Source organism: Cricetulus griseus (genome assembly GCF_003668045.3).
Source record: "Cricetulus griseus strain 17A/GY chromosome 1 unlocalized genomic scaffold, alternate assembly CriGri-PICRH-1.0 chr1_1, whole genome shotgun sequence".
Classification (NCBI taxonomy): Eukaryota; Metazoa; Chordata; class Mammalia; order Rodentia; family Cricetidae; genus Cricetulus; species Cricetulus griseus.
The window spans coordinates 62,354,058-62,426,146 of record NW_023276807.1 but is presented as its reverse complement, the minus strand read 5'-3'; the positions used below and the strand labels follow the sequence as shown (position 1 = coordinate 62,426,146).

The following is a 72,089-nucleotide window of genomic DNA, read 5'->3' as shown; positions in this document are numbered from 1 at the left end:
AGGCAAAACACTATATACATAATAAATAAATAAATCTTTTAAAACAAAATTTTAAAAAAAGGTAAAGATGCAAAATGGTTATTTGGAACAAAGACATGGTTTCCATTTCCTAGAATAGACAGTACAGAACAATTTGTAGTTAAGGTTATACATGGGGCATAGCCCAATCCTTGAGAAACAAAAATTTATTTATGGTTCTCCACTCTTGGCTCCTGGTCCCCTCTCTTCTCTCTCTCTCTCTCTCTCTCTCTCTCTCTCTCTCTCTCTCTCTCTCTCTCTCTCCCCCCCCTCTCATGGTCTGGTCTACTCTGCCTGCCATGTTCAGTCTGGACTCTTCCAGATGCCTCTGGCTGTTCTCTCCCTCATATCTACAATAAAAACCTTCACCTCAACCATATCTTGGAGTGGTCACATCTTCATCTTCATTCATTTCTCATACGTCTTCAAATCAAGCACTATGTCCTTCCATCTTTTTATTTCCAATTATTTTGTGGGCTGGAGAGTGACTTAGCAGTTAGGAGCATTTGCTGTTCTTCCAGAGGACATGAATTCTGCCCCTAGCACTGATGGGTCACAACTGTACAGCTCCCGAGGATCCAATACACTTTTTAGCAAGGGGTCCCAAATTCAAAGCTAGCCTGAGAAATACAGCGGCACTCCACCAAAACTAAAATACTAATCGAAGGTATTAGTGTAGCGTGGGACTGTCCTATACAAAGGGAAACAGAAAGGTTTAGGATGTGATCAGAGTGAGATCACGCTTCATAAACTGTGGCTGGCAACTCAATGTGGGAAAATGAAATGGACTCTGAATCTCATGACTGAAATTAACTTGAAATCAAAAGTGTAGTGAGCCCAAGGCATTTTTTATAAAACCAGATGTTTGCATCATGCTGATTTCACTGCAGGTTAATTTCTGAACCCATGTGCACTTTTCACGGCAGATGCTGTCCCCACAATGACAAAGAATACTGCCTGAAACAGTCGGGCTCAGATCCAAGACTGTTGCCCGTGATGAAACCCGGTGCTTTCCCTGTGCAAGTAAAGTTCTCTGTCCTTATAGAAACATACTGGTTTAATTATGGAAAACAAAAGCTTTTAATCTTTTCCTGTCACCATTCCTCAGCGTGTATCAAATTATCATGTCATTAGAATGCTTAATTTTAAAAATTGCTGTTTGAAGTGCTGACTTGAGTTTTGAAAATCATTGTTCAATGAATTTTGGCTTGGAAGGAGGGCAACATTTTCAAGACTTTGGGAAATGGGCCTAAACGTACTTCTGCCATTTTGTACTATGTTTTTATGTGAAGAGGTAACATTAGTGTTGATTCTAAAATCAAAAGATGGATCAACTTGAGAAAACACTGAAGATGACCCTTTAATGCTGCAGTACCAAATATTCTGCCAGGATTTAATTATGTAAAAAATAAGCATAATCAATGACAAAACTGAACACACATCAAAGAATCATTTTAAAAGATACTAAGCTGGAGCCAGAGAAATAGCACAGCAGGTTAAGAAAAGTGCCTGTCACCAAGCTTGACAACCTGAGTTTAACCCCCAGGATCTACACGATGGTAGAAAAGAACCAACCAGTGCAAGCTGTCCCGCTGAATTCTACATGTATGCTGGGGCATTGGTGTCCCCACCACCACACATACACTGAAAGCTTAATACAATCTGAAGAGTAACCAGAAATCCCAAGGGATTGCCTTAAAATGGAATCCTTCACTATTTATTGTCACTAAAAATTTGATTTGTGGGCTGGAGAGGTGGCTCAGAGTTTGGGAGCACTGCCTCCTCTTCCAAAAAAAAAGGTCCTGAGTTCAATTCCCAACAACCACATGGTGGCTCACAACCATCTGTAGTGAGATCTGGTGCCCTCTTCTGGCCTGAAGGCAAACCTGCAAGCAGAACACTGTTGTGAGCTGCCATGTGGGTGTTAGGACTTGAACCTGGGTCTTCTGGAGGAAAAGCCAGTGCTCTTAACCTCTGAGCCAATTCTCCAGCCTCAGAGAGGGAACATGGTGGAAGCTGTAGGTAGTAGTGGTACATTATACTATAAATATTAAAGAAATTCTAAATGCCCCAGGCTTAGATGTCTGGTAGGAAGATTTCTTTTATAAATGTTAGCAACTCAAGAGAACTAATCTGTACATTGGAGAGTCAGCATCAATTATGAGAGCATCAAAACCACAGCTGAAAATTAGACTCAGGCAAAAACAACTGAGTAGCAGGTGTGGCTGAGAGTAGCCACAGCTGGGGACTTCATGAACGTAGCTCTTCCTCATTCAGTTGCAGCGAGTTATGATCAGTCCTCGAGTGGAGACACCCCACAGTGTTGTGAAAGGAGAGGCTGCTGCCTGAGGAATCAGAACTGACAAGCCTGGGCATGCTTCTGGCAGGAAGAAAAACAACATAAAGGTGGTGGTATTGTACAAGCCAGAAAGAAAGAGCTTGCCAGCGTAAATTGATAAACTACCCTGCCTTCATCTTGGGCTTAAGCACTATCTTATAGTAAAGACAGACTAGGCTCATCCATGTTTATGATTAAATCTGTTTCTCAAGGATTGGACTATGCCTCACCTGTCACCTTAACTACAAATGGTTCTACACTGCCTGTTCTGTAGACAGCAACAGAAAAGGGGAAATGTGGTGTCATTTTGTTTGTGATCTAACAAATGACACTTGTCTGAAGATCAGAGTGCAAAGCTAGCCATAATAGTTAGTCATAGAGGCCAGGCAGTGATGGTACACACCTTTAGTCCCAGCACTCAGGAGACAGGCAGATGGATCTCTGTTAGTTCAAGGCCACCCTGAGCTATATGAAATTGATCCAATCTAAAAGAAAAACAGAGCTCACACAAAGGTGATCTCAGCACTTGGGATACCACACCTTTAATCCCAGCACTAGAGAGAAACATAAGCACTAGGAGGAGACAGGAGTTCAGTGCAGTCTGAGGTTTGGTGGAGACAGATGCAGTCTGGAGATTCAGTCTGAGGACGGGATCGCCCTTTCAGTCTGAGCATTGGTAGAGGTGAGAACTCTCTAGGGACTGGCTATTTTGCTTCTCTGATCTTCAGCTTTAACCCCAATATCTGTCTCTGGGTTTTCATTATTAAGAACAATTAGAATTTGTGCTGCCATGCCTTTATTTCAGTGACTACCTTGTTATGACCATATTGTTATGACCACCTTGCAACTATGACTTTGTTTCAAAAGGTTATTATAACCAACTTGTTATACTTATGTTCTGTTCCTATGACCCCTGCTTATTTGCCTGCCAAATCTCTCATTTGGAAACCCCCTATTTTCTACATTTTTATATTATATTAGCATATAATATATTATTTTATAACATATTTTCTATATTTTATTAGCTACATATTATATTATCTATATCTATATTAGATATTAAAATCTAAGATAAGATTTTTATAGCTCAGACATCCTAAGCTTCACATCCAATGATGACTTCTTGAACCCAGCCTTAGAGGGAGACACCCCATGTGGAGGAATTAAAAAAAAGCTTGCTCTCATTATTGGACCTCATTCAGACCAGTGATCTTTCTGCTCACATCCGTGGGGTTAACATGACAGCATGTGTTCAAATACAAGATGAAACAGCATGATATTTTTCTAGTGAATAACGAAGGGTTTGTGTGAAGCATCAGTGTTGGAAAGCGAGCATGGGCCAGACTGGGGAAGCTGAGTGGCATCCAAAGGAGCTTGTGTTAGTCAGGCATTGCTTCTGTGCAAAGACCTTAAAGGCCACTCTGGTACCACAAAAGGCCATGCTGTATAAAGAATCAGGAACTTTCCTGGAACATCATTGCTGACAGACAGCAGGAATGCCTCAGAGCAGCTGGCTTTTTCCTTCCTAACGGGTACACAGGCTGTTTCTACCTCTCCAAGCTCATCTCTTCTGACCCTCCATGGCATTTGTGGTTTAGGTTTGCATGGCACTGTTTATGACTTGGAATCATGTCACTACTGAGATTCAGTGTTTAGTCGTGTGTGGCAATCAACAGTGTCTCAGCTGGCCCAGGACTTAACCACCTTGGATTCAGTTACCCTGAAGGAGGGGAGTGATTCTCTAAAACAGTCTGACTGTGGTGCTGTCTTGCTTGGCAGTGCTTGTAGAATGCCTTCCAAAGACAGTGCACAGACAGAAAAAACACTCCATAAATATCTCACAAGTGGGGATTAGCATCTTAGGTGTCCAGCAACTGACCTGTCAGACTGAGTCAACTTCTTCCAGGAACTTCATTCTCAGAAGATAAAGCTGTTTGCCAGGGGCTTAAGTAACTCTGGGAAAGCACGTCTTCCTCGAGTGCAGATTTCCTCTCCAGTTTAGTCAATGAGGTTTTATGGGCTTACTTGCTGTGTATTGGTCCAGGCTATAGAAAGACAGCAAGAGCAAAGTAAAGCTCCTCACTGGGATCCTTCATTCTAGCCATCATGTCACACAGAAATAATGTAATAAGACAGTGGCAGAATAGAGAGTTTATAATGGTAGTAGGTAGGGCTTCAGAAAACTAAAACCTAGAATAAGTTTAAATGAGCGAAAAAAAATTGGTTTTGGTTTTTCGAGAAATGGTTTCTCTGTGTAGCATTGGAGCCTGTCCTAGAATTCACTCTGAAGACCAGGCTGGCCTCAAACTCACAGAGATCCGACAGTCTTTGCCTCCCAAGTGCTGGGATTAAAGGTATAAGCCAGAAAAGATGGCTCAGCAGGTAAAAGTTCAGGAAACCCATGTGAAAATGGGCAAGACCTGACTCCATGAAGTTGTCCTCTGACCTACACACACATATTGTGGCATACATGCCCCCCTTATCATGCATGCACTGCTTACACCTTGATCTTCCTGGGGAACAGACTTCTGGGACAAAAACTAAAGAGTGGAGGGTGGCTCAGTCCTGAGTGGGTGGATGCTGTGTACCTGAGAGGCCAACAGATCCATGCCACACAGCTATAGAAGTGGTTCAGAACACAGCATTGCAGACCAGAGACAAGACTTTTGAGATTTTACTGAGGCAGGAACATTTCCAGCAGAGAAGTAACACAGGATCTGTGCCTCCTGCATTTGTTGGCTAGGGATGGGAAACCAAGCACCATATACTGGGACTTGAACAACAGAGGTCTACTGTTGCCATGCTGGGAGTAGAGGGTGGAAAGCAAGACTTTGGCAGGATAGAGTTCTGAGGACTGGCAGGGGAGGGTGTGTTCCTGGTTTCTCTCTTTGGCTTACAGATGGCTTTGTTCTTTGTGTCTCTTTTTGAGGACACCTGCTTTGAGAGTCTGTATCCCCAAGTTTTGCTGCTAAAGTGACTGGGACCTACCCTGATCACCTCCTTTTAATTTGGCTACCTCTATAAAGATCTTCTGTACAATAAGGCCATTTTCCAAGGTGCAGGAGGGAGAAATTTACATGAAAACACAATTTGGGAAAGCACAATTTAGCCCCCACCAGCTACTATGTAGAGGACTTAGTGAATAGAGTGCAATAGGCATATAGGTGGGCCCAAGTAGGTTAGTTCAGAGGTGGTTATAATCACACAGATAAAGACCAACTGGTTTCTGGGAAGTGTGGCCACTGATATAGGTGGATACGGTGTATTGTGATGGTGAAACCAGTAGAGCTTGCTGATGGGTAGAGGGTGGGGTAGAGTTGGACATGTTGATCATTGACCTCCTTCCCTTCTCAGTAAGGAATGCTGGTCTTTCATCTGTTTTTTTTAAGATTTATCTATTATGTACATACTGTTCTGCCTGCATGTCAGAAGAGGGCACCAGGTGTCATTACAGATGGTTGTGAGCCGTCATGTGGTTGCTGGGAATTGAACTCAGGACCTCTGGAAGAGCAGCAGTCAGTGCTCTTAACCTCTGAGCCATCTCCCCAGCCCTTGGTCTTTCATCTTTGCATGATGATCATATCATTCCTAACTTCAGTGTCCTATCCTGAGCACCCTTTAGTATTAAAGATGCTACTGTATAACTCACTCTGCTGTACGAATCATTGTTTTAAACCACTGGGTCTTATAAGTAGTTTCAGCTGTTTGTCTCTTAACATTGACGTTATGTTCCACTGCACAGACCTTATCCACCTTGCTTCTTGGGCATGTTACCAGACTCCAGATTAGCATCAGGCACATAAGTACTAATTGTCTCTAGGGCCTGCTTGACTATTGATAGGTAAGGCATCAGGAGAATACACAGAAGCTGGAGGTTTTAACATGATTGGCAGGATGAGTACTAATATAAAAGCCTACCTCAAGCAGGGATTAATAACTGTTATGGCCTGAATCTGAATGTCCCAACAGGGTCATGTTTGCAATGCCTGTTCTCCAGCTGGTGGTACTATTCTGGAAGGCTCCTGAATTTTTTAGTAGAAGTGTATCAATACTGCCAGGCCTTAGAAGACTATATGGCCTTGCTCTGATTCTGGCCTTGCTCTCTGCCTCCTCACATGTGACAGCCTCAGTCTTCCCTATTATCATACACAGAAATCCTCTGAAACCAGGAACCAAAATAAAACTTTGCTCATTTGTTTCTGTCATGTGTTTTGATGCAAATTAACAAATATCATAATAAACTGTTGGGGGATGCCCTTTTGTATATGTTTCTCTCATTGGTTGATGAATAAAACACTGTTGGGTCAATGGCCAATGAGGGAGTAAGATGGGCAGGACTAGGAGAGGAGGAGAAGTCTGGAAAAGGTAGGCAAGAGAGCCCGCCAGAACAGTCTCCTCTCCATGTAGCAGGCAAAGGAGTTGCAGGTCCAGCATTCTCCTGTAAGCCAAGACCATGTGGAAATACATATATTAGGAGTTATGGGTTAATAATTAAGACAGAGCTAGCCAATAGAAGCCTTAGTCATCCACCAACATTTCATAATTAATATAGTGTCTGTGTGTTCTTTTGGGGCTGACTCCGCTTTGGGACCAGGCTGTCGGAAAAGAGTGCTGTAACGATAAACTTTTTTTTTGTTATTTTTTGTTTTGTTTTTGTAACTGGAAGGGTAGGTTCCACAGTTGACCTGATTAAGTAGCCTTGTTCCTTGTGTTGTTAGGGCTCCTGGCAGGAATGTTACAGACTTGAGAATTTCATCAAAGGCTTCTTGTTTTTCCCATTGTCTTGCATCTTACATGCCAGCTTCATTAAAAAACTGACTGCCTGAGCCAGACACACTAGTATGTGTTTATAGCCCCAGAACTTGAGAGGACTGCTTGAATTCAGGAGGGGGAGAACAGTCTGGGAGCCATACTGAGACTCTCTCAAAACAAGACAACCTCCAAAATGGCTTCCTCCATCATTGAAAGGTTCAGGCATTATGCTGGCCTGCCCCTGTTACCTGATGGAACAGGCAGTGCCCTGGTCAGCCCAGGGTTCCATGGGAACTAAGTCTGCACACAGGTGCAGAGGACCCCTTTAAAAGACAGATCCCTGCCCATTTACACTCTCTCTACACTCGCTCTCTACTCTCTACTCTCTCTACATTCTCTACTCTTCTCTTCTCTGCTTCTGCTTCTCTGTCTCTTTATGGCGACTGGCCATGGCGGTCAGCCATTTACCCTGTTTCTGTTCTCTCTTAGTCTCCCTACTCTGCCAGGCCTATAATAAACTGGTTAATATGTCTCATCCTGTGTCTCATCTTGTGCCTTCCTCCTCCTCTTCTTCGTCTTCATTTTTAATTTAAACAAAAGAATAGCAATCATGTCAATTATAATTCCTTTAGAAATACTAATAAACCTTTTATACTTTAAATAGCATTTATGCACACACACCATTTTCTTTAAAACAACAAACAGTGAGTAAGAAGGATGGTTCTGCTTATGTTTTTATTTCTGCCGTTCTCCCTACTGCCAGGTGTAAAAGAAGACACTGGGTGTTGTTCTTTGGTTTGTGAACTGACACTGGGAGGGGAACATACTTATGTTAAACATTCTACAAGGCTGATTGACTGATTAGAACTTATTTGAATTGTGGAGAACTGGAATGCTGCAGGTTTAGAGCCCAATTATTTTGTGTTATCCTTACCTCTCTACATAGCCATTTACTACCCACCCGTGTGACCTAACATCCTCGTGATTATTAGGTAAATACTTTTGTAATGTACCATCATGACCTGTAGCTTCCATAACCCAAAGGCTATGAATGTCATCAGATAGCATCTGAGGCTTACAGCAGAGATGTACCCATCCTGACTACATGATGAATCCTCCCAAGTGTCTGAAAAGAAACTTGAGTGATCACTTTCTTTGTTGAGTTTCTATAAAAGCATCATGAAACTGTTACCATGTTGAAGATTGGTATTTGGAAGTAACCCAAATCTGTGTTCCCTGCCATGGTCACTCTTATTTGGCTCTAGAATAAACTATCTCTTATTCCCTTTGAAGTGAGGGTTGTGTATTTGGCAACAGCTGGTTGAAGCCAATCTGGCCTCATTCAGATATGTACTTGGAAAAAAAGAGCATTTTAGTAGACTTCCCAAATAAGGTGGTCATTCTCTTATCACATTGCACGAAAAAGTCAGGAACTCGGCTTCTTTAAGATGAGGTAATTTTGGTACTGTTACATTAAAAAAATGTAAGATAGACATTCAGGAAAAAAAAAGTGTACTCTAGTATGATCTATAAACACTATGCTTGGGATACTTAGAAATTATTCACTGAGTTAGGCAGTTTCATCATACATCTTTGAAAAGTCACAAAGGTTGCTATGACAATATTACTCAAAAAAGTTCAAGTGTTGGTGATTGGGGATGCTAGGTAATGAGAAAGGGAATCAAAGGGGCCATTGGTCGTCAGCTTCTTCCCAGGCTCCATTTGGGACATAATGTACACATCTGTGTGAGCTTCCTCTGGTAAAAATTGCATGATCTCCATCCTTTCTGATGCAGACTGCAGGTGCCTTCCATGTCTGGAGACCCATTTGGGACATACACATATCAGAGTGGTAATGACACAAACAGCATGGTTAATGGGCACCAACCCCCTTCACAAATGGTCAGTGGTTGATAACACATTTTGATGTAGACAGCAGGAGCCTCCTTTGGCCAGGCAAAGCCAAAGACCTCCTGTGATGAGTAGAAAATTCTGTTTTACAATCTTGGGAAGACAGCTTGAAGCTAGAAGGGGAAAAGAAATCATGACATGCCTCAGAACATGTCCTGGCATGTATTTGAACCTCACAAGCCCTTCCCTCAATTGTTTACAGCCCCTCACTGCTAAGTCTGCCCACTTGAAACCATATTTTCTCTTCCCTCTACTTTCCTTTTTTAGACACCAGCCAAACTCCTAAACTTTTCTGCTCATGTTTTCTCACTTCCTGAAGACCCTCTCTAGCAACACCACCCCCAGTTCCATTGCTTGAGGAATCCCATTGCTGAAGCATGCCTGTTTTCTTGACCCCCAACTCAGAAAACATCTTGTTTGCCTATCTTTCCTCCCCCTCCAACCCTAATTGTCCCTGAGTTTCTTCCTTGAGTCCACTTTGGAATACTGTGTTCCTTAGTGATAACAGGAAGGTGTCAGGCTCATGGGAACAAATATACAAAGTTACCCTCTCAGTAACAAGGAAACAGAGAGACAGTTTCACAGACACAGTTTGAGAGAGTAGGAATTAGATAGACTCCCTGGTAGGCAGATAGGGAGAGGGGCCATGCTAGGTATTAAGGGTGGAGAATTTCCAAGATGGCTGGTTTCTTCCTGGCCTGACTTTTGTCTCCCATCAGTAGGACCCCTGCTGATGGACTAGCTCAACAAGTTCAAGGCTTGATGACATTACACAACAGTTGCTGGCCAATCAACCATCCTATATTTCTTCAAATGACGAACCCTAGATTAGGGGGAGGAAGACTCTTCAGAGGCTTAAAAAACCCCAATCCCAAGAAGAGACTAGACTTTTTTGGCTGAGTCTCTGCTTGGCTTTGTACAGTCATTTTTAGCCTGTATGTCTGCTGTGTGCATGTGTTTCCTTATTCCCCCTTCCCCAATAAACCTTCAACTGATAATTCTGTCTGTGTGGTGTTTGAGATTTCTCTGAGGTCACCCCCCCAAATCAGATCTGAAGGGACCTGCTCCCTTCTGGCAGCCATAACGGCAGAACACGTGCTTCTATGACCTTGTCCTAGACACTAGAAAGTCAGATGCCTGCCTTGTGACAAGGAACCAATCAGAAGTTAGCTGGTGGCGCTATGCTTTACGACCCTGGGTGTGCTTTACGGACAAGCGCACAGCAATGACGCACAAAGCGTAGCAACCACCCTGGGAGGGTCTATGGGCCATAAAAACCAGTTGACCAATCAACACAGGGCAAGCCCTCCAAGCCTGGAGGCACACCAATCCTGAGCCTGTGCCTACCCCTAGACACTCCCCTTACGCTGTCCCATAAGATCTCTTGGGAGGCCCTAGGAGCGGTCTTTTGCTAGCCATCCGCCATGGCGGGTGGGTGAAAGACCCAAGCTAACATGGGGTTAGCTCGTTAAATTACAATAAAGCCTCGTGCAGTTTGCAGCAAGCTCTCAAATCCGCCTGGTGATTGGGCTGACCGAGAACGTGGCCTGGGACCCCGGGTACTTGAGTTTTCGGGGGGTCTAACAATCAAGATCTCTAGACTATCAAATTGGGGCTACAGAGATAGACAGGATTATACTCTGACAAGGTAAAAAGCCACAGAGACTACACAAAGGGTTTATGTCTTTTTCCTATATATGAAATTTCTAGTGAGATTTCCAGTAATGCAAATTTTATTGTTGGGAAGAGGGCCTCAGGTACATAACTATTGGAAATCTTGTTTCTCTGTTGGCAAAGGCTGAAATCTAACACTTTGATGTCCCCACAAGTAGGGCATCTTACTATCTGGTGTATATCATAGGCCAACAGGCAGAGAATCCCAAATTTCTGGAGACCTTCAGGTTGGTTCAGACGCTCTTTGTTTTTGTTTTTCTTTGTTTTACATTAGTTTTTTTCTTTGTTTTTTATTTTATTTTATTAGTTCAAATTAGGAACAAGCTTGCTTCAGATGTCAATCCCTTCTCCCTCTAACTCCCCTCCCCCCAACATCCCACCTGTCCCTAGCCATCCTCCCTCCACTCCCCAGGCAGGGTAAGGCCCTCAAAAGGGGCTCCCCAAAGTCTACCACATCATCCTGGGCCAGGCCTAGGCCCTTCCCCATGTGTCCAGGACAAGAGAGCATCCTTTCACAAGGGTTAGGCTCTCAAAATCCCTTCTTTTTTTTTTAAGACCTTACATATTTAATACAGTGCATTACCCCTGTACAAATGGAAAAAATTAAGTTCAACATTTCTAGACCAATATGGCTGTTAATTTTTGTACAATGCCAACTCAACACGGTAAACTGGGATACTTTTTCCAAAGTTGACAGCACAGCTAAAGTTTCCAAAAATTCAATATATATATATATATATATATATATTTATATATATATACACACCAATAATGGCAGTATGTTATGCATCAATAGCAGCAAAAGCTTTTCCAGTTTCTGCAGTCATTTGAACAAAATTGTAGAGACATCCAGCACTCTCCATTTTTTTTAAAAAAAGTAAAAAACAAAATCCCAGAAAAACAGCACAGTTCTATTACTCTTGTAGTACCTGGCACCATTTTTTTTTTTTTAATTAGCTTCTCAATCATCATCTGGAAGGAAACCATTCTGAGCAACATCATTAAAAACAGCTCTGATAAAGCACGGTCATTACTATGTATCATAAAGCAGGTCCACATATGAGTGAGTACATATCATGTTTGTCTTTTTGTGATTGGGTTACCTCGCTCAGAATGGTTTCTTCAAGTTCCATCCATTTTCCTGCAAATTTCAAGATTCCATTGTTTTTTTCTGCTGAGTAGTACTCCATTGTGTAAATGTACCACATTTTCTGTATCCATTCTTCAGTTGCGGGGCTTCTAGGCTGCTTCCAGTTTCTGGCTATTACAAATAATGCTGCTATGAACATGGTTGATAGATGTCCTTGATGTCCTTGATATATGAATGTGCTTCTTTTGGGTATCTGCCTAGGAGTGGAATTGCTGGATCTTGTGGTAGACTCATTCCCATTTAAAATGTCTTTTTTTTTTTTTTTTTTTTGGTCTTTCGAGATAGGGTTTCTCTGTGTAGCTTTGGAGCCTATCCTGGCATTCGTTCTGGAGACCGGGCTGGCCTCGAACTCACAGAGATCTGCCTGCCTCTGCCTCCCAAGTGCTGGGATTAAAGGTGTGTGCCACCAACGCCCAGCCTAGTTCAGACCCTCTTTTGATGTGGTTTACTCAACTGCTAGTCTGCCAGTCTGGGACTGCTATCCATCTGCCTGAGAGTTTCTTCGCCTGGCCTCCTGTTTTTTCACTTCTATATCTGGACAAAATGGAGTTTGTCAAATGTGTGACCCACAGTGGCCCAACAACAGCAGCTTCTTCTCTGCAGCTGAGTTTATGGTACACATGTTCTCAGTATAGACTCTTGTATCCCTACCAGTTTCCTTGCCCCTTTTAACCCTTTGTAGTCAGTGTAACACACATATCTACATATGTAAACATACAGAGATAAACTTACTGAGTGATGTATGTGTGATGTAAGGGTTAATATCTGTAATTAAGAATGCAATAAAAGGACCTTATTTGCCTTAGCCAAGGCTGCCAAGTAAAGCATGACTCTTTGGTGCCAGTGAAACCACAGTACTTGTGGAACTTATTGTAATTCAATAAATCCCAACATCATGAACATACATAAACATGTCCATCTGTTCCTGACATATTGTGCATACTACATGAGTCATCTGTATGCCCTGAGTCCATCTCAAGAGGTGATGGGAAAGTAACTTGGGGCAAAAGATGAAGGCAAGTGCAAGACGAGGGAGTAGACATGTAGTGGGAAGATGATTCAGTGGTCTGGATCAGAAAGGGAGAAACAGAGGCACTCACAGGGTCACTCACAGAAATCAACATATTTACACATACACACAATTTAAAATTGACTTTATAAAGATCTGAATATGCACACAGGCTTGTTTTCTTCTATACCTTCTAGGATGAGGTTGTCTCCACTAGTTAGGCAGAAGGACCTATATAAGTCCTTCTATATAAGGTTTTACTGCTCCTTAACTGTCCTTGTTTTTGGCGGGAACAGAACTTCTACACGTATAGGAAAGTACTTTTCTACACATTGAAAAAAAAAAGAAGAAACGTAGGCTACTAGAAAGAAGCACAGCAGAAACAAGTTAAAAGGCAAGGAGTTGCAAAGTAAAGCAAGAGTGGAGCTTTGAAAGGTCTAATGGGGGGGGGGGGGGAGAAACAGTCCTGTGAAAGGTGAACCGAGGTTACGGGAGACAGACCCGGCCTCATTCTGCAATGACCAGGCCGGAAGGAGCGCCGCAGCTGCCGGTAACCTGCGGCGCTGAGCCCCTCCTGCGCTCCACGACCTCGGCTCACGCGTGTCTTGCAGGGAGCATCCTCCTGTCCGGGAGCATCCTCCTGTCCCCATCTCTCCACGCAGGACCAAGGCTGAATGCCTTCACAGGCCCAAGTCCACCTTCTCACATCTTCCCGGGCTCAACCACAACCAACATCCGCAGCCGAGCATGCGTAGGGACGAGAAGGGCCCGGACCAATCAGAGCGCGTGTTACGGCCACACGCCGTCCAATCTGCAGGCGCCTTATTACCTGGGCGTCCTGCCTCACGCCGCCTCGCTGCTGACAGGCGCGGTTCGCGCGGAGCAAAGCGAGCACGCCAAGGCGAGCACCCCGAGGCGGGCACGCCGGGCAAGCCGAGGCGTGCCCTTACCGCGGTGGCGGCGAGCCGGGTAGCCACAGTCCCCGCCGGGTCCCGGGGCCCCGCGGCCCATGCTGGGGGCGGAGCCAGGGTGGAGGGCGGCGGCGCGGCCGGCCCCGCGCGGTGATTGGCGGGCGGCCGGCGGTGGCTGAGGTCCTGGCGGCGGCACGGGCAAGGCAGGCGGAGTCGCGCCTGGCGAGCCGAGAGGATGCTGCTGTCCCTGGTGCTCCACACGTACTCTATGCGCTACCTGCTTCCGAGCGTCTTGTTGCTGGGCTCGGCGCCCACCTACCTGCTGGCCTGGACGCTGTGGCGGGTGCTGTCGGCGCTGCTGCCCGCCCGCCTCTACCAGCGCGTGGACGACCGGCTTTACTGCGTCTACCAGAACATGGTGCTCTTCTTCTTCGAGAACTACACCGGGGTCCAGGTGAGGCGCGGCCCGGAAGGCGCAGCTTGCAGCTCGCAGCCCGGCGAGCACGTGCCGCCGCACCCGGCCTCCCTCCCGCCGCGGCGGGGCCGGGCGGGGGACAGTTTCTGGGTCTCACTTTGGGGTTCCTTCTGGAACGTCCTGCCGAGGCTGAGTGTGTCCCCGGGTCCGCCCCACCCCCGCCCCTGCCGGCTGTTACTGCCCGTCTCGGTGCCTGGCAAAGTAGGACACGGAGTCCGAGATGGTGATGGTGGGACTGGCTCCATCTGCACTTCCGAGGTCTCTTAGATTAGGAAGCCCTCTAGACGCTGACCCAAGTGACAGTGGTGAAGGACAACTCTTGCCTCGCGTTCCTCCCCGAGTGAAAAGCGAGAGCCTGGCGAGGAAATGAATACATTGGTTACAATAGGAGCCTCACTGTGGATACAGTTCTCCGCCAGCTTCGCCTGGGCTTCAGTGTGGGGCTGATCTCTGGTCAGATTGCTTTCTTTCTGCTACTTGTTTCTTTTTCTGTGGAGACTGAACTTGGAAAAGCATAAAAGTAGAGAAGCCCTCCTAACATGACTTAGTTGTATGAAGTCTCATAAAAACTTAGGATTGGGCTTCCCTTTTAGTTTTCAGTTTGAAAGAAGAGCTCTGTATGGGGTCTTCCTAATGTTCATGACGCAAAATAGAGCTGTATCATTTGTCCCTCCCCCGCCCCCCATTTCCCAGCTCTTTTCATTCAATGTCCGTGGCTGCAGTTGGGGACAGATCGCTTATTGAGTTTGCTCCAGTTGGAAATGATGTCTGAGGAAGGGAATTAGGAGAGGCTAGGAATCACACGATCTTTTAAATGTTTTCCTAGGAAACAGAAAAATCACTGTTCCACGTTGAGGTTTCTGAGCAATTGTCTTTTAGGGTGTCAGTCAGAATTTTCAGGAATTCTAGGCTGATTGCTTCTTCCCTCACTTTTACTTTACCAAGTTTGTCAAATGAATGTATGGTTTAGTCGTGGGTAAGAATTTAATTTCACATATTTTCACTAGCAGTTGGGACAGCTGGGAATGCCACTTAAGGTTGCTGATCTTGCACAGGACAAGTACCCCTCACTCAGAGCCTCAGGGATCTCTTCTCAAGCCCATATTCTTGCCGCAGAGACATTCAGGATGAGTCAAAGTGAAGCAAAGTTAAGCGAGTTTATTGATTGGGAGAGGACATGCATTTGAGGACAGTCGAGTGCAAACCTTATGAAAGGAACATACCCCAGTGCTACAGCAGCTGCTCTCGAGGTGATTTGAGGCCTTTCAGTTTGAAGGAGACACTCTTAAAACTAAGATTAAGAGAAAGACAAAAAGAAAAAAAATGTGTTCCTCTCCTCTTTCTGTATCGAGCTTTAAAAACAAACCAACCAGGATCTCACCATGTAGTCCTGGTGGGCAGAAACTCTTTCCAGAGACCTCATAGTCTTTCAGCTCACAGAGATCGGCCCACCTCTGTCTTCTGAGTGCTGAGACTAGAGACATGAGCTACCTTGCCTGGCTTAGACTTTTAGTATATGCAATTTTAGTGGGTTCCTAATGACATGGAACACATTTACACATGAGAAGAAATATGGTTAGGTAGGAATATAGATGAAAATAAAATCAAAGTAATTAACTGTTCATTAGCCACAAGAATTTAAGACACAGGCTTTTTTTCTACCTTGGTTCACTAGCTGTATTAGTAATCTTAGGTGCATTAGTTTTAGAAAATATACATAGTTTAGGATAGTCTTCAGGCAGCTATATCCAAACTCTTGTCAACCAATTCCACTTGAGGAGGGAGAAGGTGAGGAGGAGGGCCTCTTTTGCTGTCAAAAGCAGATTTTGTGGATATTACATTGGATTCTGTGTAAACATAGGTTCTTTCCTAATCTCATTTTTGAGATCATATTCATTGCTAAAATTCTGAATAATTTGTGTATCCCTTCAGGTTTACACAAAGAAAAAATTCTTTATGTGCATGTGGTTTGTGCTGCATGTACATAGGTATGCATATTCATGATTGTGGATGCACTGTGCCATGGCATACATATAGAGGTCATAGGTCAACCTGGAGTGTTGATCTTCATCTGTACTTTTGAGTCAGGGTCTCTTGCTCACCACGTGTGTGCCAGCTCAGCTGGCTTTTCAGTTTCCAGGTGGTCTCCAGATCCTGCTGCTTCCATCTCACTGTAGGAGCAGTGGATTATACAGAGGCATGTCTGGCTTCATGTGGATTCTGGAGATCTGAACTCAGGTCCTCAAGCTTGTGTGACAAGTGCTTTACCCACTGAGCCATCTGCCCACACCAGTATAGATAGAGCTTTCCAGGTTCTTGTAGTCTATCACTACGGAAATGAGTCCCCTTTACCATTTATCCCTTTAGGGTAAGTAATGGGATGCTTTTAAGTTTTACTAATCTAAGACCCATTTAAAAGGGACCAGAGGACTGAAGAGATGTCAGCATCTAAATGGACTGCTCTTACAGTAGCCTGGAAATTTGCTTCCCAGAACCCACATTGGCTGTGTCACAGCCACCTGTAACCCTGACTTTAAGTCTGATACCTCTGACCTTGTGTACTAGCACACACATGCACATATCCCTACCCTTCAGTAGGTACATACTTTAAATATGTACCTATTAAATACTATAAATACATACTTTAAAATTATTTTTAACCTTAAAAAAGGAAAAAAAAACAATTGGAATCTCTTTAATGTTGTAAAAAATCCATTTCTTCTTGAGGCTACAATAGATTACCTCAAGATTAGTGGCTTAAACAGATCAAGTTATTCTCGAAGCTCTAGAGGCCAGAAGTCTGAAATGAGATTTAGGTTGGATTTCATTCCCTCTAGGATTTTTGTCTCTTTCAGTTTCTAGATGCTGGCTACTTTCTTTGACTAGAGGCCCATTCATCTGTATCTGCTTCCTAGTGCTGTTTCCCTTATTCTGTCTCAAATCTCCATCTTTTATTGTGGTGGCATTTGTCACTGCATTGTAACCTGTAGACCCATCTGCATAATCTAGGATAATTTTGATCTCCTCAAGATTCTTAATGACATCCTAAAACTAGTTAAAAACAAAACTAACAAAACTAAACATTTATTTACTCGTGTTTGGTACATGTGTTCATGGTGTGTGTGTGTGGAGACCAGAGGACAACTTTCAGGAGTCACTTCTTACCTTCCACTGTGTAAGTCCCAGGGATTGAATTTAGTCTGTCAGGCTGGGCAACAGGCACCTTTGCCTGCTGAGCCATCTTGCCAGCCTTGGAGACACCTTTTCAAAGTAAGAGATTGTGTGTAGCTTCTAAGGCTTAGGGTATAGGGTTTTGGCACCACCATTTAGTCCTTTATGACAGTGAGTTCTAAATGCTCAGTATTTTGTTGTTATTTCTTAATTTAGCTTTGCAGCTTAGTATTTGTTTTTGCTTTCTTTGATATGAAGATAAAAGGTTGGCTTCCTCTGCTATGTTTAGTTTAAGTAATCTCCTATAATCCTTTAATTTCTTATTTATGAGTTTGTAAATTTACCTCACATATTCCTTAAGCAGAACATATGATTAGTTTTCTAATTTTCAGATTGTCTAATTTTCTGATTTCTGAATAACAACTGGCTTCTTGCTCATGTTTTGGTGCTCTCTGAATTATTTAGTGTGTGTGTGTGTGTGTGTGTGTGTGTGTGTGTGTGTGTGTGTGTGTATGAGTGTGTGTGAGTGTTTTGCATGTATGTATGTGTACCATGTGCCTACCTACAGAGGCCAAAACAGGGCATTGGATCCCCTGGGACTGGAGTTACAGATGGTTTTGAACCACTATGTGGGTGCTGGGAATTGATCTGGGTCCTCTGCAAGTGCTCTTAACTGCTGAGCCAACTCTGTAGCCCACTTTTAATTTTTAATTGATTCTGAAATGACTGTCTCCTAATAGCTGATAGTGTATCAAAACCCAACAACATGAACAGACCCTTCAAACAAGAACCCATTACTTAGATGTGACATAACCTGTTTTGTTTTGTTTTGTTTTGAAGACAGGGTTTCTCTGTGTAGCCCATACCTGACTGCTCCTAGGTATGGGGGATATGACCAGACTAAGGTGGGCCATGTGGGGAGAAGGGAAGGGAAGTGAGAGAGGGGAACCAGGTGCAGCTGCCTGGAGGCCAAAGGTGCCAAAGGTACAAAAGGTGTGGGTAACTTGCACTGTAGATCAGGTTGTTCTTGAACTGACAGAGATCCATCTGCCTCTGCCTCCCAAGTGCTGGGATTAAAGGTGTGAACCACCACCTGGCAACCTTTTTTTTTTTTTAATTTCAAACTTTTATTCATACTTTTATATGGTCAGATCATAACTTAACTTTAAGATTATTTCTAGACAAATTCCTTAAAAAGACAAGCAGAATAATTCCAAGCCTTACAAATGAAATTTGAAAATATATATGGCAAATACACCATCTCTGCAAATAAAATTATACTAACCCTTGGTGTCAGTGGAACAGTTTAGGCAGATATCTGGACATTGCCCGTGTATCACATAGACATGACAAAGAGATAACTTTTATGTTGAGAGTTTATGCCTGACAGGATGAGGACATTGGCATTTGGTTTTGCTTTTGTACAAAAGGGACTTGGATTGGGCTGTTTGGAAACCCAGAATAAGAGGCCTCGTGTGTCCTTGAGCCAGACTTGAAAGCAGACTTGTGGGGAGCTAAGCAGAAAGTGTTTGATGCTAGCAGAGGAGTGACTGGGATAACCCCCCTCAAAAAAAAAAAAAAAGAAATGTTGTGCCATCTTTAGTTGCTGTACAGCTGGATTTATCACATTTCTAATCAAAGTCTCTAGATGAATACTCAGGTTGAGACCATGATAGAAAATGAAATACATTTATTTCTTTGTTTGTTTATATATTATTTCCAGACAGGGTTTTACTCTGTAGCTCTCGTTGACTTAGAATTCACTTGAACTTAGAGTGATCCTCCAGCCTCAGCATTTTAGGTCCTGGGATTACAGAAGTAATCCACCACACCTGGCTTTAACATTGTGAGCGTATATTGTGTGTGGTGCATGTATACGAGTGTTCAGGTGAACATGTACACGCAGGGAGGCCAGAGCAGGATGTGGGTTGTCTTCCTCTATTAGCTCTTCCCTTGTTGCTTTAACTTGGGGTCTCTTGCCATTTTCAGCTAGGCTAGCTAGCCAGCACACTTAGAATTTGCCTGTCCATCCATAAATTTTGAAATTACAGGCATGCACAGACATGCTTGACTTTTTTTTTAGACGTGGGAACTTGTGGTTCAAACTCAGGTCCTGATACTTGAAGGGCAAGTACTCTTACCTGTTGAATCATCACCCCAGTAATTTTAACACAGGTTTTTGTTTTTTTGTTTTTTTGTTTTTTGTTTGTTTGTTTGTTTTTTTGAGGTTATTAAAAGTTAATGTGAATGGGCTGGTCAAATGGCTGAGTGGTCAAGGGTACCCACCATCAAATCTGATGACCTGAGTTTGATTCCCAGGACCCACATAGTAGGAGAGAACTATTCTTGAAAGTTGTCTTCTGACCGCCACAAACACAAGCTCGGTTCTGCCCCCTTCCCACCCCCATGAACAAATAAATAGATGTGGAGCTAGAGAGATGGCTTAGTAGGCAAGAGTGTTTACTAAGTGGATGAAAAAAAAAATTGAAAGGGTGTGACTGCTCCTAGGTATGGGGGCATGGCCAGACTAAGCAGGGCCATGTGGGGAGAAGGGGAACCAGGTGCAGCAGCCTGAGGCCAAAGGTACAAAAGGGGTGGGTAACCATAACATCTGGATTATATAGGGAAGAGCCTCTAGGGGAAGGGCAGCCCAGCTCCAGAGCTGGAGAGTTCAGGGGAGACAGTGGGATATGCCCGCCATACCCTGTAACTGGTACAGACTGAGGGATGCTGGGAGAACCTGGAGGCCAGGTCTGATATGATATGTTAAATAGGCACCTCATCCATTTGTCCCAGGCTTGAAAGTTAACACTTAAGTCCCAAGTTCAAACTCCTAGTGTAAGACCCCTAGAGAGGGAAGATCCTCACTCAAGTCTCAGGATGACTCGATCCCCCCAAGAACTCACGAGAGACCGTCCTTGCTGCAATCACACGAGGTTTATTGACAGGAACCAGCGCACTGGGGCCGAGATTCATATCCCACTCAGGGGTAGAGGAGTTTTGACCCCAAATGGCTGGGAATAGGGTTTTTTAAATGAAGAATCCACAACCAAAAATTCCAGTGAGGGAAGAAACCCCAACCCAAAATACCAAGAATACCAGTGAAAGGTCCAGAGGGAAATCACAAGGGGAAACTCCCTATTCTTTAAGATCATTTGTAAGACTGTAATCTAACTTTTTATGGCTAGCCTTTTCCTGGAACAGAGTTGCTGAACTGTCTAGCCACCCTATATCCTAGGCCTTATTTTGTCTGCTGAGGGGGCCTTCTTTATCCTGGCCTTTCACTAGCAACTACATAAAAAGCCAGGCATGGTGTGTGTGCCTGTGGCTCAAGCTGTGGTGGTTGCAGACAGGTGGATATTGGAGCTTGCTCAATGCCTCCCTAACTCCAATTTTAGTAAAAACCCTTGTCTCAAGGGAATAAGGTAGAGAGTGATAGAGCAGGTCACCAGAGATCCTCCTCTAGTCTCTAGGAATGAGCATGGGCATGCACACAAGTGCATACACCACTCACATCCACACCCTAGAATTCATGTTTTCCAGTGTTAGAGTATTTCTCTTTTCATTGCAGTGAAATCCAATAAAAGCTGGTTATTGGTGTTTGCAGACTAGCCATCTAGTGATACAATGTGTGTCTCCTCAATACCTGGTGAATGTTTTTGTCACCATTATATTTCTGCTTAAGTTTGTTGTCAACTACTAGAATTTACTTTAAAATATAGTTCCCATTAATGGCTTTGACTGCTAAATCCCCTCTGGCCCAAATACTAATAACAATGAGTCTTAGGTTACCGTTTATTTACATATTTATTTTGGGATATGGAGTCTCAGTTTATAGTTCAGGCCAACTGTGAATCTGGAAATCCTGCTTGGGGCTCTAGAATAGCTGGGATTATAAGCCTGTGCCACCACCCCCTGGCTGAGATCCTTTATGTAAAATAAGTTTAATATTTTAAACTTATTTAAACTGCTCTGTGATATAAACTGTTTTGAAAGAACTGGGAACAGATAGTGTTTAGGTCTCAGTTGCTGCTGTTTGTATAGTGTGCACAGACTCCAGACTTCTCTAGGCTTTGTACCTTGCACAGAAGCTTCTTTCAAGTTCTCAGAAACAAAGGCTTTCTACTGGAAGCCATGTAATGCTGATTTGTTCTTTCTGACTTACTGAGCATCCTAAACTTCTGAGTCAAGTTCCCACCCTCCTGGGAAGAATATGTTTACTTGTAGTTGAAGGGGACTCACAAGTCATCTAGTCTGACCCTTGTATCGGGTCTGAATTCTTTCCATGCTCCAGTATCAGTGATCTTTAAAAAGTGTTAATTATTTATGCCCTCAGTTTTGTTCCACTTTGCTTATTTATCATCCTTGTGATTCTTAAACACACTAAATCACTTGCTTTGTTTAGCTGGGAGCAATATACCTGGGTGAACCTGGGTGTGACTTTGCTTAAGTAGAATGAGTAAAACCTTTCATTCAGGAAATTGAACATTTCAAAGTGTAATTCTAGCAACTTAAATCTGGCTAAGAAATTGGCTAAACTTTAAGAGATTTACAAGACAATTTTAGGAAAATGTAATTAAAATTTTATTTATTTATTTGGTTTTTCAAGATGAGGTTTCTCTGTGTAGCTTTGGAGAAAATTTTATTTTTATACTTTGTATAAACATAAAACAAACCTGGTATTTAATATTTCAGTTGTGAGATCTTTTGTAAAATAATGTTTTTATTTATTCTTTGAGAATATCATACAATATATTTTGGCCATATTCTTTTTCCTCTTCTAGTTCTTCCCAGATCTTCTGCCTTATGTAGTCTTTTAATGCTGTATTTTTCTATTTTAGATAACAGATGCTTTCTATTGCTGTAAAAGACTACACAACCACGGCAACTTTTATAAAGGAAAACATTTAACTGAGGTGGCAGCTTACAGTTTCAGAGGTTTAGTCTAGCACCATCATGGCAGCAGACAGGCAGATGTGGTGCTGGTTACATCTTGATCATAAGGCAATAGGAAGTCAAGTAGCTTGAGCATAGGAGAACTCAAAGCCCACCCCCACAGTGACACATTTCCTCCAACAAGGCCACACCTATACCAACAAAGCCACCCCTCCTTTGGGGGCTTTGTGCAATGAAACATTCAGACCTTTGGTATGAAACTTTAGACTTCTTCCAAGACCTTTAAATAAACATAAATAAACACTGGAGTTGGGGGAGATGCCTCCGTGACAGCAATATCTAGAGGAGTTTTATCTTGGCATTGCATATGACTGTGTACTCATGAGGAAAGCCTGGCTGCTTTTTTGTAAATTGATCCAATTTTGAGGAGTTGACACTTCTTAATGGAATTAGAGGTTAATTCTTTCTGTATTCTCATCTTAGAGTTTCTTAGACAGTGGTTGATACTAATAGCTAAAGAATTGAGCACTAAGTAATATTTCCAAAAGAGTTCTCAGAACTTAGGATTTCATCTGTGTATTTCTATATCAACATTCCCATGTGCACTTTGTTTCATATGCTGTGCTGGGTGAAGAACTGTGTGGAGCTCATTCTCTAGTGGGCAAACAAGCAGTAACGAGATGACTTTCATTACTGTGTTATATGGCCTTGTTTATTCTAATGGGTAGAAGGTAGGGGTTTAGAAAGCTTCTCTGAGCAAGTGCCATTTTTGTGTGTGTGTGCTCTCAAAAAGGATTAGTTTGGAAGCTATTGAGCAATCCAGGTAGAGATGCTGATCAGGATAGTGAAGGAGTACATGTGGTGAGAATGACAAGAATCCTCCCAGGTCTATTTCAGAAATAGCCAATATGGGGCTAGAGAGATAGCCAGAGAGGACCTGAGTTGGGCTCTATGTCAGGTGGCTTACAACCATCTGTGATTCCAGTTCCACAGGGATCCAATGCCTCAGGCCTTCTCGAGCACCTGGACTTATGTGCACGTAGCAATACACCTGTACACACAATAAATTAAAAATAAAATCTTTAAAAAAAATCACAAATGACTTTGTGATTGGTAGCAAAGCCTTTACTGAATGCTGCTTTATATCAGTATTGTTTATGGATATCATTCTTCCTTACACAGTAGGCTCCATTCTTAGCTTTGCATAGGTAGATAACAAGTCCAGGCAGTTCACAGGTGTAGTCTTTATGACAATCCAGTTGAGGGCTTCGTTTGAAGATGCTTTTACAAGTGGTGACTGAAATGAGTTCAATGTTCTTGGGTATTACTGCTATAAAAAGGGTGGAGAAACAATCATAGAAAATACTTGATGTTTATAACTGCTGGGTAGTTGTTTTCCAGCTCTTCCAAGTAAAGGGAAAGGGACTTTTCAGAGTAACTTCTTCCTTGGGTTATTCGGGTATGCTGTACTGCTGATGACAAATTCCTTTGAAAGTTCACTTCACTTAAAGTAACATAGTTGCATGATTGAGCTAGGAAAAGTGATTCTCAGTTGATACTAGAGGGAATGTGATACCAGAATTACTGTGAAGACTTCAGATGTGGCATTTAAGGCCATCTCAGTCCTGTCCTGTCCTGCTGTGCCATTCTCTGTTTTCACTCTACCCTAACTGCTACTTCTTGCATTATAAAAATAATCTCTAGAGTGTACTTTTGAACTGTTCCTCTATATACTTAAGGTGCAGCTCAAACCTGTGCTAGTCCTCATCTGCATCATTACACCCTGCCTTTTACATCATTAACATACTATTTGACAGGAAATTAGTATGTCACAATGTATATATTGTCTCATTTCTGAGATTGTAGTTTCTTGGGACTGTCAATAAAGGTAGAGTCACCTTCCTTTTGAACAAAAAGGGCAGAACTCCTCTCAAGGAGTCCCACTCTAGAGGTTCTGTGGCCATGTGAGAAATCTTAGTTTTAAGGAATGGAGGCTCTAGAATGGTTTGCTAAGATGTTTAAATGTTTATTTAGCAAGGTTCACCTTTACTGGGACTATAGAACCCCCAAGAATATGATGAAATGGGCAAAGTGAGATAATGCAAAAGAATTCTGGGACTACAAAGGAACAGAGAAACATTTATTTGTTGGTTTGAAAGACTGTGGTGTAAGCAGAAGTTACAGCCATTTAGTCCCAAATAAACACACAGAGGCTTATATTAATTATAAACTGTTTATCCAATGGCTCGGGGTTCTATGTGGCTAACTCTCTTAATTACTAACCCATTCTATTAATCTGTGTATCTCCACATGGCCTTGGCTTACCAGAGAATGCCTGGGCTTCCTACCTTCCCGGGAGCTACATGGCTGTCTCTTGACTCCACCTACTACCTTTCTCTATCCTTGTTTGGATTTCCCACCTGGCTAAACCCTACCTGTCCATTGGCCAAAACAGCTTTATTCATCAACCAGTAAGAGAAACATATTCACAGCATACAAAAGGACATCCCCCATCATCTCTTTTCTGTCTAAATAAAAAGAAAGGTTTTAACTTTAACATAGTAAAATCATATATAACAAAAGAGTTGTCAAGCAAGAACTATAGTTAACAATATTTACTCCACTAACATATGGCAAAATTTAAAGAAAATATTCTATCATCTATCCTATCTTTGTGAGTCTGAAGTTTTATGTGTAACTTATCATAACTAAGGAAAACCATAGCCATAACTGTCTTCAATTTCATCAAAGACCCTAGAAGGACTTAATATAAACTCTAGAATTCGCAGAGACATCTAGTTGATTTGACAGTCACCCAAGGTTCCTCCGCAATATTGGGGCATCTGTCTTCAGCCTATAGGCCCAAAATATCTGGCAGACTTTTTGATGAAACAGGACCTTGAAATACCATCCTGGGCCCATGGACTAGGACCATGTGTGCCCTAGGGATCAAACTCAGGTCATCAGGCTTGGTGACAGTTGTCTTTATACAGAATCATCTCATTGGCCTTAGATGAGTTTTGAAAAAAAGTGGATGAACCTAAAGTTACTTACATATCATATGAAATTTAAAAACATGTTTTCAAAATGATTAGTTACCAAAGTAAATGAGAATTAGAAGGTTCACAGAATGATGTCTTATAAAAGTCTCCAGTATATTTAGCATGTTTTATTTATGCTTATTCTAAAATTTCTTTTATGTTTAAAAGGAGACAGTTTTAGTGGTGCAACACAAAAGTGTAAACTTAATGATTCCATGAACATCTGTCTGTTGGAAACTATGTATGTGCTCAAGTCTAGACTAGAAAACAGGCCACAGGGAATTGAGACTTGTTAGTCTTGTTTGTACAAAGTGTCCTCGGTGCTCTCCTAGGACTGTGAATGGGACACGCTGTGGTGCAAAGCAGCTGTGATGAATGAAGTCTGTGGTTGGGCTGAAGGTGGAAAGGCATCAGTGAGGAGGGAGTAACTCTTAGAGCGGCCCCAGAGAGGATCATAGCAAGTGAGGCTCATAGGCAATCATGGTGATCTACAGTTTTTATATGTAGATAGTGCGTAAGTTCTTAACCCTTTAAAAATGTTTTTTTTTTTTTTTTTTTTGTCCAGTCTTACTCTATAGGCTAGACTACTCTGGAATTCATTGTGTAAGCCTAGGGGTGGCCTCAGATTCATATAATCCTTTTGATGCAGCCTACCAAGTGCTGAGATTATAAGTATGAGCTTGTATTTATTAATAAAATAGTAGTAACTGGGGCTGGAGAAATGGCTCAGGGATAAAAAACACTGGTTGTTTTTCCAGAGGGACCAAGGTTCAATCTCCAGAAGCCACATGGATGCCTTTTCTGGACTCTCAGTAGTACTTGCACTTGCATGCACATGTTTCTCCCCATGTATGTATGTATGTATGTATGTATGTATGTATGTATGTATGTATATTTTATATATGTGTGTGTGTCTTTAAAATACCTTCTTTCCTTTCATATTTATAAATGTAAAAACACATCTTACCCAATATATATATATCTAACATCTATCTATCTATCTATCTATCTATCTATCTATCTATCTATCTATCTACACCCAAATCACTGCCATGTATCTGTAGTTCTTCTAAATCCAGCATGTACCCAATAGTCCTCAAAAATCTTAGTTTATTGCTAAAAGAAGGGTGATTGGTCATGAGCTGGCACCTCTGTATTAACCCTACACAGATCAACTAACCATTCGTTATTTATTTACTTGTTTTATTTATTTATTTATGCTGTTTGTAAGCTTCATTAGAAATAATTGAATACATATGAACATACTCACTGTGCAGTTTTCTAAGAAAGCGGAAACCTTAATCTAAGTCCTTGACATCCTAACTTTATATTGTGTAGCTATATTGTTTTCACAAAGTGTTTATTAGTGACTTTTTCTTTTTTTGTTGCTGTTAAGATATTAGTGATTAGTTTCACAACCAAGAAGATAGTTTCTTCAGACCCTAAAGCCTTAGCTAACTTTGCATAATCCTTGATGATAAAATATAAGTAACCAAATAAAGATGCCCCAAAGAAAGAAAACAAATGAGCATTAACAGTCCTTCGTTCCCTTGCAGTTCCTTTCTTTATCATTGAATGTTTAAGGAGCACAAAACAGAACTAGCACAGTGAAAACCTGTCCTCAATACTTGGTTTAAAAAATAAGATGTAGCCAGGTGGGTATAGTTGCACATGCTGTAGTCCCAGCACTCAGGAGGTGGAGACCAATCAGGGCTGCTGGAGACCTTGACTTGATGTTCTGGCCTCCCTGTTCTAGTCTTCTAGCTCCTTAGTTTTGTTCCACACATTGGTATACTAACAGAGGACTCCAACACATGGCTTTCATTTGATCTTATGCTCAGAAAACTTCTCATCTCATTTGCTAAAATCATACCCAACAAATATACTAGCATTTTACAAATTCTTAAAATACAGTGTTTTCATAATATTTGAGTTATGTTTTATTATAGTTATTATATATATGTCTGTTCCTTCCAGTGTGCTGTGAAGTTTTATATATTAGCAGTCAGTAAGTTTTGTGAATTTTCTTAGGGGTATATCAATCATTCTGTCTTACTTTATGATCATTAGCCTGTCCTATATCTAAGTACTTTATAAGCATGAACTATTTATGGCATGTGGAGCTCTCAAGAGAACTCTGTTTGTTAGTCACGGATAGAGCCAGTTATATTGTGTGCTTGTCAATTTTCTTTCACATTTTTTTTTAAATTTCATGCACATGTTTTAAATTATCAAAGTAATGATTTCTTTTTGTCTTCTCTTTTAGATATTGCTATATGGAGATTTGCCAAAAAATAAAGAAAATGTAATATATTTAGCAAATCATCAAAGCACAGGTATGTATTTCATTTGCATGAAATTTGGGTTTTTTCTACAGATGGTAAATGAGCATTAAGATATATATGCATACCTATGTTTTAGAGATGGGATCTCATGTAACCCAGAATGGCCTCATACTCTCTAAGTAGCTGAAAATGATTTTAAGTTTGGGATGCACCTGCCTTTACCCACTCCAACCCCCCAAGCACAGGAATTGCAGGTGTTTTGTACATCTGGCTTGTGTGATGCTGGAGATACTTTAAGGCTTGATACATGTTAGGCAAGCACTGTACCATCTAAGCTACACCTTCAGCTCATCTTTAAGATCATTTATTAGTTTTATTATGTGTATATATGTTTATTAGTGGATTTGACCATGTAAGTGCACTTGGCTGTGGAGGCCAGAAGAGAGTGTCAGATCTGCCCCAGAAGTTTTAGTTACAGGGGGCTTTTAGCTACCCTGTTTGTTGTGTGGATTTGGGGATCTAAACTGTAAAAGAAATACAAATTCTTAACTGCTGAGCCCTGACTTGAGCCTTCAAAATATTAATCTTTTATATTTAAACAAAATTGCCAGTTGGTGATGGCACACACCTTTAATCTCAGCACTCAGGAGGCAGAGGCAGGCAACTCTCTGTGAGTTCGAGACCAGCTTGGTCTACAAGAGCTAGTTCCAGGACAGCCTCCAAAGCCACAGAGAAACCAAAATGAGTTTTGCGCGCTTTTTTTTTTTTTTTTTTTTTTTTTTTTTTTTTTTTTGTTAACATAAGAATTTTCAGTAGATTTGGTATCTGGCTGTGAAATTTTATTTTACTTTTTTTTGGTAAAGTCAGTAATGTGAAAGATATGGATTTTTTTTCTAGGCTTCTCTTTTGCATGTAATAGGCCATTTTCTTCTCCCCATTTTCTGAATAGCTCTTTAGTCTATTCACTTTTCTGTTTGTAAGTTGTATTTCTAGAAGTGGAATTGGTGGATCCAAGTGTATATGTTTTAAGTATTAATTATTTGTCTATTTACTTTGAGACACATTCTTCCTATGTTGCCTGGGCTGGCCTCAAACTCACAATGCTGCCGGAGTCTCGGAAGTAATGAATCGCAGTTGTATACCACCACTGTTCGGACTTTATATTTTTGATTATTAAGTTGCTTGTTGGTGTGCTGGTATGTGACCGTTCATTTCCTGGATGCAGTGTCATGTTATAATTAGCTCTCACATCTGTAGTTCCTGTTGCCTCTTGAATCCTGCTGGTTTAATTCTAGCTTGCGATTTTTCCATTAGAGAAGACATAAGACTAGTTTCCAATATAGAAATCTATTTACTTTCAATCAGGTCAAATACTTAAAACTATATATTTTTAAGTGATTATCAATACATTGTGAAAATTATACATTGAGTCCTGTGGTCCCTTCCTGAAGTTCCTCTGCATCGGATGTCTGACAGATGCAGAACCTGAGCCAGGGGTCACATGATTACCTAATATGTGCTTTAATTCTTCCAGTAACTCACTTCCTCCAAACATCCCACTTTATGTATTTTCCAAACCCATGGCTGCTTTGGATATATACCTTCTATGTTTCATTTTTATTGCTTTGAAAGGTACAATACCTAGAAACCAAAGCTAAAACACCACAGTGATGATATTCTGAATGTAAAGTCATTTACACCCTCACATCAGCCAACTTGTTGGGATTTTATTGCTTTTGTATAGCTTGTACCATATACACTACATAGATAAAGGAGTTGGAACAATCTTTTCTCCAGTTTGGCACACTGGTAATTTCATTCAGATTGATGAGACAGTGCTGAAGCTCCAAAGCTTGATAGGGACTTTGATATCAGATTTATTATCCTGGGTCACATTTATGAGACTGGCTCAGAATCTGCATTTGGCTTTGAGCAGAACCACAAAACAGCCCAGGATGATTGTCTGCTTCTAATTGGCCTGTCCAGACATGCTGACCTTTTCACCACAGCCTGACCTCCTGTTGTTGATGGGAATTTTTACCTGGCTCAAGTATCCAAATGGCCCAGGACAATGTCTATTCTTCCACGTTGCCTTTTCTGTTGACCAGAGGTTGATCCCTTGCATATTTCTTTCTGTAGAGTTTCCCATCAGCTTCTTTCTTCAGAATTTAACAACTGCAGTCCTAGTAAGGGCATGTGGAACCACATTGGGGGCCATGCAGTAAGAGGTGTGCTGAGGGAGCTGCGGCTATCATTTCACTATTGTCCATGCTGGCCTTTGTGGGTATTCCTTTAGAGCAGACCTCAGGAAAAACATTGTAAGTGAGCAGCCCATAAGAATCCTACTTGGTGTTTGGAATTTGAAGGTAATCTGGGAAGCAAGAGATCCAAGCCAAGCCACACTAAGCCAATTCCTTTCTTAGTCTAGAAGGACATTCCCTTACCCCGCCTCCAAGAGACTGCTGTAGGGCTGATGCCTTTAACAGCCAGCCTTTGGGGATTGAGGATGTTGTAGTCCAAGACTCTGAATCAGCCCAAGTAGACACAAGAGGTTACTGCAAAGCAAGATTTAATGCAGGGCAACACAAAAGGAGGGAAGGGGAGAATCTGATTGATCGACTCTCAAATGTCAGTTGAAGCAAGTATTTAAGCACAAAAATCACAAACATTTGTTGCCAAGTTACAGTTACAATTTTCACCAGTCAGGATTTAGAGATTAGAGGCTCCCTTGAAAGTTTCATTATTGTCAATTGACATACAATGCAAGCTTTTCAGTCCAACCAATCAGATTCATATGTTCCTTCTGTTGTTAAGAACAGCCATAATGTTTCTAGAGAACTAAAGATGGCATAATGACTGTTTCTGTGGTTTAGGAATGGCTCAGCTACTGAAAGGTTTCCAGCTCCCCTAGAGCTTGGGAATCTGAACTTTGTTTTACTCTTCTGGTAAAATGGAATCTGAAGTCAAAATGGCCGTGCCAAGGACACGGTGATTTTTCCTGTTCCCAACAAGAACACTCCCTTCCACCACCACCACTCCCCACCCCCAAAAAGGGTTTCTCTGTGTAACTCTGGCTGTCCTGGAACTCACTTGGTAGACTAGGCTAGCCTCAGACTCAAAGAGATCAGCCTCCCTCTACCTCCTAAGTGCTGGGATTAAAGGCATGTGCCACCACTGCCTGACAGTCTCTCTCTTCCCTCCTCCCTCTCTCCCTCTCTCCCTCTCTCCCTCTCTCCCTCTCTCTCTCCCCCTGCCTCTTCCCCCCATTCCCCTTGCATATTAAGCAAGAACTCTGCTGAGTCACATATACATGTACCACAAACTAAGAAGACTACTTTTTGAGCACCTTTAAAAAACCCTCAACTTGCGAACATACCAGTGGATTGACTGAATTGCATTAAAATTGCAGGTTAGTCTATATATGATAGAGGAAGGTATGGAGTCTGCTCTGAGAAAACTGCTCCTGTAAGAATTTGCATGTAATTCTAGGCTTCCAGAGGCTTCTAGAGCCCAGCCACTCAGTGTGGGTTGACGTATTTAGGTAAACAGAATCACAGTGGAGCATCTCTGAGAGTGTCAGGACTGCTGTTGGTCCAGCCTTGCTCAACCTCACTTAGTTGACCTGATGCTCATATAGAGTTGACATTTACATCAGTCTCTCAGCTGCTACTTTTACTTGACATCCTTATTGTCTCTACATCCTTACTTACGTAAATTTTTTACTTCAGAGGTGTGATTCCTCCCTTCCTTTTAAATTGTCTACTTTAGACACTGTTTACCTTTTAAACTTCATTACTGCTCATTTGGTTTAGATGGCAGTTTCCTGACTAATACATGTATGGTTGAGTGGAGGGTTATAAACACCTGAGGGTTTGCAGTCTGAGAAACCCTGTGTATATGTGCTCCTGCTGTAGGCTCTGTGCCCATGGTCAGACTAGTTGGGTTCTCTGAGCCTATGAGTTACATGTGAGTGATAAACCTACTGGTTGAGGCTTTAAGGCAGTGTACAGATAGATTCATAATCCCAGTAGAGTGCCTGGCATATGGGTGGCATTTAGCAGTAGTGTGGATGATGGTGATTGTAGCACAGTGCTGGATTATGGGCATAAACTCTTAATGTGGCATATATTGTAACCTTAAGAATTAGAAACTAATGAGATACAACTATACATATGAGGAAAATAGGGTTTATTTGCCTGTTCTCTCTTTAGGTTAAGGAGAACATGACTCTGCTTATTTAGATCACTACTAAATAATCCTAACTTAACAAAATTAAATTATTTTTGCTAGAGCACAAAATGCAGGTATTCATGTGAATGAGTACACTCCCTTCTATGTTTTAATCCAGTGTTATCTCTGAAACCTCAGCAAGAGTGAATAGAGTAGACATGTTGGATCTATTTTGTGTCATTTGACTAAGCTACTTTCTTATTTGTGTAAAGGTCTGACTATGCAGCCTCAGCTGGCCTAGGACTTTCCTTGTAGACCAGGCTGGCCTTGAACTCACAGAGAATTGCCTTGCCTCACCCTCCCCAGCTCTGAGATTAAAGGCATTGCCCCCATGTCCAGTTTGTAAGTTACTACTTAAGTGTTTTTACTAAGACTTTCAAATTTAAGGGCATGGCTCAGGGCCCTTAAATTTGTCCTGTACACATGACATATTTTAAAATATGTATGTATTCTCTTAGTAGTTTTTAGAAGGTGCACCAGAGCCCAAAATATAACTGCTTATTTAAATATAAAAATGGATTTATTATTCCCTAAGCTTAAAAAAAAATAAGGTATCAGGAAAAGATATCAAATTTGTCTTTTAGCTGTTTATCTCATTTATATCCAGGACATACACTGGCCAGGGAGTACATTGATTAGTGTTTCTCAACCCATGGGTCATGACCTGTTTGTGCTTGCATACCAGATATTTATATTATGAATCACAACAGTAGCAAAGTTATAGTTATGACATAGCAATGAAATAATTTTATGGTGGGGGGGTCACTACAACATGGGGACCAGGGTCACAGCATTAGGGAAGTTAAGAACCACTGCCATAGAGCCTTCATAGAGTTAGTTCTCAGTGTTTATATAGACAACTTTTATATTACTCTTTTCACAGGCTTAGTTATGTTTCCAAGATGTAACTAGAAATGACTTTTGTAATCCTTAATTGAAAATAGTTAATTAAGATTTTTCTTGAAAGTTATTATTCATTATTTAAAAGGATAAAATCTTAGGATATTTCATTTGTATGTGCATTAGGAAAGACTTTAAACTCCAAGCTTTATACTATTTCCTATAGTTTGTTTGTCACCCCCCACACACACACACACATACACACACACTTTCTTTCATGCTGGGATAGAGCCCAGGGGCACACACAGGATTGGGATGTACTCCTTAAGGAGCTGTACCCCCAGTCCTTTTTCTTTCTTATTTTGAAGCATAGTCTCAGTCCCACTAAGTTACCTTGGTGGGCCTTGAGTTCATGATCCTTCTGCTCCAGTCTTCCAAGTAGCTGGGGTTGCAGGCCTGCACTGTTGGACTGCCTGTAATCATTTGTTGTTTTAAATTAAATATTGTCTCCTCTAATTGACTCCATTTGTTCCCATTTTGATGGCCCTGAATACAATTCAAATTTTTTAACAACATCCCTATTTTACACCTTTGAATTCCTTTCTAAATCCTAGCAGACTTTTCTTTACCTGTCACCTTGATATTTCCATTCTCGTGGAAGGGTCCAACAGCCATTTATTCTCATCTTAAATTTAAATTTTTCTGCTTTTCAAGATACTTTCTTTTCTTATTTCTTTCACCTGAGAAATACGTGACCCCCAGGTATATAAGTATAATATGATCAAACATTTGCTGATAATAAATAATAGAGAGATTTATTTTTAAATATATAATAATTTTAACATTTATTAAAGATGAAAGACAATTTGCATACTAATGGTATAGACGAATTTGTATATAAGGAGTTGACTTTTGCTGAGTATTTGATAGTAGGATGTAGGCCATTTCAGTGTTTTTCAGAATTCATCAGGATTTTGATTTTGTAGTTGTTAGTTCTAAGAATGTTGTTTTGGTAAAACACATAGTACAACACGGCACAATTGTGTTCAGAAATTGTTTGAAATTCCATTCTACTGTTAGGCCAAAATTCATTTAATGAAACTCAAGCCAGCAATTAAATAGCAGTTTTTAAAATCAAGCATTCAAATGCAGATATACTGGTTTGTTACTTCCATGCTGAGGAATATTAGTGGTGAAATATTAAATATTTTCTGTATTAAACTGTTATATTTCTGTAACAGCAGGAAACTGTGTGTGTGTGTGTTAAATGCACTGCACTTGGTAACATTCTAGCGGTCTTGAACCTGAGTCATGTTTCTGGCACCGTTGGTGGGCATTGCATGGTGTGACAGTGTATGCAGTGAGAAGCACAAGTGTTGCATGTTTAAAAAGAAAGCTGCAGTGACATTGCACAATACATCTTTTTGGGGAGAGATGCCAGAAACACCTGATTCATTGTGCAATTGCTTTTCACTTAATTTTTGTCGTTGTTAAAAAAAAAAATTATTCCAAAGTTTTTCAACACCTAAAATTAGTTATGTGACCTTTTATGGGATTGCAACTCAACAGTTTCAAAATCTGAGAAATAAGGACTACATACCTACCTAGCACTATTATAAGTCACATGAGTTCCTTGTTTGGGTGTTGTTACAGTTGAACACTGTGTCCAGGAAGTCATAGTAAAGATGTAGCATGGCGGCCTTTTGTCAGACATTGTGTATATAGAATATTTAGCCACACTTGTTTCATTTGCTATTTTTTGTTTATAATTTCCCATTCTTCATTAAAAAGAAACATTTTTGGTTTTTTAGTCTTAATTAAAAGTGACTTAATTCCTTATATATCCTGTAACTAGATTACTGAATATTTTGTAAGCTTTTAAACATTTTTTTATGTGTATGTATGAGTCCCTGCATATATGTACCATGTATATGCCTGGTGCTCTTGAAACTCAGAGTATGGCTTCACATGCCCTGGAACTAGAGTTAGAGGCAGAGCCACTATCTAGGTACTAGATCTGTGTCCTCTGCAAGAACAGCAAGTGTCTTTAGCCACTGAGCAAAATCTCTCCAGCTTTTGTGTTTCATCCTTGAAATAAAAGGCCTTTTAAGAAATGGGAAAAGATAACTCCTCCTTGATTTAAGGCTAATTTATTTATTTGTACTATGTCTGGGGATAGCTTTGTTTTAAGCATTTTAATCATTTTCTTTTGAAAAATTAAAAGCTTTCAATTTGATGACTGTTCCTCCTATTGCCTTTAGACATGGCACCAGGATTTTAGGTCATCATAAATTAAAATTGATTTTTTTTTCACTCAGGGAATAACAAGATAATGGAATTATCTGTGTATTCTCTGAAATTTTTGAGATCAAACAATTACAAAAAAACCCTCCCAAAACCTCAACAACAACAAAAACAACAAAAGACCTCAAAAGATACCCTGCCTACAATTCAGAACTCCAGAGAAGCTAGAACCCTCTTCCAGAAACAGATGGAAGCAGATGCAGAAATCCACAACTAACCATTGGGCCAAGCTCCTAGAGAACAATTGAAGTGAGGGAAGAGCGGTAATATGAACAAAGGAGTCAAGACCATGATGGGGAAACCCATAGAAACAGCTGACTCCAGCTAGTGAGAGATCACTGACTCAGGTCTAACAAATAGGGACCCTGCATAAGACCAAACTAGATTCCCTTAATATGGGTGACAATGGTGCGGCTGGGACAATATATGAGGCCACTGTCAGTGGGTCCAAGATCTAACTTTAATGCACAAACTGACTTAGTGTAGACCATTATATGGAGAGATACCTTGCACAGCCTAGACACAGGGGTGTGGGGGATGGGGAGGTGCCTTGGTCCTGCCTCAACGAGATGATGGGACAGACATAGTAGACTTCCTAGGGGAGGCCTTACCCTCTCCAAAGAGCAGATAGGGGGTGGGATGGGCATGGGATTGGAATGTAAAAAATAAATTAATAAAAAAAATTCAAAAAAAACTTTTTTTTTTTTTTTTTGGTTTTTCGAGACAGGGTTTCTCTGTGTAGCTTTGGAGCCTATCCTGGCACTTGCTCTGGAGACCAGGCTAGCCTCAACTCACAGAGATCCGCTGCCTCTGCCTTCCAAGTGCTGGGATTAAAGGCGTGTGCCACCAACGCCCGGCAAAAAAAAAAAAAAAAAAACCTGTTTTAAGACCAGGTCTTCCTGTGTTGCCCTACTGGGTCTGAACTTGCTCTGTAAATCAGGTTGGCTCTGAGCTTGTGATACTTCTGCCTCTGCCACCATGGCCATGTTTTCAATTATATTGTGAAGACAGTACTATGAAGAAGAGTTTTTGTTTCTGGGAGGGGAAGGTTGGAGTTGACTTTGGCTGACTGGGTTCTGTCTTACAGTTGACTGGATTATTGCGGACATGTTGGCTGCACGACAGGATGCCCTTGGACATGTGCGCTATGTGCTGAAAGATGGGTTAAAATGGCTTCCATTGTATGGGTTTTACTTTGCTCAGGTAACCTTTGTTTTTGCTCTTTTATTTCAAATTGAACGCAACTTAATGGAAATATAACTGATTTTCTTTGTTTTATGGTACTAGTGATTAAACATGGGACCTCATGCATGCTAGCAAATAGCCTTCTACTGAGTTACATCCTCAATACAGATGTTTTAAAAATGGCATTTAATAGCCGGGCGTTGGTGGCACATGCCTTTAATCCTAGCACTCGGGAGGCAGAGGCAGGCGGATCTCTGTGAGTTGAGGCCAGCCTGGTCTCCAGAGCAAGTGCCAGGATAGGCTCCAAAGCTACACAGAGAAACCCTGTCTCGAAAAACCAAAAAAGGGGGGGGGCATTTAATGACTTATTTTAAATTTAAGTATTTTTATTTAGAATTCTGTGTGTGTTCACACATATCATATTGATGCATATGGAGGTCAGGGGACAATTTGGGGCACAAGTGTGGGTGTCACTGCTGAAGCACCTTCTACTTTTTGTTTGAGACAGTCTCTTAATCCTTTGCCATGTTGGCCAGGCTAGCCAGCCAGTGAGCTCTAGGATCTACCTGTTTCCTGCCTCCTTGCCATTTCTGGGATTACAAGTGTGAACTATTGTGTCCAGTTATTTCCATGGGTTCTAGGGATCCAAACTTGGGTCCTGTTAGACCCCCGGAAAACTCAGGTATCCAGGGTCCCAGGCCACAACTGCGGTCACCCCAATCACCAGGCAGATTCGAGAGCTTGCTGCAAACTGCATGAGGCTTTATTGTAATTTAACGAGCTAACCCCATGTTAGCTCGGGTCTTTTGTTCACCCACCATGGCGGTTGGCTACAAAAGACAGCTCCTAGGGGCTGCCGAGAGATCTTGTAGGGCAGCGTAAGGGGAGTGTCTAGGGGTACACACAGGCTTACGATTGGTGTGCCTCCAGGCTTGGAGGGCTTGCCCTGTGTCAATCGGTCAACTGGTTGTTATGGCCAATAGGCCCTCCCAGGGTGGTTGCTATGCTCTGTGCATCATTGCTGTGCTCTTGTCCGTAAAGTACACCCAGGGTCGTAAAGCATAGCACCACCAGCTAACTTCTGATTGGTTCCTGGTCACGAGGTGGACATCTGACCTCCTAGTGCCTAAGGCAAGGTCAGACAAGCACGTGTTCGGCTGTTATGGCTGCCAAAATGGGGGGCTGGTCCCTTCAATACTTGTGGGACAAATGCTTTCCTAAGCCATCTCCACAGCTCTTACTCTTAATGGTGAGTCTCTACATGCCTGGTTTTCCAAATAGTTAAATTGAGTAGCAGAAATACAAATACCTAGAAGTCAAATAGAAAATTAAAAGGCATAGAATTTGACAGTTAATCAGTTATGTTAAGAAATTAATTCAAGGGCTTGGGAAAATGTCTCGTTGGTCAAGAGCACTGACTGTTTTTCCAGAGGACCTGGGTTCAATTCCAAGCACCCACATGGCAGCTCATCAACTCCAGTTCCAGGGGATCCAACACACTCACACAGACATACATGAAATCAGAAACACCAATGCATATAAAATAAAAATTAATTATTTTTTAGAAGTTAAAAAAAAGAAATCCATTCAGAAGTAGTTAGTGATCTGTAGGAGATAAAAACCAGATCCTGAGCTCAGTATATGAAGTGTTGAGTGTGAAGGAGTGCATATCTCACAGTTTTGAAGGCTGGAAGTCTCCTCAGGATCAGGGTGTTGGTGCTGCTGCTTTCTCCCCAGGCCCACATTTTTGGCTTGAAGTCTGCCTTCTCTCTGTATTCTGAGCTGGGCTTTTTTCATATGTATGCATTCTTGGGTTGTGTTCCACTAGCAGGGCCCTAGCTAGTATATTTTATTTAACTGTAATTATTTTGTTACCGACCTTATCTGTATATACAGTCACTGAAAGTTGGGGCTTCAATATAAGATTTTGGGGGAACAAAATTTCATCTGTAATGATGTCACATAAATCTCTGTAGTTGAGTCCATATTTTTATTCCCTAAAGACTGTAAGTGTAGACATTTCTTTAAAAAAAATGTATACCTTTCCTTCCTTCCTTCTTCCTACCTTCTTCCTTCCTTCCTTCCTTCCTTCCTTCCTTCCTTCCTTCCTTCCTTTCTTTCCTCCCTCCCTCTCTCCCTCTCTCCCTCTCACCCTCTCTCCCTCTCTCCCTCCCTCCTTCTCTCCTTTTATCCTTTCTTTATTGTTTTTAATTTGTTTTGTGTGACTGAGTGTCTTGTGTATATGTATTTCTGGTGTTTAGTCTATGTTTTAATTTCTTAAAGGTTGTAACTATAGACATTAAAAAAAAAAATATGCCCTTTCCTGTAGGGTTTTCTGGCAGGTAGATCGAGGGAAGGGCCAGTCCAACCTGTCTCTTCCTGGGGCTGAGGGATATGGTGAGTGTTGAGGACTCAGAACCTTCCCCCTCCTAGTTCCTGGGGAGAAATACACACTGAGTTAGGAGACTTGTCAAAGCAGGATCTTTATTCCAACAGGTAGGAACTTATATAGGGTTGAGGTAGGGGTGAGATTCTTAGGATGGGGTAAGGTGACTTGAGGAGTAAGGGCCAATAATGTTCCACCAAGCTGGCAGGTAGCTAGGCTGAAGGGACCAGCTCCCCATTTCAGCAGCCATAACAGCCAAACACGCACTTGCCTGACCTTGTCTTGGTCACTAAGGTCAGATGCCTGCCCATTTTGGCAGCCATAACAGCTGAACACGTGCTTGTCTGACATTGCCTTAGTCACTAGGAGGTCAGATTCCTGCCTCGTGGCAAGGAACCAATCAGAAGTTAGCTGGTGGTACTATGCTTTATGGCTCTGGGTGTGCTTTACAGACAAGTGCACAGCAATGATGTGCATAGCATAGCAATCACCCTGGGAGGGCCTATGGGCCATAACAACCAGTTGACCAATTAACACAGGGCAAGCCCTCCAAGCCTGGAGGCACACCAGTCCTGAGCCTGTGCATACCCCTAGACACTCCCCTTACGCTGCTCTATAAGATCTCTATGCAGATGCTTCGAGCTGTCTTTCCTAACCATCTGCCATGGTGGATTGATGGAAGGCCTGAGCTAACATGGGCTTAGCTTGTTAAACAACTATAATAAAGCCTCATGCAGTTTGCATCAAGCTTTCGACTCCACCTGGTGATTGGGGTGACTGCAGTCCTGGGCTGAGATCCTGGAGGCCTGAGCTTCCGGGGGTCTTACAGGCAGGGGGCAGTCTTACATCAGGCCTTGCTGAGTCACCCCCACGTGGAGGTTATAGGCCAGAGACAGGTCGCCAAACTCTAGCCAGGCTCTGGAGGTTACACTGGGCCTCACATCCCAGCCTTTTTAGCCCAACACTTTCCTCCCGGCCAGTGGATTTATTTATTTATTTATTTATTTATTTATTGTTTTTTATTTGTTTTATTTGATTGAGTATCTGTGTATATGTATCCCTGGTGCTCATAGAGGTCAGAAGACACTGAACCCTCCTGCAACTGCTAGAGATGGTTGTGACCATGTGAGTGCTGAGAACTGAAACCTGGTCCTCTGAAATGTCAACAAGTGCTCTTATCCACAGAGCCATCTCTCCAGTCCTGGGAGTGTGGACATTTTAAGAATACTTTTAATTGACTTTGTTAATGACAGTAGAAATCAATGAGTTAAGGTCCATCACAAAGTTTTTGAATAAAATCTTTTAAAGAAAGAATATCTTAACTGCTGACAAAATTAAATGTTTGTGTACTTTCCAGTACAATGGAGCACACAGTTTTACTTGGGTTCTGGAGAAATAAAATATTTGGTTACAACTTGTAGAGATAGTAATATTTAAATATTAACTGTAGCTTGAGTTCTGAAATGTAGTTTTATTCTTTACTCATTGAGAATAAAGTTGCCCTTTTGATGACTGTGATGATTAGATATTTAAAGAGTAATTGCTCTTTTTCTTTTTTATGTACTAGCATGGAGGAATTTATGTAAAACGAAGTGCCAAATTTAATGAAAAAGAAATGAGAAACAAACTTCAGAGCTACGTGAACGCAGGAACACCAGTAAGAGTGCTGTTTCCAATCCTCAACTCGGTTTGCAATTTAAGAAATTAAACTCTAAGTCATTTTGAAAGCATATTACCCATGATAAACTATCATCTTGGCTGTCAGGAAAGATTGCTACTGATGATTATAGGATTTTTCTAGGCTCTGGAAGAACAAGTGTTGTATTTTAGTCTACAGAGGATGGAGGTTCATTGGCAGCTTTCCATGTAAGAACCAAAGAGCTAGTCTTCATACTAGATTTAGTTTCAGAAGAGTAACTGCTTTCTGTTTGTGTAAATTTGGATTTTTATTGAATAAATTAAGGTTTACAAAAAAAAGCAAAGAGTCTCCTAATGAAAAATCATTTAAAGTAAATATTTTATAGAACTTTTCCCCATAAAGGGGAAAAAAGAATTTCAATCTTCTATTTCAAGAGTGCTAATTGCTGCCAAATGTCTTTTTCCCATGGCTCCCTCTCTGTAGTAGAGCAACATGACTATTGTAAGAACTTGCAGAGTTCTTTTCTTTTTCCTTTCACCTGCTTCTTACCTTGTGGCCTCCACTTACCAGTCAGTTTTGGTACAAGCCTGTATTACCCCTTCACTTCACTCTTAATGTCTCTTGATGCTGCTACCAAGATCTGATGCTATTTCAAGAAACAACCTGGACCCCTTGGACTTCAGTGGCCTTTGTAATGTAGCTTTCCTAAGTGATTGTCTTCTAGGAGATAATCCCTGCTGAGGCTTTCTCAGTTCACACTCTCTCCTCAAATGACTTTGCTTTTTTGTAGGCTAGACCCATCTGTGGATGGGAGTCTTTTGCACTGAGAGAATCTTTTGTCTCGGTACAGAATCTGAGGAGGTTTTCCTATTCCAGCATTTAACCTCTAGTATAGCTGCTTTCTGCACACTTTCCTTGTCTGTAACTTTAAACTTGCTCACACTCCTTTCATTCCCAGACCACATGTTTTCCCCAACATCTTTCTGTTCTTTCTCATTGTAAATCTGACCAAGAGTGGTGAGCAGTAATAACCTGGATACTGTTGTCTTGAGAGTTCCTTTACCAAATATATTAATCCGTTGCTTTTTAATTAAGTCTAACTCATATTATCAGGAATTGGGTAAAATGCAGCCAGATTCTTTCTAGAATGTAACAAGAGTCTCTTGGCACAACTCCCAATCTTCACTGTTTCTTCTGAAACATCATGAACCTGGCCCCACTGTTTGCATTTCTCTCTCATCCTGATTTTCTGAGCTACCATCAGATTGGCCAGTCAAGTTCTAGTTACAATGTTTAAGGGGTTCTCTACATAATAGCCACAAAATATTCCAAATTCTACCCTCAAACATCGCAGAAGACCTAAAACCAAATGCCTAAGAGCCATGGGGTCAGGTTTACCATAGCAATAACACCACTCTCTGTGCTATGTTCTGTTACCCACTCTGCATAGAGCCCTAGTTAAATTTCTAATAAGAAGCAACTTAAGGAAAGGCTTTATTTTGGCCTATGCTTCGTTGGTATATTCCATCATGCAGGGTGGCACTCTGACATAGCTCAGGCCACCAGAGGATGATACTGTTTGCTCACATCTGGGTAGGACAGGAAGTGGAACTGGGTTGTAATTATCAAAGCCTGCCCCTCAGTGACTTCCTTTGGTTAGGCTGCATACTTTAAAGACTCTACAAGCTCCCAGCGTAATGACACAGCTGTTCACAATACCAGCCCCTGGGGACAAAGGGACCTGAAAATGGAGACTTTCAGGCATGCTGTTGTACATTATTATATCGGCTTTTCAGATGATTCACTGCATTTCTTTGCTAGCTTGTTTCATAAACAAATTTATATTCTATCGGTTCATTTAGTAGGGCTTTCATAGCCACAGATTGCTTAGAAAAAACATTGCTTCTTATAATAGCTGTGTAGGGAAATAATATTGTTTTGGATCATTTGAACATGGATAAATGAACATAATTTTCTCTTTTGAATCCCTATCCTATTTTTTTCTATATTATTCTGTTTACTTGATGAGATTGTCTGTTGGCCACCAATTAAAAAGTGTTTTATACCACTCAGTTCTCAAGTAGGAGTTTTCTTATTACATGGCCTTAATAATTTTATTTTTACTTTCCCAAGACATTAAGTATAAAAACTTACATCAATTAATGACTTAGTATCTATCTTGCTACTTCATTTTGTTTTGAGATACTGTATTCTCAGTTTTAAGTAATGAGTATGAGGTCACTTAAAGTAAGTGATGTAAAATGCACCCAGAGTTTCTATACAGTGGAATATTGTATGAGCCTTTTGAAATGCAAATACTAAATTCATAAGCAGTTTTCAGATAGATATACTGTTAGCCTTGATATTTAAAGACATTGCTAGCTACACCCCTATAAAGGTGGAAGGAAGACTGGAGGTTGGATATGATAATGCACTCTGTGTGTTTGTGTAGGCTTATGGCAGATTCCACTAACATGTACAGTTGAATGTAATAATAAAATTTTAATATGTGCAAACGTCATGGTTTATTTTGGGGAACTGGAGGGGGTAGTCATTAATCACAGCAGCATTTTGTGTCTAAATTTTGTATTAGTGACTACTAGCATATCCTAAAACTGTTTCCTAAACAGATTGGCTTTACCATAAATGTAGAGCTATGCTTTATTATAGTCCCTGTTGTGGTTAGTCTTAATTGAATCTCTGCTAAAGTAAAGGTTGTTTGTAAATGAATACACATTTTTCTCACCATATGAAACACTGCTGCAACAGTAACAGTTCGAATTGCTAAGTCAGTGTTCACAACAATAGACTCACACAAACTAAAGTTTATTTGTGCCCCACAGATGTATCTTGTGATTTTCCCAGAGGGAACAAGGTATAATAAAACACACACAAAACTGCTTTCAGCCAGTCAGGCATTTGCTGCTCAACGGGGTAAGTAAAAATTTGACTATATTCAGAAAAAATACTTTTTGAGGAGAATGATTTTTGTTTTCTTTAGCTTCTTCCTGGAGAATATGTCTGTCTGTCTGTCTTGTTTCTTTTTAAGGTTACTTATTTATTATGTATACAATGTTCTGGGTGTATGTCAAAAGAGGGCACCAAATATCATAGATGGTTGTGAGTCACCATATGATTGCTGGAAATTGAACTCAGGACCTCTGGAAGAGCAGTCAGTGCTCCTAGCCCCTGAGCCATCTCTCCAGCCCATGAGAATGTGTTTCTTATAAGAACTGAATGAAAGAATGTCTGATTTTTTACAGAATTAAGCAGATTCTTAGTAATTTGTGTCACAGAGGTTAGTTGCTATGGCTCATATTCCCATGCTGTGAATTAAGTTAAAATATAAGTAAATGATTATTCCAAGAAAGTACACTTTTGTGGGTGACTCGGTATAAAGACTGGTGTATAGCATAAATAAATGTACACAAATATATGTGTATCATATACAGAAATACAGGTGTATGTGTAATAATCAGAGAGTGCAGGTCGGGCACCACCGCAGGCAAGTCTGTTAGTAATGACTAAGCTAATACTGAGAGGTACAGCAGAAACCAAGAAGATGGGCTTTGCTCACTCTGCAAAGACAGAGCTCATTATGTGCCATAGCTGTGTGTTTAAGAAGTATATGTTATAGAGCAAGCCCATGTGCCCTCTCAGCCATCTTGCTAGCCCCACTGAGCCCATTTGTTTCTGCCTCTCATTTCCGAGATATCAGCAACCTTGTTTGTTTTCTCATTTCTCCAGCCATTAAGAACATCATAAACTCTCTGCTGTCTTAGTTAAGATTTCCATTGCTCTGATAAAATACCATGACCTAAAGCAACCAGGGTAGGAAAGGGTTTGTTTCAGCTCATAGATCTACATCATGGTCCATCTTTGAGGGTAGAAAGCAGAAATTCAAACAGGTAGGAACCTGGAGGCAGGCACTGATGCAGAGGCCATGGAGGAGTGATGCTTATTGGCTTACTCCTCATAACTTGCTTTCTTATAGAACCCAGGGCTATCATCCTAGATGTAGCATTGCTCACAGTGAGCTGGTCCTTCCCACATCAATCAAAAAAAAAAAAAAAAAAATGCACTATAGGCTGGCCTACAGGCAAATTCCTCAGGAGGCATTTTTCTCTAACCTGTGTCTAGTTACCCAAAGGGTATAATAGAATCCCTTTAGCACTAAAGGGAAGGTAGGTTGTCTTTAGTCAGCTCTCTAGTTATATCAGACATGACAAGTACATCTGTGCTTTTGACCCCATTTACCCTGTTTCTGAAGTGTGGTTTATAGAACAGAATAATTGAGGAGATCTGGAGAGGAAAGCAAGGCAGAAAGATACCAGAGCAGGTACTAGATATCCACAAGGAGGGTTTATTTGTTTATTTTTGTCTACTTTTTGAGACACTTTTCATTTCTTAATTATTTTTAAAATAAGTCCATAAAATAAGGGGTCAGCCGGGAGGTGGTGGCACACGCCTTTAATCCCAGCATGAGGGAGGCAGAGGCAGGTGGATCTCTGTGAGTTCAAGGCCAGCCTGGTCTAAGAGTGAGTTCTAGGACAGCCTCCAAAGCCACAGAGAAACCCTGGGGGTGTGTGTGGTGGAGGGGGGTCATTGTGGTATTCTCAGACAAGTCCTTTAAGATTATATCTAAGAATTGGATAAATACACAGTCAGATAATGACTTCAAGTTTCAGGACAGTGTATGTCACATCATGCTTCAGAATTGAGAACCACTTGGTTGGGAATCACAGTTCTTTCTACATGAAGACTAGAGGAGGACGACGTGCTGTCTGACTTAGGATGGGAATTTCCTTCTGTGCCATCACCGAAGGGCCAGGCTTTGTCTTAGTTGTATGTAGTAACCAGACTTTGTTTGTGCCCCATGTTGAGGGGCCATCTGTAAGAACCTATCTTTGGGGGGGGGGGGTTCAGTCAGATCCAGCCGACTTGCCTGGTTCATACCTGAGAGGGGGAGTGTGGATTGAGACATGGCAAGTAAAGATACTAAAGAAAAGGCAGAAAGCACAGAATAGAATCAGAAGGGCAATCCAGTGAATACTGAATGCCCATGTTTATTGTACACGGTTTTTATATTCCCATCAAAAGAGGGAGAGAAGGCAAAAGACTTCCTTACCAAGATATAAAAAACAAGCAAGTGTAATTTTACCTTTTCAATACCCAAAGCATCAAGTAATTATCTCCTCAATTAAGTATGCTGTTGTTTAGGCAGGATATGTAGCAACCACACCAAGTAACTATATCCTGAGTTAAACATTCTGTTGTTCAGGCAGGACATACAGCAACCACATCCTATGCCAAGTATCCTGTTGTGTACACATCTTAGGCCAGACTTTCTTGTTATTTCACCTTGGAAGAGCAAGAGTGGGCAAAAACTCTCTGACCTTAAGTCAAGATGAAGTGGAGCCATTTCTATGGACCCTGACAGTTGTAAGCATAGTTTGTGTGGTTGTAATAATTAGACATTAGTGGACTGGATGTAACTAGGTACAGACAGGCAAGAATTTGCTTAAGTTTTTTCTTCTCATATGTTGATTCCATGTCTAATCTGCTTTTTGGGGCTTCCGTCCTAATCATCTAATAAAAATACTGGTTAAGCCAGAAATGGTAGTGCATACCTATGACCCCTGTGCCTGGGATCTAAAATCGGATCATAAATATGAGGCCAGCCTGGGTCTGTCTGTCTGTCTGTCCGTCTGTCCGTCCATCCGTCCATCCGTCCGTCCATCTATCCATCCAACCATCCATCATTCTGGTCAAGGTATATGCAGCCTGCAAGATTGACAGGGTGACTCTGTAAAAGTCCTGAGATTGGATGGCCTATAGTAGCAAAGAAGGACTTAGCTGACAAGAGAAGTTTCCCAGCTTGTTTGACTTTTCAGACTTTGGTACAAGTTTGTGAATAAATTACACTCCTTCTGCCCTGGGGACTGAAGTCAGATATGTGGTTGTGGGAATCATTTTCTTTCCCACACCACCCTGCATTTTAAAAATTCTTTTGAGAACAGTCCCACCATACTGTAGCTGTTGTTCTTCCTTATGTAGCCACTTTCCCTGGAGAGAGGCAGTAGGAACTTCAGATAGGGTTCTCCCTAGTCACTGTTGAAATTCTATAGTGAGACCTAGTGTTTCCTGTGAAATTCTCAGTACAAGTCAAGGAGAGGGAGCAGCAGAAGAGAGTGGAGGCAATGATGAATTCTACTCCTAAGAAATGTGAGTGGTCGGCAAGGTGTTCTGTGGTGTCTTTCCTGCCAGGGCTAATCCAAGAGAAGGGCCCCAGTGGGTCATAAGCTTCCTGAGGAGTAGCCTTCCCCACCTTCCATCACGTGTCTCCTTCATGTTGATGCTTAATGAATATGTGTTCTGTGTGTTTTGACCTAAGTAAAGATGGCAATGCAAGAGAGAATTCTAAGCACATAGCCAGCTCATAGATGTGAGTTTAGGGCATTAAACTTTAATGCCTGTCTATTTGTGGTAGTTGATAAGGAATTTAGATGTTGAACTTAATGCATTCCTAATGGTGACCACACTGAATCCACCTGCTTTCTAGGCCTTCCAGTATTAAAACACGTGCTGACACCAAGAGTAAAGGCAACTCACGTTGCTTTTGATTCTATGAAGAGTCATTTAGATGCAATTTACGATGTCACAGTGGTTTATGAAGGAAATGAGAAAGGGTCAGGAAAATACTCAAACTCACCGTCCATGACTGGTAAGCCCACATTTTTGTGTATTAAAGGCTGAGTAGTACATGGTACAGGTAAGATACAAACTCTTTTCTTTCTTTCTTTTTTTAAATTAGTGAGTGTAGTCATTGCTTTCCTGGGAAGTATGGTGTCTTGCTATTTAGCACTAGCCTTGAATTTTCAATCCTCCTGATTCAGCCACCCCTGTGTTAAGATTGTCTAGCCCTGAAGCTGGCCTCCAGGGCTAGACAATCTTTGAAATTTGACTCATCATTCTAAATTTTACATTTCTGATGAGTCTGTGGAAGTCATTAACCTGGCTTCTTTCTGCCAGAGGTTCACATATGAGACTGGAAAGATCTACAAAGATACGAGGACAAGCTGCTCAGCTAGCAATGTCAAGGAGTACAATGATGGTCAGTGTAGTCTTGAACTTTCTTTTTGTTGGTTTTTTTTTTTTTTTTTGTCTTGTTTTGCTTGGTTTGGTTTTATTTTTCAATACAGGGTCCCACTATGTATCTCTGACTCTCCTGGAACTCACTATGTAGACCAAGCTGGCCTTGAACTCAAGCCACTACACCCAGCTTCGCCCCCCACACACCCTTTTTTTTTTATAATTTATTTTGTCTTGAGCCTTCTTTATAGCATGTTTGAGAAGGACATTTGTATTATTGTACAAGAAGAAATTGTGCCTTTTTCAAGCACGTGCTTGATTTTAAGGACTCAGAACTATTGTCTGTGTCATACAAACAAAGGGCTTTGAGTGAGAATAGTTTAGAGAACTGTAGCCACAAACTGAACATTTGAACATGGGAACAGGTGAACAAAGGAGTGGTGAAGATTCTGGCCCCTCTCAGAAGATTCATTTTAGAGAGAGAGAGGGGAGAGACCGAGAGACACATATTTGCCACATACAAAAGAGCTCTCTTAGAATAATCCCAGTATTAAGGAGGAAGAGGCAGAAAGAAGATGCACTCTAAGAAATATCTGCAAACCACAGTGTGATGTAGACTTCAAGTTTATTTTTAAAGAGATCTGCAGTCTCCCTGGCCCCACACACTCCCTTTGTATTAAATACTTATCCAGCACTGGTCTTTATTTTCATGTTAAGCCATAGGAACATGAAGCAGTTTGATAATCAAACCAACCAGCTTTCTTCCATACTTTGAGGAAGGTACTGACTTTGACAGTGAAAGAGAAAAGGTACTAAAATATAAAAGATTTTAATGTAGATATTTTTAAAATTAATTTTTAAGTTAGTATACAAAGTGATAGGTTTTATTATGGCATTTCCATAACTAGAGGAGGGATGACTGCTTCTCCAGTTCAGCTGCTAGAAGCCAATGATAGTCAACACAGGGTTAGCAAGTGCTATCTGTGTACTGATATGGAGCTTAATACTGCAAGTCATAAATTTATAGTTTTTTCCAACTTTTCTGGATATTTATCGCTTTGTTTTCACTGTAAGTTACATTATGTAATCATGAATTCTAGAGTAGGAAGACCTGAAATCTTTTTCTTCTTTGTTAGACTTTCTCTGCAAACAGTGTCCCAAACTTCATATTCACTTTGATCGTATAGACAAAAATGAAGTTCCAGAGGAACAAGAACAAATGAAAATATGGCTTCATGAGCGTTTTGAGATAAAAGATAAGTAAGTGGTAACAGTTCCAGCATTCATAAACTACAGTTCAACTAAATTTCACAATAGTAACCAGTTTGAAAAAGAGATGTTTTCATTATTTAGGAAATACTAATCAAACTTGCATAGATAAGGCCTTACATACTTCCTGTGCGACCCATTTAATGGTGCATTGCCGTTGTATAAAAATTAACTTCAACATTCATCAGTATGGCTGTTGGTGTCTGTACAATGACAACTAAACACAGTCAACTAGGAGGCTTTTTACAAAAGCTAATGGCACAGCTAAAGTGAAACTAAAGTTTGTATTGTTTCAAGAATGAATTCAAGTTAAATCTTACTGTATGCTTACATGCTCACATTTTAAACTGTTATGAGTTACTGTAAAGCTTATGTCATAGTGGCCTACCTGCTGTGTTTTCTGTACAGTAAGCTGCTATGTGATAAGGAAGAGCCTTTCCTCTGTGTTAGCTACATAAGGAGGGAACCGCAAGGCTGTGGAGATCAAGACCTTAAAGTACAAGTGAGCACAACACCAGTGTGCTGTGGGAAGAGGAGGGGCAGTTGATGTTTTCATAATGAAATTGTCTCCTTTCTTAAATTAGTAAAGAAAATACTGCTGGGTGAAAATGAAATATCATACTAGATTTATGAATTTCGTTGTCACATCTTAGTACCTGACATAATTTTTCAACTCAGGATCACTTTGATGATGGGAAAAGTGTAAGAAGACCTATGTATTTTAATATGAAACTGTGTTTTCAGAAAACGACTGGACAGTGTTTAATACCCACCTGTTTGTGTTACAGACATTTAACATATATGTTGTTTTTATTTTTTTTTCTCTTTGGCTCTTTTGCTCTTTGGGGTCCCACCACCCAACTCACAAATAAATCATATGGAGGCTTATTTTTTCTTATGAATGCCCAGCCTTAGCTTGGCTTATTTCTAGCCAACTTTTCTTAAATTATCCCATCTACCTTATGCCTTGGCTTTTACTTTTTTCTATTTCTATATGCCTTCTTTACTTCTTACTCCATGGCTTGCTGCGTAGCTGGCCCCTGGAGTCCTCCTTTCCTCCTTTCATACATCAATCCTTTCTTCACTGATTTTTCCTATTTATTCTCTCTGCCTGCCAGCCGCCACCTATCCTTTCTCTTGCCTTGCTATTGGCCATTCAGCTCTTTATTAGACCATCGGGTGTTTTAGACAGGCATAATAACACAGCTTCACAGGGTTAAACAAATGCAACATAAAAGAATGAAACACATCTTTGCATCATTAAACAAACAGCATAAACAGCATAAATGAATGTAACACATCTTAAAATATTCTACACCAAACATGTACTTGTTACCTCTATGGCTATGCCCATAAGGCAGTAGGAATACTTCCTGTGCTGTGTGTCCTGTCTTGCTGCTATAACCTTACATCTTTAAGTCAGAGGGGATAATTAACAAACTACATTCTTTATTTGTCTCGTCTGTTTTTATAATTACATGGGAATAAAAACTTGTGGGAGGTGTCTTAGTCAATGCTCTGTTGCTCTGAAAAGACACCATGACCAAAGCAGCTCTTATAGGAGAAAGAATTTAATTAGGGACTTCTTATAGTTTCCATTGTCATCATGATGGGGAGCATGGGAGCATGCAGACAGGCATGTTGCTAAAGACACAGTTGAGAGTTACATCCTGATCCACAGACAATAGAGATTGAGGGAGACTGGATCTGGCATGGGCTTTTGAAACCTCAAAGCCCATGTGATGCAACATGGCCACACATCTTAATCCTTTTCAAATAGTCACCATCCCCTGGTGACTAAGCATTCAAATATATGAACCTGTGGAGGACATTCCTATTCAAACTGCCACAGGATGAAAACTGTATGTTGTAAGAATTTTTTCCTTTAACTTCTTTTAAAGCTTATTTCTGTGAGATTGTATCCAGGGACTTACACATGATAGACAAGTACTCTACCGTTGAGCTACAGCCTCAGCCCTTTTCTTTTTATGGGATGAGAGCTATGGGAGAAAGGAGTGAAGCTGGTAGGTCACTAGTCATATGAGTCAGGTTGCTATAACTTCTTACAGATGGAAAGGTAAAAACCAAAAAACGGGGCTGGAGTGATGGCCCAGCAGTTAAAAGCACTTAACTACTCTTCCAGAGGACCTGGGTTTGTATCCCAGCACCCCCACATGGTGGCTTACATTTGTCTGTAAGTCCTTTTTCAGTGGATCTGACACCCTGACTGGCCTCTGCAGGCACAAGACACGCACATGGTACATACACAAGCAAAACACCCATACACATAAAAGTAAATAAGCATATCTTTATACATATATATTCCCCCAAAGTCCTCATCAAAAGTTTAAACCAAGTGTTTTGGGTTTCACTTCCCATATGGTAAGAATAGACTACAACGATACTGTCAACTAGTGGTGAACATCCTGCCTTGCCATCCCTGATGTCTCCTCACTCATCTGGATTTTCTAAGGAACTGTACTTGCTCAGCAAGTATTTAGTATCTAGTAGATTGTTTGTTTGTTTGTTTGTTTGTTTCAACACCAAAATGCCTAAAACTGAAAGTATCAATTCTCGTGTTTTTCATTCTGGCCATAGGTTGCTCATAGAATTCTATGATTCACCAGATCCAGAAAGAAGAAACAAATTTCCTGGGAAAAGTGTTCATTCCAGACTAAGTGTCAAGAAGACTTTACCATCAGTGTTGATCTTGGGTAGTCTGACTGCTGTCATGCTCATGACAGATTCTGGAAGGAAACTGTATGTGGGTACCTGGTTGTATGGAACCCTCCTTGGCTGCCTCTGGTTTGTTATTAAAACATAAGCAAGTAATGTGCTCCGGTCATTTGTCTCTTACTGATGGCTACACATTACATCACATTGTTTCCTGAATTAAATAAGAAGTTTTTTAAAAACCTTGTTGATTGAACACTGGATAAAATAGAATTAGTGACCACAGCCAACATGCAGTTGATTTGGGGCAGACACACATGGCTTTTCAGGTGCTGGAGTTGCTGGACACATGCAAGCTAAGTGGAGTTTATGCTATTTTTTATGTTCTCCATGAACTAATGTCCACTTGTGAAGATTATTTGGATTGTATAATTTAATGTTTGTAATTCAGATGGCTGTATTTTAACATTACTTTGTAGCATATTTCACTATATTCATTACCTTACATTTTGGTTACTTGGCAGCTCAAACTCCTATCACTAAGGTATTTTATATTTTGAAGCTATGTGATACTGGGTTTTTGTTAAATTCTGCAAGTCAATGAAAGATACTGTAATTATGTGTTGAAAAGTTCAAAGAAAAAAGGTGAAAAGTATTCATGGTGAAAATCTGTCTAGTGTATATTTTTATTATATTGTTCTATTTAGCTAGTTTTCTTTATATTTGCAAAATAACAAACATTTCTAATATTTATTAAAATTGATTAATTTGCATTCCCCTCTTCTGCAGAGAATAATGTGTAAAGTGTCCGAATGGAGTTGAAGCTCTGTTATGACTCTGTCTCATTTGGCAGAGCTTTAAATAACCCAGCGTCTGAGCTACTGAGTTAGTGCCTCCTAGCATCTGTGCTGGACTGCTTTTAAACACAAGGGTTCCTGTTATTTTCATATTGGAATGGACATCCACAGAACTCTAGGTGATGGAAGTCTGCCAGCATCCTGACTATCTGTCCTGGCACGTGCCTTCTGCCTGTCTCCCTTTGCTTTGGCGCTGCATTTGGACTGGAGCGTGTGCACTCATGGTTGCTTGCTGCTTGTTCCAGCCCTTGCCCTCTGGCTTGGTGTCCTCCAGTGGTGCTGTTCATTGTTGGGTTGCAGGCAGTGCTGCCCGGCTCAAAGAGGCATTTCCCTGACTCCTGTGGGTAAGCCTCCTTGGCTACTGCAGAAGCATTTTGCATTTGTTTATGTCAAGAAGCATCAGGATTGGGTAAATGTTATTTCTCTTCAGTTTTCATGGAGCCACACTGTTGATACATATCACCTGTGAACAAGAGCTACCTTCTAGGACCAAATCACACTGTTCTCAGTCATGGAACAGTGTATCCTATGGAAGGAGGCTTTCTAAAGTTTGATTTGCTGTATTTTTATGTTGTAATTTAAGTGTGATTGCCTACCAGTCCTTTAAGGTAACATTTCTGCATACTTCATGCAGATTTTTGTCACAGAATTATATACCATTAATCAAGTTGAAATAGACATTTAAATCACAATAAATAAATTTTGTTTAAGTTGAGGGAAATTTTGCCTCTTATATTTGTTTTCTTAAAACCAGGAAATGAGTCATTTCAAACATCTTTGAAGAGTCATGTGCTGTCACTTGGTTTCTGTGCATTTGTATATTCATATATGGATATGTATATTCATATATGGATATGTATATTCATATACAATACACACACATCCACAGAACATAGTGTCCTAAAAACGAATAAAAAACTTGTTCATCATGTTATTGTGCTGAATTGTTACTGTCTTTTACTTAAAAAGTGAAGTTGAGATCAACCTCACATCTCTGTTAAATACATTTTTTAGCAGTCCTATTAGAGCTTCTTTTGACCAGATCAAAATAAGTGTAAGTTATGAGACTTCAAGCATGGCTGGGGGCTGGAGCAGCTCAGCAGTTAAGAGCACTCTTGCAGAGGGTTCAGTTCCTTAGCACCTGCATGGAGGCTCACAAAAGCCTATTATCCAGCCCAGTTGGGATTGGACACATTCTCTGGCTTCCGTAGGCAGCCACATGCACATGCTTATACACACAAACTAAAACAAACCTTTAAATATTACGTGTGTGCTCTGCATTTGAATTTTAAAAGCCAGTACCATTAGAATCACATGGATATAATAGATTCTTTTTAAACAGGGCAAGTGGTCTGCATATGATCTTTTGAACATTAGCACTGTACTTATTCTCCAGAGCAGTCTATAAAATGTGGTAATTGGAAATAAATTGTATCAAAATGTTTGAAAAATTAAAAGCATCTCTTAAACATGTTAGTTTTGACTTGGCATAACTTTTCTGAAAATTAACAGCCTACCTGTGAATCCTTTCACATAATTTAAGATTTTATTTATATTATTGTTGACTTGCAGCTGAGGGGCTACAATAGCTTTCCTTTATAAGATTGCCATTAGTGTGCATGCTTTCATGTGTCTCAGAAAGGGTATTTGGATGGAAGTAAGAGAACAAATAAAATTTCTCACTGCTCTCATATCTGACCTGTCTAACATTCCATGACTCAGGTGTCCACCTGTTTCTAGCATGGAGAAGGTTTAGTGATTAGCCTGCATTATGACTTCATAAAGCCACGATATTTTTAAATTATTGGGCAAAGTTTTTTTTTAAAAAATCCATTGGAATACCCAAATTGTGAAGCAATTTGATAGTTGGACTCTATAAGCTAATTTTCTTACTTTAGAGAATGTGTGCCCTATGTTCATGGTTGACAGTTCAGTGGTCAGCAGGTAACTCCCCAGGAAGCATGTCAGGTGTCACTCAACAAGGCTGTAAATAAAAGTGCCAGCCTGGCCAATTCTTAGACACTATGGCTTCTTCCATATTTCATTTCTATGTGATTTTCATTTTCACTTAGGTTAGTATCAGTTTTTCTTTATATATACATTATTTTTCCTATATAATATTACATGCTTTATCAACCAAATGACCTAACTAGGTTAGTATTAAGAAAAAAAAGTAGAAATTAAAATCTGCCAACATACAGGCATAAAGTAGCAGACTTCTAATTGTGTACCAGGATCCACATTTAAAAGGACAGAAATTCTCACAAGATAGTAAGGTCTGGTGTAAAATGCCTAAAATGAATTTTAACCTTTCAAACTGTTTTTGGGGTGCTGAGATTGAAGACTAGGTATAAGGTTTCCTGGTAGGTGTTCTAGCAGTGTTTTGTGGAATGGTAGCATATCTATAGTCAGGCTGGTTTCTCCTTTTTTTCTTTTAGACTAAAGATTGCTGGCTTAAAATATTACCAGTTTCACATAATTTGCATTGTAGGCAGAATATGTAACATTCAAGCATTGGTATGAAAATCAGTACTTTGATGAAAGTAACATTTTGTATCAGATAATTTGATATTATATAGGTAAAGTGTTTGTGTGATTGAAGGTAAAATGTTTCATTCGGATATGATGGATAATATCTGGGTGTTATGGCACATGGCTTCGATCAGGGTACTCAGAAAACCCAAGATAGCTGCAAGTTGTATAGCCTGGACTCTCTACTGAGATCCTCTTCAGCCTGTCCACATAGACAAAAGAAGTTTTATAGAGAATCACTTTGAATTTAGTTGCAGCATTTTTGTTAAGATTTCATTTGAGGGGCTGGAGAGATGGCTCAAGAGGTTAAAAGTGCTGACTGCTCTTCCAGAGATCCCAGCACCCACGAGACAGTAACTGAAGTTACTGTTTATAACTCCAGTTTCAGGGGATCTGTCATCCTCACACAGATACACATGCAGGCAAAACACAAGCACACATAAAAAATAAATTATAAAAAAATTTAAAGATTTCATTTGATGCTTTTTTGTTGTTGTTTTAGTTTGTTATGCTGAGGTAGATCTGTTGCTTTTGGTAAATGGGGAGTCATACATGGAGTTTTGTAAGATGCCAGAAATCTACCTGTCATATAATGTACCTTATGTAACATATATATATGGATTATGTGTGTAATTTAACTACACTTGATTGTTCCCCAAGTAGGGAAGCTCCTGGGAAGAGCTGCTTTAACTAGAAATCTGACATCAGATCAGACGCTCAGTACATGCCTTTTGATGGTGAGGCAGGCCAATGTTTCATTCATTGGTTTGTGGTTTATGTGTGAATAAATAAATAACAGGTATATTCTACAATTTCATAAACCCTCATATGTAAAATAAAGCAGGAATGCTACTGGCACAATGTTTTCTGAAGTGATCAAGTGATGAAGTTCTGACGCAATCAAGAAGTACTTGATTACTGCATTTCCTCATGAAAGTATCACTCGGTTCACTGGTGCTTCATAACTCGGCACAAAGGGAAAACTTGAACCTCATTTTTTTTTGATAAAAATCTGGTAACAAAAAGTTACATTGTTACATAAAATGTGTTTGTTTTCATGTGTATATGTATGTTTTATCACCAGGTGTAGCTGTAAAGCTACATTATTTCAGATATGTATTTTGTTGGAGATTGCTGAGTGTTCACTGTGTGCCAGTAACTGCTGAACCTCTTGTAGGCACCACCCTGTGTGATCCATGAGTGATGAGTCTGCAAGTGGACCACCACATGCTGGGTCCTTCTACCCCTGGTTAGCCATCCAACCTCAGACAACTTTAAATAAGCTGTGCCCCAAGTTTGTCACCTGTAGGACATTGCTAAGATGTTAGCCACAAAGGATTGTTGAGACCAGATAAAGCAGTAGATGCAGAGCATAGAAAGAACACAGTGGGTGTTGAAGTAGAGTCATCTGTCTTCATAGATGACTTTTAGGGCTGACAGAGCTTGAGTAAAGTCACATCAAAGCCATAGTGATATAATCTGATCCTTTACTGTTTCACAAAGTGGATGGTCCTAGTTATGGCACAGAGTGTAGCTTTATTTAAGATTCAGATTAAGTGGCATGGAGTACGACACATCTCCTGGCCTCTCGACTACTGCTGGATAGAAAGTGGATCGTCAGGGCTGGGTGGGGCATGACTGCTCATGCTGAGAGCACGGATGAAGGGAATGGCATTGTGTCTACAATGGCATCTGAGGGGTACCTTCTAGCATTTGGCACTAAAGGTAAATCCTAGACTAAGTCTGTGCTGATGTAGCCTTCAGAACATGCCTGTCGGAGCTTTCTTCTGTCTGCAGTGGGGAGTACACTGAATTGTTTTGGGGAGGTCAGTGTGGTGAGAACGCCCATGGAGTGTGGATCCTATAAGTAAAGTTTCACTCAGCTCTACTTGTCAGAATTGTGTGGGTAAATACAGTTCATTATTTTCTCATATATATTGGAACTCAAAATTGTCAGAAATGTTTATATTATTAAACATTTTTCCTTGTCACTTAAAACCATACCTATATAACGGCTTCTGCTCTATGCATGAATGGCTTGAACAGGTGATTTCTTTTCCAGAAGCAGCATAGAGCTGAATTCATTTATTATTTGGGACCTAAGTTCTCATCTGACTGCACCACTAGCCTCAGCCTCATAAAATGTAGTTCATAGTCCATAGTGGTTGCCAGAGTCCCACCATCACCTCTGATTAAAGCCAGCAAAAGAAACAGTAAAGGAAAAGGGATGCCTGTTTCCCTCTAAGGCATTTCTGGAGAATTCCTTTTGTTTGTGCTTACAGTTACTAGAACATATTTGCAAAACTTTATTTAGCTGCAATAGAAGTTGAAAAATGAAAGCTTCAGCATTGCTACCCTGAATAAAATTGAAGGTCTGGCCGGGGTTGGTGGCACATGCATTTAATTCCAGCACTCGGGAGGCAGAGGCAGGTGGATCTCTGAGTTCGAGGCCAGCCTGGGCTCCAGAGCGAGTGCCAGGATAGGCTCCAAACTACACAGAGAAACCCTGTCTCGAAAAACAACAAATCAAAAAACAAGAAAAAAAAAAAAAAGGTCTGAGTGATGAAAATGTTCACAGTCTTTCAAGTATAAATGCTGAAGATTACTTTTGAATGGATATGGTGAATTTTACCATAGTCAAACCAATAGAGCAGGATAGGGGTTGAGTTGGTACAGAGCTTGCCCAGAATAGAACACCCTGATTTGATTCCCAGCACCACATAAATGTGCTTTGGTAACCAACACTAATCCCAAGCACCCAGCTTGTAGATGCAGGAGGAATAAGAAGTTCAAGGTCATCCTCAGCTAGATAGTGAGTTGAAGACCACCTTAGGGTAACTGATTTCCACCTTACATTTTGAGACAGTGTTATCAAATCTGAAGTTTACAATTCAGCAGGACTGGCCCACAAGTCCCAGCAGCCCTGTCTCTGCCTCCCCAGTACTGTAGCTAACCTTTTTTTTTTTTACATGCTCATGTCCTTTTTACAAGCTCATGCCCTCATCCTTCCAGGGCAAGCACTTTACTGACTGAGTCTCCTCTCAAGCCTGTTTTGTTTGTGACTGGCAAACCTCACCATGACTATTTAAAAGTGCTCTTCAACATCTATTTGGGTTACCTTTTTGTTTTTTTTTGAGACATGGTCTCTCTACATAGCTCAAATGCTGGGACTATAGGTATGTGTCATCATGCCCTGGCCTATTTGGGTTCCTAAAGGGCACTTTTCAAAACCAATGAAGGAGAGCTATAATGAGAATTTTTGTAAAGCTACCATTTAGCTACTAATGTGAACTGTATGTACCCCAAAGTCCTGTAATATCTACAAAATCTAATGAGGTTTTCATTATTTTGTTCTCCCTCTTCACTTAAGGTTTGGTTTTGCTCTGAGTAGTTTTCACTAGCCACTTTCAGGACAGATTTATAGTAGTTGAAGTTTAATCTTACTGGGATTAAGAAGTTTAATCTTAGTGAGAAACACAAACAAAAATAGTGGAACTGTAATCATACTGTTCTGCAACCCCTCCACAGCTGTTTCCCTCCCAATGTCTGTGGCGTGCCTGCTCTGCATTAGGTGCCAAATAATGACATACCAACATTTCTTGCATACTGTAAGGCAAGCTTGGTGAGCACTCAGTAGGGCAAAAGAAAGTGAACTCCATTATCCCTTGAACACCACAGACACCCATCTTCATCTCCTCTGCCATGCACCTGGTTCAGATTTTGGAGGATAGCTCTAGGGAATGGTGGCACATTAGGGTCACTTTTTTTATGTGATGTAAGTGGGTATGTGCACATGAGTGCAGTGCCCATACAGGCCAGCGGAGGGCATCCTATCCCCTCACTGTTGTGAGCTGCCTGGAATGGATGCTGGGAACTGAATGTGAGTGCCCTGGAAGAGCACTGAGTGTATTTCATCACCATCTCTCTAGCCTCACGCTCTGTCTTTAGTTTGTGTAGGCAACTTGGGGAAGCTTCAGTGTGTGTCAGGCATTGTGGGAATGGGTTCTGGGACTGACAGGGCCTAGATCCCTGTCTTATCACCAGCCAGCAAGGGAAATCAAGTGTCTTCACATGTCTGCCCCAGTTTCCTTAATCCTGGAAAGGAGGAACTGATGACATCACTAAGTTCAGGCTTATTTTAAGGATCCATTGATGTAGTCTGTGTGATGTATTTGCATTAGTGCCCCTCCCCCTTCTGAGCGGCAAGCACCAGCTGTTGGCTCCAGCAATTCTGTGCTGTGACAGGAAGGCCAGTAGGAAAAGGGCTGAAAGATGATCGCAGCTCCAGCATTTGCTGCAAAACCCGTTGCTCTCATATGCTGTAAGATATTATTTCGTCCTCAAGCGGATAACTTTTTTTGTTTTGAGACAGGCTTTTGTTGTACAGCCTAGACCAGCCTTGAACTCATGTTCCTCCTGCCTCAGTTCCTTGAGTGTTAAGAATGACAGCAGACATGTACCATCATGCCCCACTGCTCCTAATATTTTGGTTTATATTTTTCTCCTATGCTAATCTAATGTGGTATGTCACAGCTGCAAACCAGGCTTTGTGAAGTGAAACTTATGCAGGCATACAAAGATCAATTCCAAAGCAGCATATGCCTGTTTTTCTTTTTTAACTGTTGCTGCCTTTTAAGCTATGGCTATCATATTCAGCAACTGCCACTCCACCACTACCAGCAGCAGCTACACCACAAGAGCTGAAGCCCAAGAAAATCATTTTCCCTCATGCACTGACTCTTTCAACGCTACTAAGGAAACTTATTTAAATATCTATCCCACTAAGAGCTCAAGATTCAAAGGCTGATGTAGAATCCTTCGTCCCAGAGAGGCTAAGTAGCAAGCAACTCACCTAGCTCACCTCTTGGCATCTCCCAATAAGTCCTTATGCTTTTTCTTGCCCGTCCTTATAAACCCTTCTCCACCTGGTTCTTCCCTACAACTTCCTATCAGCTAGTTGCTGACCCAGCCTCTGGATCACAGGTGAATTTTATTTAATCAAACACATCTTTGCATCATGAAACAAATGTTCCAGAGCATAAACAAAGCAACACACCTTAAAATAGTATTCTACAAGATATGTCCACTCCTAATGTATGTAGCATCATCTTATAGGTCCTGGGTCTTCCCCCTCTCTGTCCTGGAACTCACTTTGTAGACTAGGCTGGCCTCAAACTCACTGAGATCCACCTGCCTGTGCCTCCCAAGTGCTGGGATTAAAGGCGTGCGTCACCAATGCCCGGCTCAGTCACTCATCCTACTCTGACTTGTTCATAGAATGGAAAGAAGGAGTTGAAGTCTTCAGCAGGTGTTCCCTTCCATGGAGTGTATGTAGGACAGGCATGGTGCCCAGACCTTGGCCAAGCCTTTCCCCAAAGGAGCTGTTTGTGGAGTCCAGTGGAAGCTCCTGAAGACCTCAAGCACAGTCCAAACCTAATCCTTACAGTTCTGTCTCAAAAATGTTAGCCCTCTCTCATATGCCCTGAAGTTGTTCAATAGAGGGAAGAAGACCTTGGGGAGAAGACTTAAGTGGTTCAGTGTAGGGAACAGATTGCCAGACAGCCTCACAAGCCAGGTGCTCAGACTTGGCTCTACCATGGTGAGATAACCAGCACCCTCCTATACGTTGAAGTCCCAGCTCTCAAATCCCTCAGCACATGCTGAATCTGCAGGTCATCTTTCCAGGGATTAAATGAGGTCATCAGGGTGGCCATAATGCAGTCAGACTAATCAGAGGGAAGCCCATATGAAGACATAGGGAGAAGGCGGCAACCACCCCTGAGTTGAGAGGGCCCAGGAGAAAGCAGCCCTGGTGATACCATGGGCTCGGACCTCCATCTTCTAATACAAATGGCTATTTGAGTTCCCCAGTCTTTGACATTTTCTTGCAGCAACTGGGACAAGCTAGTCCAGAGATCAAGATGCCCACTCAGGGGAAGAAAGCTGTCCATAAAATATGTGGGTATCCCTGCAGGCATTCTGCACCCACTGCTTCTGGTTTTTGGTTTTGTTTTGTTTTTCTATTTTCTGGATTTTTCGAGACAGGGCTTCTCTGTGGCTTTGGAGCCTGTCCTGGAACTGGCTCTTGTAGACCAGGCTGGCCTCAAACTCACAGAGATCCACCTGCCTCTGCCTCCAGAGTGCTGGGATTAAAGGCATGCACCACCACCACCAGGACACCCACTGCTTCTGAAGGCTGCTGTGATTCTGTGGGGATGGCAAGGCTCCTCTGCTCTCTGTCTCCCGGGCTCTGTCTATGCTGAGACCTCCAATACCCTCACAGGTAGGCCAAGTCCATGAGAAGTCTGTGGCAGCCAGATGTGAATGGAGACAGATTAGACACTTTCAGACCTCTCCTGTCTGAAAATTGCCAAGGTCTGTGTATGCCTCCTATTACTGGCATTCTGAAAGCATCAAGGTCTCCATCTATCTGTCTAGACATCTGAAATCTATTATAGAAGTGCAGCTGTTCTTGGAGCAACATGGAGTAAGAGCCAAGTTAAGTTCTTGAATTATTAATTCAGCTGTTACTGTTTTATTCTGAATAATTAAGAAAGATTGATGCTGCCTAAATTCTGGCATGATCTTTTCTTTTAATGCACTTCCCTTTGGACCTGTCTGTCTCTCAAAACCCATCTCAAGGGCTGTTCCCCACAAAGGCTTCTTGTCAGCCCTCCCAAGCTTAGTAGAGTTCCCCTTCATTATTGGTGCTTCTTAATCTAATGTTGGGTTCTCAAAGACCAAACTCTTGTGTCCACCCTAGAATTCACATATTGAAGTCCAAACTCCCAACACAGTGATATTTGAAGGTGTGTTTGAGAATTAAATAGGGTCAGTGGGTCTAGGAGCAGTGGTTCTCAACCTTCCTAGTGCTGAGACTCTTTAGTATATATAGTTCCTCATGTTGTGGCGACCACCAACCATAAAATAAATATTCTGTTGCTACTTCATAATTACAGTTTTGCTCCTGTTATGAATCATAATGCAAATATCTGATATACATTATATCTGATATTCGACCCCAAAGGGATCTTGACCCACAGCACAGGTTGAGAACCACTGTTCTGGGCCAGTGGTGGCTAATTATATGTCAGCTTGACGCAAGCTATAGTTATCAGACAGGAGGGAGCCTCATTTGAGAACATGCCTCTATAATGCCAGGCTGTATACAAGCCTGTAGCCCATTTTCTTAATTAGTGATTGATTCAGGAGGGCCCGGTCCATTGTGACAGACCTGAACAATGTTGTTTTGGGAGGTTTGTGGAAAGACCTTGTGGAAGGTAAGAATGTTGAGAGCAGTGCAGACAATGGAGACCAGCCTAGAGAATTTTCAGAGGGGAAGCAAAGACTCTACTGGGCCATTTGTGTGAAAATCTGTGGTGTCTGGTCAGCCGGGGCTAAAGAGTCAGGTGTGATTAACAATCGACCCATATCATTGATGTGAAATCTTTGCAATACTGGGACAATTGATACTTGTTAGCGGGAGCTGAGAAACCAGCAGTGACTAAGAAACCAGCATCACTGAGACAATATCTTCTGGGAAGTATTTCCTGAGAGTCGGCACATGAAAAGCTGTGTCTAGAGGTGACTTAAGGCTGTACCTAATGGTGGTAGCCGAACTCGGTCGTGTAAGAGTCACCCAGGTGGTACTGGTTTTGAAATCATAATGGGGTCATGAACAACAGCTGAAACTTGGTGCTGAGAGAGCGAAGGAGAGGCCATTGGTGAAAGTGCAGCTCAGCTGCAACAGGAGATACCAGCATTTTGGAGATGCCAGTAGCATGGGATTGTCCCGACCTGCAGGACATCAACCTGGGGCAAGAGAGTCAGGGATAGGTAATGGGGACAAGAGACTCAGAAAGAACGACCACAAGACAGGATTCTGATCAAGTGGCAAACTTTACTTTTTTCTCAGGCTAGCTTATATAGTCGGCCGAGCAGGATATGGGGAGGGGTAGAATGGGTTGTTTGTGAGCCAGGTGTTAGTATAGGCAGGATATTAGGAAGCCACAAAGAGGATGTTTGGCAGGGTAAAGAGTTTATGGGTAAGAGGTCCAGGAAGAGTTGCCTAGGTGATTGAGCCTGTGGGTGGAGGACTGAGTCAAGTTAGTTGTTTCTTTTCTTGTGCTGAGGTTCTAAGGAGCTGCTATGTAAAGGTTAACTATGTGGCCTGCCAAGCATGGCCTGGATCTCATGCCAAGCCCTGAGAATTGGCTCCCAACACAGGATGACCATCAAGAACAGCAGAGGCTGTGGAGTGGAGCCAGAGGGAGCCTAAAAGACAAGCTGTGTGTGCTGCAGAGGGCAGAGCTACAGAAGTGACCAGAGTCCATTGGAGGAGCCCAGAAGATGATGAGTGAATCCCAGACATTAGACACTGAGTTATTTGAATGGTTGGAGTTTGGTTTTGCTTTGATCTGATTGTGACTGTACCCTGGTTCTTCCCTCTTGAAGTAAGAAAGTATTTACTTTTGATTTTACAGGAGCCCAAAGTTGAGAGACTGAATTGTTTTGTTTTGTTTTGTTTATTTGTTTCTCTGTGTAGCCCTGGCTATCCTGGAACTGTCTCTGCAGACCAGCTGGAACTCACAGAGATCTGGGTGAGAGACTGAATTTTAAGCTTTAATAAAGACATTGGATTTATAAGCACACTGAATTTTAAAGTTTTTGAATTTGTAAAGACTGTGACTTTTTAAGTGTATTAAATGCTTTATATTGTGTTACTTATATTAGGGTGTGGTCTTGAATGAACAAGTGAAAGACCCCGGGAGGCTCAGGCCCCCAGGATCTCGGCCCAGGACCGCATCGACCCCAGTCACCAGGCGGAGGAGAAAGCTTGATGCAAACAGCAAGAGGTTTTATTGCAGTTGTTTAACGAGCTAACCCCATGTTAGCTCCCGCCTTTCATCCATCCACCATGGCTGGGAAAAGGAGCCAAGAAACCACGGGACAAAGATCTTATAGGGTAGTGTAAGGGGAGTATCTAGGGGTACGCACAAGCTCAGGACTGGTGTGCCTCCAGGCTTGGATGGCTTGCCCTGTGTTGATTGGTCAACTGGTTGTTATGGCCCATAGGCCCTCCCAGGGTGATTGCAATGCTATGCACGTCATTGCTGTGCACTTGTCTGTAAAGCACACCCAGAGCCGTAAAGCATAGCACCACCAGCTAACTTCTGATAGGTTCCTTGCTACGAGGAATCTGGTAATCTGACCTCCTAGTGACCAAGGCAAGGTCAGGCAAGCACGTGTTAGGCTGTTAATGGCTGAAATGGGGAGTTGGTCCCTTCACAAAAAAGGAAAGGTTGTGGTGTGGCTTACCAGTGATGTTTGTGTGTCAGGTTGGCAAGGGGTCAGTTGTGCTGGCTTATTTTGTGCCACCTTGACAAACTGTTAAAGTTAGAGTTAACTAAGACAAGAGTAAGGGGGCTGCAGAGATCTCTGTGTCCTGCAGGCTGGCATTCGTGGAGTTACCTCACCTTGGTCCTCGATTCCACCTTCCAGTGCTGTCAGGTATAGCTGTCTGTAGTGGACTTGCCCATCTGGTCCTTTGTGACAATAGCTGAGCTGATGTCCCTTGCCTTTCGGAAGGGGCTCCTGGAGGAAGTGGCCCTTCAGCTCTTCACTCAGCACCTGGATGGAAATTCCACATGGTGGAATTCCCCTGGGCCGGAGCTGAGCTAGCAGGGCGGCCAGTGTGGCCCAGGAAAGACTCTGCAAACAATGGGGTCTGGACTCTCCCAATTGTCTCCTGTCACCTGACCTGTTCCTCTCACCCAAAGTTCTAGAAACCAGTTCTGCTCCCCCAACCCAAAGAATCCTAGAACCTGGAAGTGTCCTGTCTCCTAGGTGTGTGGGAAGGCGGTGATGCTGGACATCTTGTAGGCTCCCTCCATCTGACCTCCACTCACATTCCAACGTGGCTGTCCATCCCTCATCAAAATAGAACATAAACTGGAGGGATTTCCCCACAGTCTTTGGGGTTTCCTTCTCTATGGCTCTGTCGCCCATAAATCTGTCATTAAGTAAATTTATGATGCTTTAGTCTTGCCGATCTGTAGTCTGTTGTAGGAAAGTTGGTCAGGCCTTTCGTGCTGAGTGAGGAAAAGGCTCCCACCTGCCCTGCCAACTCCTTTTTGTTTACACTTAGGTAGGTGCTGTCTTTCACTTCCTAGGAGGAGAAGCTGCAGGTAAGACATCTCAGCCCTGTGCTCCCAAGCAGGTGAAAAGCACGTGTTTATTATCTCACAAGTTCTCAGGGAATCAGGCTTTGCTGTTTCTTTCCCTTGTGCCCAGGCTTTCTGTTTGTCCTGGGATGGCAGCCACCTGATGCCAATTACAAGCCTGTTCTGTGACAGATCCCTCAGTGGCCAGGCCGGCCCCGCTGCCCATACCGTTGTCCCCTTCAGAATTCACAGTAACATGCACAGAAAGTCAGTTTCCCCTGGACAGTGAATGAGGTGACCCCCTTCATCATCCCCTGCAGCCGTGGGTCTGCCACCGAGGAAGAGCTGGTATTGAAGGATTTACAGACAGCCCCAGTAAACATTGGTGAGTGAGCCGCTCTTGGCCACCTCTGGGGAAAGGCCTCTTTGTGGATGCATAAGCAGTTAAACAGCTCTCACTTTCTGAGGGGGAGAGCAGCCAATCTCACAAAGAGAAAGAGAAAGACACATGGACCCCGGAATTGGAGAGAAGGGTCAGAATGGTGGGTAGCAGCACCAGGCAGCTCCATGAAGGAGGGGGTGCCCTGGCTGCTTTTGGGGGCTACTCCAAGACTAGGTTTGGAGTTCAGGACATTTGTCTCTCCCACCCTGTTGTTCATTTTGTAATTCTGTTCTACATTTGGGCTTCACTTCTAGTTTCCCAGTTGAAATGGGACACCAACCGGGGATTTGGCACCACCTAGTGGCCAGGGAAAGAAAACCCGTCAGTTAAGTTTTTGAATGGCTCTGGATCCAAGTCCTGAAAAAAAGCTTAAACACAGATGAAAATAATGCAGAGAGAACAGCAGACCCAGCGAGCCTCGCCACCATATTCACAACAATGAGCACTCCCCTGTGGTGGGCATTTTTGTGGGGAGGGCGCTGCTGCTCCTATTCAGCCAATTCTTCCTTTTCTAGACTCTTTTTAGTTTTATATTTGTTTGGTTATAAATAAATATAGACCAGTTTCTGTGCTTCACAAGTGCTGAGATTGATGGCATATGCCACCATGCCCCATCTGTCCCATCCTCTTAAAGAATTTATGAGTAGTATTTGCTCTGTCTTCTCAGGATGTTTTGGGCCATCTGACATGCACGAGCAGACATGCAGATAAGCAGGCACCCACACACCACCCAGTCCTTAACTTTGTATCAGCTTTGCTCTTGATAGGAGAAACCCCCAGGTCAGCGCACACAACCATGGTAGCTAGGGAGAGATGCAGTCAACAGGCTTGCCCATGGGCACCTGATCCTCTGGTCTCCCCGGACCATCTGCTGAGACTGAGCCAACAGCTAAGGACCATAACCTTGCTTTTCAAGTGTTCCAGGCAGAGGTGGTACCTGGCTGTGGGAATGAGGTCCAATAGGGATGGAAATGGGTCCTACTGCCAGAATCATATGTACCCACAAACTCACACATCAGTAGTTTGAGTCTTCTGTGGACATGGTGCAGGGATTTTTACACAGCTCCTTTGTGTAAAAGGGGGTATCTATGCCATCTGACTGGGAACCAGGCAAAAGAGAGTCTTAAGAGACTAGCTAGGTGTACAGTTTCCAAGAACTGCAGTAGAGGAGGAATGGCAGAGCCCAGCATTGCGTACTGTGGTATGTGGGGTACAGAAGCCACAGACATAGAATACACACCTCACAGAAGTTTATTTCCCTGGCAGTCATACTTTGGGCTCCAGAGAATGATAAAGATCACATGAAGCAAGGTTTTACCAAGGCCTGGGGGCAGGAGTGATGGCATGTTGCCAGAAGGTGATGAAAGTCCCCTGCAAACGGGAAGTCCCATGCATCACTTCAAGGAAATAGAGTGTGATTCTAGGGATTTCTGTGAAAATGTGTTCACTCTCACTATTAGTGTCGGAAGACAGCACAACTCATTCAAAGAATTCAAGGAACTGATTGTAGGTCTTAACCAGGAGCATTTTCCTGTATAGGAAGCTGTCATCTTTAGGCTCTATTCAGGAACTCTTTCCCTGGGGAGTCTTAAAGAAATGTGGAGCCCCTCCTGAGAGGGTGCCCACGACAAAACCAAAGTGCTGTTTCCCCAAAGTCAACGTGGGGAGCCAATGTGTTTATTGGCCTTTCTTACAGAGATGGGGGAGGCATTGCTGGCAGGAGCATGCGTGACAGCAGCCACACAGCACTGAAAAGACTTGCCCCAACATGCATGATGACTCCCTACAGTTTGAATAGATGGGGTCTACTGACTTCCATTAAGCTCCCACATACTCCTCTAATGCCACCTGAGATGGAAAGGCTACAGACAATTAGAACAGAGCTGTATACAAATAGCTTGGAACATGGGAGGAGTGGCTTTTTCCCCATCCCTTCCTTCTACAATCCATAGACTGCCAACAGTCTACAAGCCCCATCGTGGGGCGGGGGTACCTGGGCAATTGATCACATCTGTTCTGATGATGATGATCGCTGGAGTGTTCAACAACAAGACAAAAAGCAGGAATTATCTTTTAGCTTTTTCTTCTCATCAAAAATAACCCTCTTGAAATGTAACAAGAAAATGAGGGAAAGGAAATTTACAACTTGGGGAGCTGTTTGACTGCAAGATGTCCCCTGGGACAGGGTGGAGGCATTGACTCTGCGGCTGAGTGTGGAATCGGTAGAGAATGCCCTTCCCGGGACTGAATGGGATGATTGAGGCACATTTTCCGTCTGTGATGTCTCCGATGCTGTGAGAACAGTTCTCACTGGCCCCTTACCAGTCCCAAACCCATGTTTAGGTGACAGTTTTCTTTCACATGGAAAAATCCCAGTGAGTAGAGGAATCCCACCATGGGACCCTGTACACCTCATGACTGTCAGCTGCATTTCCTAGTCTGTGTCCCTAAGGAATTTATCCTAAATATGAGCATTGATATCATAACTAGAATTTTCCCCAGCCATGGCCATGCAGTGTGAGTTGGAATCCTCATTCATCTGGTTCCTATCCGCTGATGTTATCAGTCCTATTGTTCAGAGAACAACAGAAATTTGCCTTTGTACAAGCAGCATGCTGTTGTCTGAGCACCTAGTTCTACATACAGGGTACAAATGAGATCTTAAGCCAGGTGTGGTGCATATCTGTAATCACAGCTCTTAGTGAGTCCAAAGCCAGACCAAGCTACACGAGACCCTGTAAAATAAAGCAGTGGGGGTCTGTGGAGACGGCTCAGTGAGCACCATGCTTGTCATGTAAGTAAAAGGGTAGAATTCAGACCCCCAGAACGCATATGAAGTCTGGTTCACTGTGGCAGTCCACCTGTAATACCAGCAATGGGAGGCAGAAACAGGAAATTCTCACAGTAAGCCGGAGTGTTGGAAATGGTGAGTTCTGGATTCAGTGGAAGAGCATGCCTCAGTCTACAAGGCAGAGAGCAATGGAGGAAGATGCCCAGTATCAATCTTGGTCTCTACACACATGCACTCCTCTACACACATTTGAGCACTCATACCCACATGCAAGAACACTACACACATATGCAAAAAACACAAAACAAAACTCGAGCAAAAAAAAAAAACAAAAAACAAAAAAACCCTGAAAACAATGAACTCAAGAAAGTCGCTCTTTTCCACCCTCTGTATATTTGTACAAAATGAGATTTAAAAAAACCCTTAAGGTAGGTGGAAGAAATATATATATGGGAGGGAACATAGGTTGACATATTGGTGATATCAAGGTTACAAAGGGATTGCTGAAGTTGTTAGGACCAACTTTTAGGATATTTATGAATATATGTCAAAGTCTATTTTTTTGTTTTAGAACTTTGCATCTTATTGTGTGTGTGTGTATTTGTGTGCTTTGTCTACATGTATGTATGTATGTATGTATGTATGTATGTATGTATGTGTAACACATGTCCTGGGTGACCACAGAGATCCTAAGAGAGTGTTACATCCCTTGGAACTGGAGGTAACAGGTGGTTGTGAGCCATTACGTGGATGCTAGGAGTCAAACCCAGGAACTCTGCAAGAGCAGACAGTGTTCTACACCACTGAGCCACTGCTCCAGCCCCTCCCTGTGTCGTCTTAACAGTGGGCTAGTGGTAGGTAGCACTGTGTGTGCACATATTAGTCAGTCAGCTTCAGTGTAATCCCTGCAACTTCGGATGCCTGTTCCCCTTTAAATGGGCTGGGGCCTCTGTGAGCATCTTCCCCTGTACTAAATGGTATGGACTATGCTGTGTGTATGGGGAAAGCAGGCACACTTAGGGTGGGATGGGGTATGGTGGGGAATGTAGGGTGGAATGATACAGACTGTGCCCTGTCTATGGGGGAGAGCAGACTCTGCAATGAAAGCCTGGCATTCACACAAACCAGACAGATGCATGAGGCTACACTGTATGAACCTGCATTGATGGATGGTAGCAAGCAATATCATCAAACCTTCTCCTTGTACAATATGGAAGCTGAACCCAGAGAGGCAGGTGCTCTTCAGGTAGGCTTCATTCTGGCCCAATCCCATACACATCTGACAATAGTCTCTGGTCTCATTACAAGACCCTTTAAGACTCAAATCAATACATCTTGTGCCAGTAACTCGTTGTATTGAAGAAACCAGTTTTAAAATATCAAGTTTATCCTCTTGCCTAGGAAGGGAGCAGAGGTTTGAAAATAATGGAGCTAGACTGCAGGGAATTTAGTGCCATGTGTTTTGGCTGTGGCTGACTTTGATGTCTCTAGCTGGCATTCCCTTGGCTTCTGTGACTGCAGCTGGTTATCAGAGGTCGTGGGAGACTGCATCTCATCACTCTTAGCAACTTTTCTTGTGGCTGTGATGTGATGCTTAACAAAAGCTACTGTTCTAGTTTTATTATGTGACTGTGATGAAATGCCCTGACTAAAAGAGAGGAAACGGCTTATTCCCGCTTATAGGTCATAACCCAGCACTGAGACAAGTCAGGGCAGTCACTCAAGGAGGAACTTGAAGCAAAAACCATGATAGAACACTGCTTGCTGGCTCACTCAAGCTCATCCTTGTATAGCTCAGGATCACCTGCCTAGGGGATGGTACTGCTCACAGTGGGCTGGGCTCGTCTATATCAATTAACAAAAGAATTCCCATCCCCTAAGACGTGTCCAAAGGCCCATCTGATCTAGACAGTGCCTCAACTGAGACTCAGATAACTCTAGACTGTGTCAGGTTATCAGTTGAAGTAGGACATCTGCTTAAAAGAAGGGTTTACTTTGGCTCACAATTTGAGTTATAGTCCATCGTGGCAGGGAAGTCAAGGTGTCAGGAGTGTGAGGCAGCTGGTCCCATTGCATCTTCAGTTGGGAAGCACAGAGGGATAAATGTGGGTGCTCAACCATTCTTCTTTCTATTTAAACCAGGATCCCAGCGCATGGAAGAGGGCCACCCACACTTAGGGTGGGTCTTCCCAAGTTATAACTTAATCCAGAAACTCCTTACAGTTTTTCCCAGAGGATGGTTTTCTAGGTGTTTCTAGATCCTGTCAAGTTGACAGTTGACATTGGTCATCAGAGACTCTTAAGTTGCCAAAGTCGAGAAGTCTCAGCGTTGAGGGTATGAGAGAGCTTCTGAATCGTGTCTAGGGAGGACAGAGGCTGGGTGTAACAGTGGCTCTTATTCGGTAGTGATGGATAGCTGCTGAGGAGCAATCCCCAATGCATTGAGATCTTTATACTGCTGCCTTGAGAGACAGCAGTTAAGCGTGTATTGTTTTTGCAGAGGACCCAGGTTCAATTCCCAGCATACACATGGCCCCTTACAACTGTCTGTAGCTCTAGTTCCAGTAGTGTAAATAGGTTGCAGGCAACACACACACACACACACACACACACACACACACACACACACACACACACACACAATAAAATCAAATAAAAAAATTATCTCTCACCTGCAGTTCATCCACATAACAAACACAGCGCAGGTTCAAGGGTCAGAAAAAAACACAGGGCATGATGCCATGTGAGGACTGTGACTGGGAGCCAGGTATCCACAAGCCAGCCTTCGTAAGCAGTGTTTAGAAGATCAGCAAAACCAAGAAAAGATTCTGTTTCCAGGAGAGTAAGGCCCTGCCAACACCTTGACTTGGGACTTCTAGTCTCTAAAATTGTGAGACACTAAATACATTGTCTGAAGCAGTTTATGTTAATGATATTTGGGCAGTCTAGGGAATGATTTTTGGAAAGAACTTTTAATTTAGCAAAGTGTTATAAACTCTTTCAAGAACAAGATTAAGTGAAGTTAAGATCCTCTTAGATCTAATGAACTATTATTACTCATAGAAAATTTTTTGGACCAAAGTGAAACCTACTGCCTGCCAAATGCATTGATTGGATTTTCAGATGAAGTTTCTAAAAACAGATAAAGATAGGAAAGCTATTCTTACAGACCTAAATCTTTAAAATAATAGTGTTTACACACACGGTTTTCTGGATAGACTGGGAAAGTACCATTTGCTTCCTAAATAGGAGGCATTCTCTTTTAAAATACCCAGGATGTCTTTAAACAGTAATTAGGCTGATGGTTTAAGATTATTACAAATAACAGTGGGCAGATATAAATGCATTCATTGACTGTTTACTTCATCTAGAGAAAAGAAAAGGAGGGAGAGCCGGTCGGTGTTTGGATTCTAATGTCTAGGACTATCAATTAAGATCTTTCTAAATGCCAATCTCAAGGAGAAATATTAGCTATTAAGAGTACCCATAGGCTGGCATGGTGGAGCCAGTGTTTGTTGCCTTTATCCCCAGCACTAGGAAGGCAGAGGCAGATGGGTCTCTGAGTTCTAGACTAACCTGGTCTATGTGGTGCTGGCTAGTTTTCCTCCTTTCTCTGCTTTATTGTCTGGACCCCCACTCTATGGGAAGGTGCCACTCACACTCAGGGTGGATCTTCTCTTCTCTAGACACACCCAAAGGTGTGCCTTCCTCATCATCCCTCAGGAGTTCCTCAAGCTAATCAAGCCAACAATCGGGATTGTCCCTTTATGACAGCATAATCTCTGCAAGGCACAGTCCTGTTGTAGCATACCCCCAGTCTCTCTAGGCTCCTCCTGCCTCAGCTTTCCAGGTGCTGTGAGTGTTGACATAGCAGGCTTGCACCCTCACCATTCTTGTTAAGGTCAACTATGTTCCTTTGTATGGGCAGACCTGTGTATGGGCATCCCTCCACATTGGGCCTTCATTTGCATACACAGTATCTGTTGAGTGTTGCTGTTGCTGGTTTTCAAGATCTGATCATTCATTTGTTACTCTTTCTTTTCTTTTCCTTTTTT

The 72,089-nt window shown here is 41.9% G+C and overlaps 1 protein-coding gene and 1 non-coding gene across 2 annotated transcripts; both read left to right on the top strand.

The window, feature by feature from the left end:
* The first annotated feature begins 13,720 nt into the window (after positions 1-13,720).
* On the top strand, positions 13,721-53,037 carry Agpat5 (1-acylglycerol-3-phosphate O-acyltransferase 5). Its single transcript, XM_027389654.2, has 8 exons — positions 13,721-14,217; positions 27,613-27,682; positions 36,093-36,208; positions 40,144-40,233; positions 43,059-43,149; positions 46,778-46,939; positions 48,444-48,567; positions 51,175-53,037. The coding sequence occupies exons 1-8, from the start codon at positions 13,999-14,001 to the stop codon at positions 51,398-51,400; spliced, it is 1,098 nt and encodes a 365-aa protein (XP_027245455.1). The 5' UTR covers positions 13,721-13,998; the 3' UTR covers positions 51,401-53,037.
* Positions 34,935-35,079, top strand: LOC113832603. The gene has a single exon (XR_003479913.1). It is a non-coding gene; the product is annotated as a small nucleolar RNA SNORA79 (small nucleolar RNA).
* Positions 53,038-72,089: the final 19,052 nt, after the last annotated feature.

Coding starts and splice junctions, on each gene's coding strand:
- Agpat5 (XM_027389654.2), top strand. CDS start 13,999: ATGCTGCTGTCCCTGGTGCTCCACACGTACTCTATGCGCTACCTGCTT. Junction 27,683..36,092: donor AGCAAATCATCAAAGCACAG/GTATGTATTTCA, acceptor TCTGTCTTACAG/TTGACTGGATTATTGCGGAC. Junction 43,150..46,777: donor GGCATTTGCTGCTCAACGGG/GTAAGTAAAAAT, acceptor CCTGCTTTCTAG/GCCTTCCAGTATTAAAACAC.